General features: G+C 48.7%; 1 protein-coding gene across 2 annotated transcripts; it reads right to left on the bottom strand.

Annotated features, from left to right (window-relative positions):
• Positions 1-44,349: 44,349 nt before the first annotated feature.
• On the bottom strand, positions 44,350-71,729 carry PLEKHB2 (pleckstrin homology domain containing B2). Of its 2 annotated transcripts, none has more exons than XM_040979144.1 (8): positions 71,653-71,729; positions 61,088-61,132; positions 57,153-57,305; positions 55,926-56,028; positions 51,360-51,399; positions 49,829-49,918; positions 47,392-47,497; positions 44,350-46,255 (listed from the first exon to the last, which is right to left on the bottom strand). In XM_040979144.1, exons 2-8 carry the CDS (start codon positions 61,122-61,124, stop codon positions 46,119-46,121), a joined length of 666 nt encoding a protein of 221 aa, XP_040835078.1. In that variant the 5' UTR covers positions 61,125-61,132; positions 71,653-71,729; the 3' UTR covers positions 44,350-46,118. The 2 variants fall into 2 exon arrangements, with proteins under 2 accessions (XP_040835078.1, XP_040835077.1); XM_040979143.1 differs by having other exon boundaries at positions 47,392-47,500; positions 71,653-71,722.
• Positions 71,730-72,089: the final 360 nt, after the last annotated feature.

The raw sequence follows: 72,089 nt of genomic DNA, 5'->3' as shown, positions 1-72,089 counted from the left end.
CAGAGGTCCAGTAAACTCTGAAGGCCTATGCTAATATTAAGCCCAAGCCCCTGAGAACTCCTGCACAGTATTCCTCACTCTCAACAGGAAATGTTTTGAAAGATCCACAGAACACATGGCAAGTGGGAGCAGCAGTTCCTCCCTCCACTTGCCGCTGTGCTGTGGAGCACCTGTGGCTACTGAAGACCCAACTCTGTGTGTCCAGGAAGCCTTTCCTTCTAAGTGCCTTGGGGCCTATGCCCCCGGCAAGGTCCCCAAGGGACAGCCTCATCCTCTGGCTCTTCTCCAACAGGGGGCACCAGTGTCTTCCAGGTGCAATGGAAATAGGTTTGAGTATCAGGAATGATTGGAATCACATCAAAGCATCCAGTTGCGGCCAGGATGTTGTGTGGAGGCAATAACAAAACGTGCAAGGCCAGCTAGAAACCATTTCATCAGGGGCACTGCAACTTCATAAACTTCAGTCATGTTCTAGCATTGCCAAGGGGATAGAAAAGCATCAAAATCTTTGAACAGGAGCCTTGGGCTCTCAGAAAGCTGGTAGCAGTGTTTATTTTTAAGGTCATTCTGGGAAGCAGATTGTTTACATAGAGGGATGTGAGTGTGTGGAAAGAGAAAGAGAATGATCAGATTTAAAAGATTTTTTTTTTGCACCAAAATAAGCATACCTTTTATTCCATTTTCCACAAAAATGTGAAATGCCCTCCGAAATACGCACACACAGACACCTTAGTCCCCAACTCCTAATGATCTGGTTTACAGTCTTTTGACTTTACCACTAATGGTGCGCAAACACATCCTCACTTGATAGTCTTGCAAGGTGGATCTTTTCTCCACGCTAGTGACAGGGAGTTCAAGCCTCTCCCGCGACCCCAGACAAGGATAGCGCCACAATTCCCACTTGGCAAGACCCGTCCAACCCACAGTCAGAAGACAAGCCTAGCAGTACTGCTACAGTGTGGCCTATTGCTGCCACAAGAAGGGGCCACAGGCCAAGTACTTCAAGCTGTTTTTGACTTCTTGATGGGTGTATCTGGCCACGTGCCCTGAGTCAACAAGCATTTGTAGCCTTAATGGGGTAGGCGAGAGACATAAGTGTTTCCTAATGGCTTTGTTTAATGACTTTAAATTACCTAGTGTCTCCTTCCCTGAAGAGGTGATTTAATTCCCCCTAGGCGGTAAGGCTCTATCTGAAAATTAGCCCAAACAACAACTCCACAGCACAAGGATTCGGCAGTTTCTCGTTAATCATACCCCACCTCCACCCCCCCCCAAAAAAACCTGAAATTCTATATTGACACTTTTCCAAATTCCTTCCAGTGCGGCATCTTTGCTGCTTGTTTGAAATGTCTTGACAGAGTGAGGTAGAAGATAATTCAATATTGTTTGAGTCCCTAAGGAAGTGGCAAGCGTCCTGCCATTAAGTTCCTGCGAAAGTGCGAACAACTTGAAACAGGCACTTAAAGAGAAATTGAATGATCTGTTAGATGTCCATTTTAAGAAAGCACAAATAACAGAGTCCAACCGCATTTGCCCATATGCCCATCACTCAAAACTCTCCCTTTTTTTTAATTTGAAAGGCAGATTTTACAGACAGCAGGAGGGACAAACAGAGGTCTTCTATCTGCTGCTTTACTTCAAAATCAGCCACAATGGTCAAATCTGAGCTGATCCAAAGGCGGGAGCTGGGAGCCTCGAGCTTCCTCCAGGTCTCCCACATGGGTGCAAGGTCCCAAGGCCCTGGACCATCCCTCCTCTGCTTTCCCAGGCTGTAACAGAGAGCTGGATCAAAATTGCAGCAGCAGGGACACCAACTGGTGTCACAGGAGAATGATCCTGCCGGCCCCAGGCTCTATGCCCTTTTAAAACATATTTTGGAACAGCCATCATGGACTCCATTGGCTTCCTTCACAGTTGACCCATAACTAACAGCATGGCATTCAGCCATCCTGTAGGAAGGGGGCTTACTTTTCCAGAGAAAGGAGCTCTGAGCAGCTACCCTGGCAGGTGTCAACAGACACCACCCTCACGGGCAGATTACCCCAAAAAGGAGCACACGCCATGCTCCCGCCTCCAGTCCCAGCCCCAGTGTGAGGACAAGCATCAGGCACTCCACCTGTGTCATGCTAGCTAGGCTCAGGGCAGTCAAGTGGGTGTGACTGCCACTCCATCGCCACCCTGGAGGTGGGCGGGCCAGGGGTTTCACTGCTTTGAAGCCTCTGGGTAGTCATTTCTGCTTCCTGCCATGGTGGAGCTCAGAGTAGCAAAAGCACCAGACCGTGAACTTGGAACATCCGTGGCAAATCAGATCCGTGTGCCACACACGTGCGGCATTGCAAGGGACAGGGAGGGATTTGGAGAACAGGAGGCCCCCGAGGACATGGCTGAGAGGGCAATGTGGCAAGGCACACAGCTGCTTGTGGGAGAAACAGCTGACAGTCATGGCGGTGACCCTTAACAGCCGGGTGGAACCCACCTTCAGTTCCTACTCAAGGAAGTCACACCAGGCGGCCTGTTGTGCAAGAGTCGCAGCTCGGTGCACCTGAGTGGACACCACCTACCCCGTGATGATTTGCTCAAACGGACCTGACCTATAAGAAGGCTGAGAACGGCTGGAATTCAGGCCCAAAGGGTGATCTCAAAGCATGTGAGCAGAGTGGAAGCGAGAAGACAAGGAACGGGCACTAGGAGAGGTGGTGAAAGCACCTCAACCCCGGTGTCCCCCAGACCACTACACTGCTGCATTACCACTCTCCCCCTCCCCCCGAGCCTCTGCTGCTTGCCATGTGGGAACTCAACCTACCCAGATGGACCACGGAAGCAACATTTCCTGGAGTGGGAGATGGAATTCCAAGCAGAACTGATGTCTTCCTGTCCAATGAATCCCACCCCGGCACTGAGAGCTGAGGGGGTAGGCTCAGCTGAGAGAAGAGACCAAGATGGAGAAAGAGCTCTCTTGCCCAGCGATCCCAACACCTACCAGCCAGAACCAGTATTCTGTGCGCAGAGAGAACGGGAGGACAACAGGCTTCCCAGGACAATCAGATAAGGACAGGGGTCTTGGAGGCCATGGCAGGGGTGATGTCAAGGTAGAGAAAGCCATGCCCTAGATGATTCCTGCATTAGCATCCAGGAGCTCGGGCTAGTGAGGCACATGAGGGGCTGACACTACCTGAGTCCAAACTCGCACCGATTGCTCTTCTATGCCATGAGCCTGATTAGCCAGGGAGGGTTCAAGCCCATGTCCCTCCTCCCAGTGCAGCACCATTCATGATTCATCATATAATCCCTCTACTTAAACCAGACAGCTCTGCCAAGCGAGGTCATGGCAGATGCTCTCTCTCCTCTGCCCCCTCCTATGAATGATTTCCTAAATCGAGGGCAGAGAGGAAGCTATCCACAGAGATTCAGTCCGTACCTACGCCAACACAAGCTGTGATGCAAGACAGCAAGCCTGCCCCTGCCTTACGCTGCCCCGCTCCATTCTCAGCATCAGCTGGGTGTTCCTTGAACATGGCCCCTCCCGCCTGCACCTGCCCAGCTCCCAGCATGGTGGCACACGCAGGAGGCAGCAGCATCCTACCCAGGGCTCTCACCAGGTCCTCCCAACGGTTGGATGCATACACCCAGCAGCTGGAGCTGGACAGAGGCCACTCTGCCACACTGCCCTGATATCAGGTTCTGGATCCTGTTTCAACAGCCTTTTCTCCACTCTCTGGATGCAGACATTTGCATTTCTGCCTTAGAGAGAAACAGAACTGGAGCCTGCCTAAGTGGTAAAGTTCCTCAAGGAGGGGGTGAGGATGAAATAAGAGGGGCCTTGGAGCTTCTTCTTGTAGGTTGCATTCTCCCCGGGGGAGGGGGAGAGTTACTTATCTGGGGATGGGTCAGGGTTGGGGAGAAGCGGGAAAGGCAGCCTGGAGAGGTGGGTAGAAGGGTAGACAAGTGGGAATGACTCCAGCTCCCCTCCAACACTAGGCAAGTGGAGGGTAGCCAAGACAATGACTTTAATCTGCCATCAGGTTTGTTACAGGGCTCCCTGACAGTGTGAGTGAACCATGCCTGCCTGAGGGTTGGGGCACAGAGGAAAGCAAAGTGTGGCCGTGTATTGGGTGAGCTGAAAACTGGACAAAGTGTGGACAGACTGGAGATCAAGTTCAGGTCATACACAAGTTATAACTGTGTCCATTCTATCATTCACTCCCTGGCCCCTGCCACACACACATATTGGTATATTGTCTGAACTCCAGACACCTTGTAATTAGCACATGCAAATTTTTAAAGAGCTATTTATTTATTTGAAAGGCAGCATTACAGAAAGAGAGAGATTGAGAGGGAGAGATCCTCCATCTGCTGATTTGCTCCCCAAATGGCTGCAACCATCAGGACTAGGCTGATTTGAAGTCAGGAACGAGGAGCTTCTCCCAAGTCCCCCACTTGGGTTCCGAGGTCCAAGCACTTGGTCCATCTTCCACTGCTTTCTCAGGTGCATGAGTAGAGAGTTGGATTGCAAGTGGAGCAGCTGGGACTCAAGCAGTATGCCAGCATCGGCAGCAGTTACTTCATCTGCTACACCACAACTCTGGCCCTACATGCAATGTTGTAAAGATTCAACCAAAAATGTCCTCATTAGAAAAAACATTGCAAAACTAGAGACACACTCTGCATCCCAGCAAGGTCAGATTTGGAAGGCAGAGACGTGTGTCTCACCCTGCCTATCAACAATCCATGGACCCTCCAGGGCTCTGGAAATTTCCCTTGGTTTGCTGTGGGCTCTGGACCTGTAGTCTGGGAGTCAGCTGTAGTCCTGGCCCCAAGTAGCACAAAACTCAAGTTCAGTCTCAGCAGTTTTGCATTCCGATGCCTCCAGAGGCCATCTGAGAAAGGACCCAACTTGGTGTAGATGGCCCTTATAAGTTCCTGAGAGAGTTCACCCAAGTTCTCTGCTGGAAGGAATGCCACAGCTCAGATAATGAGGTGGGTTTTTCATCTTGCTCTTAAGGTGCCTCTCTCTCTCATATCACAGTTGCAGGGTTCAAGACCTTGCTTCAGCTAGCTGCCATTGCACATCTAGGCAAGTAGCAGGTGGAATCTCAAGGACTTGTACTCCTGCCTCCTGAGGAGAGGTTCCTCCCATAGCCAGCAGCAGCATCCCTGGCTGGGTGAAGCTCAGTGGGAGGGTCAAGAGCAGAGACCAGCAAGGCCAGCCCTACGCAGAGCTGGCATGTGTCTGGCAGCCTGGGTGCCTGCTGCACATGTGCCCATTTAGTTGCACCCAGCCACAGCAGCGCTTCTGAATCAATCAATCGATCAATCCGCACTGGCCACACACATTCCAGGAACAGCCCCAGGGAAGTGCATTCATGCCTGTTCCTTGTGATGCAGCCTACCAGCTCCTATCACCATTTCTGGTCATAAACCTGTGTTCATGGCAGATAATGACAAAATAAGGGGGAAAGTTGAAAATGAAAGAAAAGCTTCTGTTATTCTCCTGCCCAGATAAAACCACAGCTGAGACAGCTCAGTGCCTTTCCTTCTCTCTTTCATCCAAAGGGGAGATGTAGAGTTGAGTTTTGCATCAGCTCCTTCCAGTTGGTTTTTGAAGCTTTTGTTTTGCCCTCTCTTAAGAATCCCTGGTGACACAGCCGCTCACCACTTTGCCAAGATGTGCTGAAACAAGGATCGCAACCAGGGCCCCAGTGGAAGGCATGGGGCTACTGCCTGTTTTTCACTGTTAAGAAGAACAGTGTCCCAGCAATTCTTGTTCCATTACACAGATCCCTGAGGCAGAGAGCAGCCAGCTGCTGTGTGGCCTGGGCACAAGGCCAAGGTTGTGCTGCCCAGCCTTCCTGCCAGTGGGAGTGCATGGAAGAGTGCTCCCCAGCACTCACTCTCCTCCCTGTGGAAAGCCGTACGAGCCTCAGGACACACATCTGGAGCAGTGATTAACATCCAGTTTGGGACAGCCAGCATCTTGTGTGAACACACCTGGCTTCAGTCTCAGCCCAGCCTCCTGCAAACGCACATGCCCGGAGGCAGGCAGGGGTAACACCACAAGTCCTTGGGTCCTTACCAGCCACCCCGAGAGACTCAGATTGAGTCCCAGACTCCTTGCTTCAGCCTGCCCCGGCTCCAGCTGTTGTAGGCATCTTGGAGAAGTGAACCAGCAGGTGGAAGATGCCGGAGTCCAGCTCCAGCTGAGTTCGGAACTCGCGAAGGGTGCGTGGATGAGGCGCAAAGAAAGAAACGGACCACTAGGACTTCATCATCATAATGGATCACACACAAAAGCTGTCCGCTTTATTTATACAAAATCAGTCAAACTCTGGCTCAGACTTTTTACGTCATGGTCAAGTGGGTGTTTCTAAAGATAACTCTGCCATTTGTTTCACCTAAGGCTAGGATGTTAACCACCTGGTGCCTGGCACCTGGCGCCTGGCTAGGAAAAAGTTCTCAATAGATGGTGCATATCAATCACTAACACATTCCTACCACAATTACTCTACAGCTTGGTCTTGAGACAGTCAAGGAAGGAAGGGCCCTAAAAGATCAAAGAAAAAGGGAAAGAATAGATTCCCACTACACCTGAAGACAGAACACCCTTGATTAGCATAGGATCAAAAGGGGAGTTAGCACCCTTGATTAGCATATTGCCATAGGATGCAGCCGTAACAGCAATAACAGCTTTTTGGCTAAAAAAACGACAACAGCAACATCAGCTTCTAAGCTCCCATTGATATTTAACAGTAACTCCGCAGAGGCAGACAATGCCTAAATAGATTACAGAAATCTCAATGGGGTTGTCCGGTGTCCATGCAAAGGGAGGCAGAGCTGCATTCAGGTGTTGTAGAGACATCCACCGGGCCTTGCCACACAGCAGTAGGTTCCTTGCAGCCTTGCCTGCAAAGGAACGATACTCTTCACACCTTCCTATCTTCCACATTCATCACATGGACCCCAGCAGGAAGATGTCCGTCTGTCTAGCTCTCTGTCTCTTTCAAATACAAACTAAATAGTTGGAGACGCAAGAGTCACCCTGACTGATCACACAGAAAAGAGGCAGGCTGTGAATGTGTCAAAGAAGACTGGGAGGAAACTAGATGTTTCCGAATCATTGTTGTCTACCGGCTAAGAAAGCCACTCCAAGTGGTATATCCTAGAACATTTTACCAAAACTCACTCTGGCCCACCTGCTGGCCACTGTCCATCAAGAGGCTGGAGCCATGCAGAAGCAAGTACAACCTCTGTGGGAAGATGCTGAGTCGGGCAAAGACATGAAGTCACCTTAAATGCTAGAAAGTTCTGGAAAGTTCTGGAAAGCACCAGAAAATACTGGAAGCTCATCCTCCTTCTGTTTGTAGGTCACCTTTGGATGAGGTTGTCAGAGGTCTCACCATCTGCAGGAGCAGACAGACACTAGGCAAGGACACAAAGGTGTGATGTGGGCCTCCACATGGGTGTCAATTAACATTATAAATATTTTTAAAGATGCATTTATTTTTGTTGGAAAGGTAGATTATATGGAGAGACAAGAAGAGCTAGAGAGAGGTCTTCCATCTGTTAGTTCACTCCCAATATGGCCACAACAGATAGTACTGAGTTGATCTGAAGCTGGGAACCAGAAGCCTCTCCCCAGTTTCCCATATGGGTGCAGGGGCCCAAGGTCTTGGGCCATCCTCCACTGCCTTCCCAGATCATAAGCAGGGAGCTGCATTAAAAATTGAGCAGCTGGGACACAAACCAGTGCCCATATGGGATGCTGGTGCCACAGCGTGGAGGATAAGCCTGCCCCTTTAATATATATATATATATATATTTTAAAGATTTATTTATTTTTATTGGAAAGTCAGATATACAGAGGGGAGGAGAGACAGAGAGGAAGATCTTTCATCCAATGATTCACTCTCCAAGTGAGCGCAACGGCTGGAGCTGAACCAATCTGAAACCAGGATCCAGGAACTTTCTCCAGGTCTCCCACGCAGGTGCAGGATCCCAAGGCTTTGGGCCATCCTCGACTGCTTTCCCAGGCCTCAGCAGGGAGCTGGATGGGAAGCGAGGCTGCCGGGATTAGATACAATGCTCATATGGGATCCCTGCCCATTCAAGGCAAGGACTTTAGCCACCAGGCCAGTACTATATTTTTTTAAGATGTGTGTCAAGTGTGCCTCTGGTGAGAATGAGCTCTCAGTGTGCAAACCTGTGCCTTTCACACAAGCCTCAAGCCCGGGCTCAGTTCCTTGCTGGAGGCTCAGAGGGAACACCGCCCCTTCATTCATCTGTCTCCCTCCTATCACTGATCCCTGTTCCACCTTTCCTGCCCACGCTGGATCTCTTGCTCATTTGTATTCCAGTCGTCAGCTTCAAGCTGCCTGCGAGCTTTCCCAGCACCAGCCTCTAGGATGCTGGTGTCTTGCCAAGGGACCGCCACCAGCCAGTGCTGTGCCATGCTTCACTGCCACTCCCCCTGGCTGTGCCTGCCAGGGCAGAGCTATAGGGGAAACCCTCAGCCAGCACCATCCTGACCCTCTTCAGGTTCCCCACATGGGGCCAGTACCAGAAAGGGCTGGACCAGGGTGAGTCGGAGTGTGAACAGCAGAGGTAATCCGAGGCTGGTAAGTCGCTCCTACTTTCTCCCACAGCTTCTGCCTGCACCAGGATAGGCCACCCAGGGCAGGGAATCCCATGGGACCCCAGGACCCATGATGCACCCTATCTAGGATGCACTTGATCTGAGTCATCCAGGACTCCTGGGTTCCTTTGTCTGTGCCCTGCACTCAGAACTCCTGACTCTTGTCTGCAGGTGCCAGGCTGGCTGGCCCAGGTGGGAGCGAGATAGTAGCGGGAAGAGCCTGTCAGGATGGGCAGGCTGGCTGGAGGGACAGCTGGTAAGCAAGGGAGTAGATCATCTGCTGTCGGTGGTGATGAATGAGCAGGGCGGGGAGAGATGGAGGCGGCCGTGGACGGTGCCTCCTTGACAAGGTGACATTGAGAGTAGGAGAGAGAAGCCAGAGAACAGGCAAGGAGCATGTGGCTGGGCCTTGCAGGGAGAAGGAGGCAGACAGGCAAGGAACCCCTTACAGCGGGCCAGGAAGGTGAGACAGCTCAGATCAGACCCAAGGGCTCTCACCATTCAGATGTTTGTTGGGCAAGTGCTGACCAGGATGGGGACCCCATAGACGAACCACCTTGAAGACAGGGACTATGCAGAAAAGAAGGGTAAAGGGGCAAGAAGGATGGGCCAGGGAGAAGCAGCAGCTTCCATGCATCTGTGTGTGTGTGTGCACATGAGGGCCACGGCTTCCCCAGGGGTCTAGACACTGAGCCCTGGCCCTCAGCTTCCCCATGAGCCACACATGTCAGCCAGGAAGCAAACTGTGAGAGTCCCCAGGTTGTCCCCACTCCCAGGCATTTGACAAGCACCTCCAGGTCAGTGTGTGTGTGTGTGTACACTTGGATCTTTCCTCCCCCTCCCCACCTCTATAGAGACACACAGCCCAGGAGGATGCAACCAGGTTCATGACAACAAAGCCACTTCCTTCTCTCCTAACAAGGCACAGGTGCATGAGTGGCACCAGGACCTGGCCCCTGGCCAGCCTCCCAAAACTAGACTCTGTCACCCCAGGACAAATCCAGAATACAACAGCATCCTGATTCCACGCCTCAAGTTCATCTTCTCTTTTCACACCCCTGCCTCCTACTGCCATCTGACGGACACACATGGATGGGGCCTCAGTTCTTAAACATGCTGAAAGGGCCTAGGACTTTGTTGTGGCACAGTGGCACTGCAATGTCATTCATCCTAGCTGCTCCACTTCCAGTACAGGCCCCAGCTAATACACCTGGGAAAACAGTGAAGGATGCCCAAGTCCTTGTGCCCTGCTATCCGTGTGGCAGACCCAGATAGAATTCCAGGTGTCTGTCTCCAGGAAACCAGCAAATGGAAGATTTCTTTCCGTAGAAATCTGCTCTCTTTCTCTCTCTAACTCTGCCTTGAGCAATTAATTAACAGTTGTAAAAACGGAGAGGGGACCTAGTTCCTGTCATATGCAATATAGCACAATACATGACAGGACAGCTCAATACAGTGTAGCCCAGTCTAAGAACCCATGTGACACGACACAATACAATCCCTTACAGAGCATCCCAGCATGGTGCAGTACAGTACAATGCAACACCACACAGTGCAACTAACACATGCTATGTGTGCAACATAACACAATACAGTAAAACTCAGCATAAATGGATTGCAATATGACACATTGGGGCCCACAGTACAATAAAGTACAACAATCCTACAGCTTTGAAGATAAAAGGACATGCATCCAAATGATGTGATTTTTAGCAAGTCACTATTTTCTCTTTCATCAATAGTCAATTCGTATGAATAATAGGGCACCAAGAACACTCCCAAAGACGGGGTATGGAGGAAAAGGAATGGGATGAAGAGAGACATTTATTTTGGTGCAGAATGATTTTGAATTTCCTGTATCGTTTTTATAATAGACATTTTCCATGAGCTTTTCGAAGACCCTCCCTTACCTATAAATCTCCCACCCCTGCCCCAATCACCACCGCACCCCAGCCTATGTCAGCACACAACATGGGTGGGCCAGGGTGTCTCAGGAGGGTCAGGAAGTGTGAGTCACACCCCCGAGACATCCAGGAAGACATCTGCAAGGAGGACGCCAGCCAGAGGGGCAGCATGGAGTCCATGGCCATCCACTGACCACAGCAGCTCCTGCCTGTGTTTGCGGTCTAGATGGTGTGAACGGCCCTCTCTTTCACCGCTACAGTGATCCCTGGGGCTACACAGCAAGGAAAGGGGGCCCCACGTGCATGCAGCTCCAGGGTCCTGCACAGCTGCACCCTTCCCACCCAGCCCACATCCCTTCTTGCTCTACTCTTGGGCATGCGCAAACTGCATGAACAGCCAGGTGCCAGAGAGGCTGCATCCTCAGCCTCCTGTCATGCCAGTGAACTATAGCCCTGCTCCTTCTCTATGACACAAAGGCAGCTGCCGCCGAGCACTTTCCAGCGGTCCTGAGGATGCCTGGCAGCTGCCATATGATCCTTGCCTCCACCTCTGGTTTCTGGAGTACCCCACATGCTCCAACTGGCATAACCTGGCTCTCCACTTCACCCATGCCTGCACCCAGGGAGCTTTCATGTCAGCCAGCCACCATGAGTCCTCCCTCGGAACTCACCACTCAGGCCCTGAGTCCCCCTGCTGGCACTCCAGTCTCCACAGCAGTTGCTTGCCCCAGATAGGACTCCTCCCAGTGGAAAGGACTTTTCACAGCCAGGCTCTATTTTTCAACACTATTTATGAGGCTATCAGCAAGTGACGCAGAAATATTCCCATGTATAAAAGGGTCTGCCCTGCGATAGCCATAGTTTTCCAATGCGTTCTATGAGTTCAATGAGCGGGATACACAGAGCAAGGATCTGACACTTATGACTCAACTCATGAAATATTTTTTGGCACATTTATCTACACAGATAGGACCTCCAAGGTCCCCCTTGAAAGCATCTTGGTGATGCTCAGGACCCCGTGCCCAGTCCTGCTGCCCACCCCTGTGCACAGCGCAGGTTCTGTAGGCAATCCTCCCTGATGCCCCAGGCAACCACACTCCACATGTGACAGCTGGGAAGAGGATGGCAGGGGCTCCAGGCCTGCACAATCCAGGAGCCATGACCTTCTCTGCACCACAGGTCCTTGCCCTCATACCATGCTACCCTCTCGGAAGCTCAGCCAGGAAGAGACATTCGGGCCAATGAATGAGTCATGTGGATGAATGGAGCTGGCGGTTGAGAGTCCAGCCCCAAGGGCTTTCCCTGCTCCTCCTACCAGTACAGGGGCTCCACCTTTCACACCACAGAGTAGGGCCCTAGGACAGGCAAAACTTCCGCAAGAGCCTGAGACTGGGAACAGGAGAGCTGGGGGATGCTGACTGGGGATTCACAGATTTACACCCAGGAGAGGTAGGGTGGGAGTAGAATGTCACAGGGTTACAACCATCTGCTAGACCCACACTCACTGCCTCGGATGCCCGAGTCCATGTGGGAGACGCAGCAGACACACACAGTAGAAGCTCCTGGCTCCCAGTTTTGGGATGAGTTCTGGCCGTTACAGATATTTGGGGAGTGAATAAACAGATGGAAGATCTCTCTCACCCTGTCTCCTCCTCTCTCTATGCACCTCTGATTTTCAAGTAAAATAAATAAATATAAAAAAAAAACATGGTTGAGACAGTGGCCCCACACAATCAAATGCCCCACATACAGGACAGCAGGGCATGGGAGGTCCAGGGGGTGGAAGGTAGAGTCCACTGGAGTCCACTCTACTGCTCCTGGTGTATATCCAAGCACAGCCTGGAAGAACAGAATGACTGGTACTATAGTGATAGAGATAGGGAGTTAGGATGTAGCTTCATTCTTCTGTATGTCAACGTGTTTCCCAACCCACACACACAGTATTCTCCTTGGTGTATATTCTTGGCAACTTTATCAACAATCAATCAGCTAGAGTTCTATGGATTTATTTCTGGCTTTTCCATTCTGTTCCATCTGTCTATGTGTCTGTTTTTATACCACCAACGAGGCTGTCTTGGTTACAATAGCTTTGTAGTATATTTGGAAGTCAGATAGTGTGTTTTCTCCAGCTTTGTTACTTCTGCTCAGAATGACTCTGTTAGGCACAAAGACAAAAAGAGCATGGTCTCAGTTGTATGTGCAGGCTAAAATAAGTTCATCTTGTAGAAGTAAGGAGCAGGCTGGCGGTTATCAGAAGCTGGAGAGGGCTGTGGGGAAGGAGGGCTGGAATTAGTTGATTCGTAGATGCAAAGTTAGAGCCTCCAGGAAATAGAAATAAGCATCTTTGGTATTCAGGTGTACACGACGGTGACCACAGTAAACATCACATTCCATAGTTCAAGACGCCTAGGATGTAGGATTCTGAAAGTTTCAAACACAAAGAAATGACAAATGTTTGGGCGACAGATATGTTAATGACCCTGATTTTATTGTGCACAGCATACACTTATAATATTGAAACATCACATTACACATAGGTGTACACAAGAGGTATGTGTCAACCCAATAGACACTAGAAAGGAAGGAAGGAAACAAAGAAGGGAGACAGAAGGAAAGAGGGATGTATGAAGAGCCAAAGAAGCCACAGCCTGCCTGGGAACACCCCTAAGGCGGAGCAAGTGGCTTTTAAGCCAACATCTCTTCGGCAGTAACCCAAGAAGAAACCCTGAGCTGCCATCCCTGTGTGACCTGGACCATTAGCATTCTAACCCTGAGGTCCACTGCAAGACAGCCAAGACTACCTGGGGGAGCACAAAAACACCCCTCCCCTGCCCTGTCCTGGTACATGACACTCCCCACCCAGTTGACTCTATGTGGAAGCGCCCCCAAGAGTGCACGCAGAGAAAAAGTCTCTTTGTGGAAAACCCTGTGATCTTCATAGGAATCTTGAAAAAGCCTGATCAGGACAGCTCAGAAGGATGGAGACAGCTGTCCACTTACCATTTGGAGGTCACAAAACTTTGAGCCAATGACCCAATACTCAAACCCTCAGCTTCCTCTATGTGCAATGTGGTACAATGGGATGGATGTCCTAACACTGGTCCAGGGTAACCGGATGATGAATTTGGTAAGAGCGAGGCCAGTAGTGTTCAGCTTCCTTCCAGATCATGGAGTCTAGAGTCTGGGACCATAGATGTTCCCAAACAGCTGCACTAACATTTGACCCCCAAATGCAGACCTTGTTATGCCAGTCAAGTCTGCCTCAACTCATAGAACCAGTTGCTCTTACCTGAAGGTGGGGAAGTCACCAAGCGGATCTCCCTCCATGGGCACCCAGTATCATGAGCAGTATCCTGAGCCAGACAGTGATGGATAGGGCACATCCCTCACCAGCCACGGTCTAGGCCCAGGTGCTTGGCCAGCACACACCTGCAACACTGAGGTCCTTGGGGAAACACAACAGGAATTCCAGGCACCGGAAGAAGGGTGAGTAGATGTGCCACTGCAGTTGGAATTCCAGGGCCCTGCACCTGCCTGGCCTGCAGGTCCCCGCTCCCCATCCACTGCCCCACAGCACAGCGTCCTGTCACTACAGAGCCACAGAACTGAGCAAAGCACAAGGCATCTCCCAATGCTACTCTCAACCAATGCTCAGGAATGACCGCCCTGCCGGAATCCTTCTCATTTCACAGCATGCTGAAGTACGCTGATGTCCCCATGTTTCCCTTCCTATTTGTAAATCAGCATCCTAAATGGTGCCGCTACAGCGAGCTGGTGACAAATGCACTTGAAATGCATTCTCCTGCACACTCATAAAGTTGATTTAATATTTCAATTCATCTTGCCTCTTCCTCGCTCACGATTTATGTGGCTGCTCTGTAAGCAAGTCTTCTTTGGAGCCTAAATGAGCACAAGCGTAAACATCCATTAATTTATCTGCTTCACCGTAGATAATTTCAAAGCCCTGAAGTGCCTCTCCATTGCCTTTATGGGATCCCCCAGCCAGCACACGGGGCAATAGTCTCTAATTGCATTGCCAATGAGGGCATCTATCGTGGTATGTCTTGCCCACGTTGAGAGATCGTAAATCCAGATGCCCAGGTAAAAAGAAAACAGACATTCCACCCATAGGAGAGAGTGCTAAGCATGAGAAGCCAGGAAATGAGGCCTGGAAGAACAAGGGGATCTTCTGGAAGGAACTGGGGGCACCCCAGCAGCAGTTCTGTATAACAGGGCCAGACCACCCTGCTGAAATGGAAGGGTCATGTCCACTGAAGCAAGCTCAACTCAAGGACTTGTTTGTATTCTTCAGGGACATCTGAAATCCATACCTGAGCCACTTGCTGGCATCCTAGGGGAACCTAAAGCAAGGTGGTTTCACGTAGGGTCAGTGAGGGTTGCTGTGAGGTCATTCCGCCTTTGTTATCCAAGGCTGGGAAACTTGTAAAGAAAAGCAGCTTAGGTGTGACATAGCAGGTGAAGCTGACACCTGCAATTCTAACATCCCATACTGATGTCCCAGTTAGAGTCCCAGCTCCTCCACTTCCCACACAGATTCCTCCAAAGGCACCTTTGGAGTGGAAAGGCACTGAGGATGGCTCAAGTCCTTGGTGTCCCCCAGCCATGTGGGAAGCTGGGAGAGAGTTCTTGAGTCCTAGCTTCAGCCTTGGCTGTTTGAAAAGTAAACCAGGGATGACAGCTTCTCTCTCTCCCTCTCCTTCTCTCTCTCTGCAGGTGTGTTTTTATAATTCTGCCTTTCAAATAAATATGCATTTTTTACAAACAGAAAAAGAAATTTTGGGCTAGTTTTCAGTTTGGGAGACTGGAAGTTCACAATCAGGGGACCCCATGGACTCAGGCTTTGGTGAGGACCCCCCAAGTGACGGCATCACAGCCAGAATGCATGCAAGAGGGAGAAAGAAAGTGTGGGGGGCAGTTAGTATCACTGGGGTTTCCTTTGATACATGTTAGTTATTTACTCGAATGTCAGAGTTGTAGAAAGGGAAATAGAGACACAGAGAGGGAGGTCTTCCATCCGCTGGTTCACTCCCCAGTTGGTCACAACGACCAGAGCTGAGCTGATCTGAAACCAAAATCTTCTTCCAAGTGTCCCACACAGGTGCAGGGGCCCAAAAACTTGAGGCAAACTCCTCTGCTTTGCCAGGCCATCAGCAGGGAGCTGGACCAGAAACAGAGCAGCCAAACACCCATATGGGCTGCCAGCATTTGTAGGCAGAAGATTATCCTGCTATGCCATCATGCCAGCCCCCAAACTCTCTCTTTTCTAACAGCACTCTCTCACAGGAACACCCAGGGTCCCATCTCATTAATCCCTTTCAAGGACAATGCCCCCGGGGACCTCCTACTAGCTGTCCCATGACTCAACGTTTCACCAGCTCTCCCAACACGACACAGAGCACACAAATGCTTGAGAGCAGCAACCTCACTGCCTGTTTGGCTTGGTGGAAAGGCCAAAGGCCAGAAGAGGCAAGGCAGGAACCTCCATCTACCGGGGACCAGGCAGACCTACTGTGGGGAGATGCCTTATCAGAGAATGTGGCCATCCCTGACCAGCAGCTCTGCAGACCCCACCGTCTCTCCACTGACTGTGGCCCTCCCTCCCAACATCCCAGGCCCTGTGTCTCTGGCTGGGATTCTTGCTGCAGCCCCCTCCTTCCCTCTCCTGGCCTCCTGGGGCCAGACCTGACCACTTCTTAGCCTAGTCTGAACAGCCTTGCCTCTTCCTCTTCAGTGGTCTTACAATCAAGCCCGGCTGCCCCATGGTGGCTTTCAATGCACTTCCTCGCCCTGCGCCCAAATGTCCATGTCCTTGAGGGTCCTGAAGCCATCAGCATGGCCCAGGCTTCCAGGCACCTGAAGACCAAGGCTCAAGTCCAGAAATCTCTCCTCACTTGGCCCATGGACTTGTCCAACAACAACTCTACTCAAACCTGGGGTAGACACGCCCTGAACTGACAGCCCTTGACTGTCTTCTGGATGCCTACATTCATCCTGAAGGTTCCCACACTTTCCAGAGTTTACACCTGCCTCAGAGCCCTTCTCACTTACCTTACACTCTGGCTGCTTCTGCCTTCTCAATGCCAGCCTGTGAGTTCCTCTAGGACACAGGCTGCCTGTTGACCACCAGTCTGCCAGCATCAGCACAGTACCAGGACACAGCCAACTCTGCCCATTCACTTGGCTCAGAAAGGATGGAAGGAGGGATGGACAGATTGGCGTCAACTGTGACTAAAGATAAACTCAAATACTTACCTTCAGGAAAGTGGGTCTTGAAATTTCAAAGCTCCAAGAATTAAAACATTTTTAGATATTATAGTAGGAAAACAGAGTTCTTATTCAAGCTTTCTCACTGACTATAGGATTAATATTTGACTCAGTTTTCTCGCATGAGTAGAAAAACACCTGATTTCCAGGTGCTTAAAGATAGTTACTATTTAGCCATGGCTAAATAGGCTAACGCACTACCTCCAAGCTCCAGTGTTCCATATGGGTGCCAGTTCATTTCCTGGCTGCTCTACTTCCCCATCCAGCTCTCTGCTTGTGGCCTGGGAAGGAAGTGGAGGACAGCCCAAAGCCTTGGGACCCTGCACCCTGTAGCAGACCTGGAACATTGGCTCCTGGCTTCAACTCAGCTCAGCTCTAGCTGTTGCAGCCCATCTGGGGAGTGAAATAGCAGATGGGAAATCTTTCTCTGTCTCTCCTTCTCTCTATATATGTATCTTTCAAATAAAAATAAATAAATCTTTTTTAAAAAATAAATTACTCCCAAAACCTTTTTCTAATAGTAACATTGAGGAATGTTGGCTTACAAAGGCATAGTTGAACTCATAAGATTAGAAGAAAGACCTTGAGGTGTCAGAAGCAACGGAAGAACTAAGATCTGCACCCTATGCTGAGGCTATGGCTACCCAGAAACAATATTTGCCCCAATTAATGAGAGAGCTAAATGTTAACATTTACACAGGATAATGAAGACCGAGAAAGATAAAGATGACACAAAATATTGCAAGCAAATATAGCACTAAAAGTCGTGCACAAAGAATTTCTTGAAATGAAAAGGTGATTAGGTTAAAATTTTAAAAATGAGTCTGATAACCTATTAGATAGATGTAAGGAGAGACGTGGTAAACATAAAGACCTGAGGGATTATGTGGTAACGGAGATCAAGAGCGATCAAGTGAGGACAGCTGGGCTCGGGATGTCTGCAGTGTGGCCGAGTGGGAAGGCTCGGCACTATGAGCAGCACAACGATGACAGCAAGGAGTCCGGGATCCAGGTGGGAACTTCCAGTACGACACAGGAACACAGAACCAAGACCACTCCCCTTGAAATGAGGAAGAAGAGCAATTTTATTTCCCCTGCGTTATCCCATCCCCGAAGCAGATGCAGCTCAGTGCTGAGAGACGTTGTCTCAGCCCCGCTTCCTACATTATTTGAAAGACAGAGTAAGCGAAGCCTATGCCTGACGCTCCCAGCACTTCAAGGTGTTGCCCAATGGAACTCTTTCCAGCCTAACTTACCCATAGTGCTGAAGGAACCGGGATGATATAAACGCATGGGACGATTGAAGACAAAGAGGAGGGGTGAGGGTAAAAAGCTTTTTAGATAAAATTCCCAAAGCAAGGACAGCATCAGCAAAAACAAATAAGTGAGATTGTATTAAACGCAGCAAAGGAAATAATCAACAGAGTGAAGAGACAACCTAAGGAGCAGGAGGAAATATTTGCAATCTATTTGTTAGCCATGAATCGGTAGCCTTACATACAGAGTATACAAACAACTCACCAGCAAAAATAACTAATTCAGTTCTAAAATGGGAAAGCGACCTACTGAGACATTGCTCAAAAAGAAGAAATACAATGCCAGCAGGAATATGAAAAACTCCAGTTACGATGGTCCTTATTTTTTTTAAAAGGACAAGAAAAATAACTAATTCTGGCAAAGATTCTGAGAAAGTGGAACACTCATGCACTGTTGGTGGGAATGTAAATTAGTGTAACTTCCTCAAAACACTAAAGAAAAAACTGTATGATCCAGCAATCCATGTATGAGATATATATCCAGAGGGAAGAAAGCTCATTATGTGTGAATTCTGAGGACAGAACTGGAGCACAGCCACAGTAAGGACCAAATCAGGGTCTAGCCTGAAAACTGCTGGTCAGCTGCAGTGGTTCTGAGCTTTGAGTAAGCCCCAGCAACAGGTGCACCTCTGGAGCTGGGAGTGGAGAATTCAGTCCAGCCTGGGTAGCTAAGGGATCATGGTGGTTGCTGTGGCAGACCTGGGTTGACAGGTTAACTGGTTAACATGTTGCCTGGTTAACATGGCAACAGCTTTAGCAGTCACAGATTGACGGACCACAGCTAAAGACTTGCTTCAATGGTGAATGACATCCTCAAATAAAGTCAGAATGCAACTGCTGGGATAAATACCTACTTCCTTGATGTTCAGACATCAACATGTGACTGCAGGCTTTAATCATAATTAGGGAAGCATGAATCCGCCAAACAATACCAGTCGTTAAGGACTGACTCTTCATACCTGGAGACGTATGGACTGTCAGATGAATGCCTCAAAATTACTGTTTAAGAAAGCTCAGCAACATTTAAGAAAGCACAAACTATCCAGAAATGATAAAGTGGAAGTTCTGGAACAGAAAAATACAATGAGCGAACTCAAAATGCAGTAGAGCGCATCAGTAGCCAAACAGACCAGAGAAGTCGTGAACTCCAAGATGGCTTATCTGAAGATACACAGAGAGGAAACCGGGAAGAAGAGAAATGACAAATGCTACGGCACCAGACTGGCAAACGTAGGAGTTACAGTTCTTCAAGGGAGAACAGAGGAAGATAAAGAGGCAGAAAGTTTATTTAAAGAAATAATAGCAGAAAAATTAAATACAGAGAAAAAATATAAATATTCAGGTACATAAATCCAGGAAGATTCAACTCAGTGAGTCTACCACAAGCCACATTAAACACAAACTATCAAAGACCACAAAGAAAAGATGCTGAATGCATACAGTCATACGTAAGGGAGTCTCAACACACCCAGCAGCGAACTTGTCTGCAGAAACCGGCAAGTCAGGAGACAGAACTAAAGGATGCACGTAGGAAAAGCCTGACAGCCAAGAAAGAACACTGCCCATGGCAAAGCTGTCCTTCAGAAATACAGATGCAGACCCTTTCCTAAACAAAGGAAAGCTGGAGGGATTCATTGCCATCATCTCCATACCAGAAGACATCATCTACAACACTAAGAAGCAATGGAATCACAGCCGCAAGTCTTTACCTATCAATACTTGGAAGGTAAATAGGTCATATTCTCCAACCACGGAACACAGTGGGGGGATCGATTTACAAATACAAAGCAAGACTCAACAATATGCTGCCTACAACAGATTCACCAGACCTGTACGTATACACGTATACTCAAAAAGAAATAGAGGACAAACAGAAATCAAAGGGAGCCGGAACTAGCAACCATTAGATAAAATGGAATTTAAGCTGAAACTATTTTTAAAATGGACCAGGGTCTTTATAGAATTATAAAGGGACCAAAGGAACAAGAGGATAGAGCAATTGATAAATGTTATTGGCATTGGAATACCTAAATAGCAATAGATGTAAAGGGAGATAATGGTTGATACATAATAATAGACAGAACTGGAACAAGCCACTTTTAGGAGTGCACAGAACTTCCACACAGAAACTCCACACACACACACAAAACATGACATTAAACCTTCACTAGACACCAAAGGATCTAACAAGTGGTTTGTATTTTTAAAATTCCATGTTTAAAAAAAAATGTATATGGGGCCACATAGCCAAGTAGCCAAGTAGCACAGTAGCCAAGCAGCTAAAGTCCTCACCTTGCATGTACTGGGATCCCACATGGTCACCGGTTCTATCCTGACCTACTTCCCTTCCAACTCCTGCTTATGTAGGTCTGGGAAAGCAGTCAAGGACAGCTCAAAGCCTTGGGACCCTGCACTCACGTGGGAGACCCGGAAGGAGCTCTGGGCTCCTGGCTTCAGATCGGCTCAGCTCCGGCCATTGCGGCCACTTGGGGAGTGAATCATTGGATGGAAGATCTTCCTCTCTGTCTCTCCTCCTCTCTGTAGATCTGATTTTTCAATACAAATAAATCTTTTTTTAAAAAGTACATGCTTCTCCTCAATACCATGTCAATTAACTCCATAATGTTGTAACTTGTTGCTGACATTTTGTCATGGCTTTTAATTGATCGGAACGATATTCTGCCAGCTCTGCTTTTAGACCAGAGATGGTCTCCCCCAAGAAACTGTTCAATTGATCTGGACGATAAGATGCTGGACTTGATGCATGGTACATGCTTACAATGTAAGAAGCATGACTGGATTTGAACTGTAATACTGCAATAAGGTGGAGTAATCCACCATGGGGAGAGGTACGGGAAGGGGTTGGGGGAATCCCAGAGCCTATGAAACGATGTCATAAAATGAAATGCAATAAAAAAAGTACATGCTTCTCAGTAGCACACTGACTATTTTCCACAACAGATCACATGGTATTCCATGAAATGAGATACATATGAAAATTAAAATCACATCAAATTTCTTTTCTGACTACATAGTATAAAAACAGGAGTGAAGAACAATAATTAATGAAAATGCTACATTGGCCCCAATAGTGCCTGTTCTGGTCTGGAAAGGCCTAAGCCAGGGTATCGCAGTCTGTATCCCCTGTTTGACCCTGAGGCTGGTGATCTGAGGCTTCCAGGAACCCTTGCCCTTATCAGAATCACTCTTGAGCCCACTGATGGCCTTCAGGGTCTACCAGCAGCAGGTGCTTGCACATCTTGTTGGTTTAGACACATCAGGATCTCCAACATCAGGGACCAGTGAAACTGCTAAATATATTGTGACAATAGGATCCTGGGCTGTCTACCATCATCTGTACCAACAATGTCAGGATACACTTAAACAGCAGAAGGATGGCCTTGCTGAAGGAGTATACGATTGTAATATTATAGGGAAAACAGTGGTGGAGGGAAGGGTGGATAGGGAGGGCAGAAGGGGAAAGTCCTGAACCTATGGAATTGTATCATGAAAAGTAAGAATGTAGGGAAAAAAAGGAAATTTAAAAAAAAAACAGTAATTCTTACCTCTGGCACAGTGAAGCCAAAAACATCGCAGAACAACCAAGACTACTCAATTAACACCCGCAGGACCCTTCCCCCACCCCATCAGGGCACCTACGGCAACATTAAAAGACCCTCTCCATCCTCCGGCACCGACGTAGTGTGACAACAAAGAGTGGTGTACTGTCTCCCCCCGGCCCCGTGCACACAGGAAGGACAGCAGAAACTTTCTTACCCACCTCCTCCCACTTCCCTCTCCATCCTAACATCTCACAGGAGGCTGCAGTCCCCTCACACCCTTATAATAAACATTTTAAAAACCAGATAATTTTTTAAAGAATGCATTACAGCAGCTATCATATTAACACAAAGGAGACTAAGAGACTGTTATGAAGAATAATAATAATAAGTTGGATAGCTTAGAAGAAATTGGTACCAAATGTAAAAGAAATTGATCAGCAATCTACCAAAATGTAATAATAAAGATTAGAAAATGTGAATAGACCAATAATAACCAAGGAAATTAAAGTATTAATTTTAAAAAAAAAGCCTCCCATCAAAGAAAAGCCCAGAATCTGATGACTTTATAATGAAATTTTACCAGGCACAGAACTAAAGCAATCCTTCAGACACTATTCCAAAAAATTAAAAATGAAGCAATACTTCCAAATTTATTTTATGAGGCCAGCATTACCCTTACAGTGAAACCAACTAAGCATACACCAGAAGTAGAAGACTACAGGCCAATATCCACATAGAACACAGCTACAAAAGTCCTCAACAAAATATTCAGCTTTTGGCTTACTTCCCTCAAACCTGCGACAGCCAGGACTGGACCAGTGCCAAGCCGGGAGCTGGGAGCTCCACCCAGCTCTCCCATAGGGCCCCAGCTACTTGGGCCATCAGTCACTTCATCCCAAGATACAAATGATCAAGAATCTAAAATTGGAAATGCAGCCAGAACTCCAATCCAGGAACACTGGCATGGAATGCAGGAGTCACAAATGGTGTGTGTTTGCTCATTATCTAAGATTTCATTGTTTTTATTGAAAAGGCAGATTTTTACGGAAAGAAGGAGGTACAGAGAGAAAGATCTTCTATGAACTGTTTCATTCCCCAGGTGGCTGTAACAGCCAGAGCTGAACTCATCTGAAGGCAGGAGCCAGGAGCTTCTTCCGGATCTCTGGTGTGGGTGCAGAGTCCCAAGGCTTTGGACCATCCTCTGCTCCTTTCTCAGGCCACAAGCAGGGAGCTGGATGAGAAACAGAGCAGCTGGGACACAAACTGGCACCCTATGGAGGTGGAGGATCAGCCAATGGAGCCATCACACCAGGCCCCCAAGTGGTGTTTTAACTGGTATGCCAGGTACCCATTCCTAGTTTAAAGACTGTTTTTCTATTTCTGTGAAAAAGGTCTTATAATTGAATAAGAATTGCATTGTTGGTAGACCACCTAGGATAATATAGATATTTTACCGATATTTTCTAATAATACATGAGCACAGCCCATCTTTCCATTTATTTTCTTCATCTCTTTAATCAATATATTATACTCAATATAAATATATTTTGTGGCCAACACTGTGGCATGGCAGGCTAAGTCTGTGCTTGCAGCACCAGCATCCCAAATGGGTGCTGGTTTGAGTACAGACAGTTCCACTTCTGATCCAGCATCTTGCTAAAGGCCTGGCAAGGCAGCAGAGCATGATCCAAGTCTTCGGGCCCTATGCCAACATGGGAGATTTGAAGGAGATCTGGGCTCCTGCCTTTGGATTTGCTCAGTTCCAGCTGTGGTGGCCATTTGGTGAGCAATGCAATGGGTGGAAGAGCTCTCTATATTTCCTTATCTCTATAAATCTGCCTCTTGAATTAACAAATCTTTAAAAATACATTTATTTATGTATACTTTATATATATGTTTAACTATAGATTTATATATGTATATACACATGTGTGTAACACATGTGTAACACAATGTGTATATAGCACATATATTTGTGCATATGTATATATATATATACACACACGCAAAAAGATACAGTAACCAAAGCAGCATTGTTTTGGCAGAATACAGGTAAGCTGATCAGTGGACTAGAACAGAGAGCCCATAAACATTCATACATTTACAGCCATCTGATTTCTGACAAAGGTGCCAAGAACACACTATGGTAAGGACAGTGTCATACTAACTGACACTGGGAAAAGTGAATATTTACATAGAGAAGAATGAAATTAGACCTTCATCTCTCACCATACATAAAAATCCACCCTAACGAATTAAAGATGTAAATGTAAAACATGAAACCACGAAAGTACTCCGTGAAGACGTAGGAGGAAAGCTCTATGACAATGGAATGGGCGATGATATTTTGGCAATGGCTTCACAAGCAAAGACAACAGACCCGAAAAGTGATAAATGTGATTACACCAACCTAAACAGCATCTGTTGTTTCTTCAAGAGAAACAGACAGCAGAATGGAATCCATCTACATAACCGGCGAAAACAGCAGCAAACTGCACATCTGTTGAGGCATTAATTTCTCAACTGTATAAGGAACTCAATGTAACAGCAAGAAAACAAACAGCCCTACCTAAAAATGAGCACACAGGGCCTTCGTTTGGGCAGAGCATGTAAGCTATCAGCTATGCCACTGGCATCCCATACGGGCACTGGTTCAAGCCCTGGATGCTCCACTTCTGATCCAGTTCCCTGCTAATGCACATGGGAAAGCAATGGAAGACGGCCCAAGGATTGGAATTCTTGCATTCACACTGGAGATCAGAAAGAAGCTCCTGGCTGCCGACTCTGGACTGCCTCAGCTCTGGCTGCTGTTGCCATTTGGGAGTGAGTCAGTAGCTGCAAGATTTCTCTCAATATCTCTCTCTCTCTGGCCCAGCACAATAGCATAGTGGTTAAAGTCCTCGCTTTGCATGCACTGGGATCCCATGTGGTCACCAGTTCTGGTCCTGGCGGCCCTGCTTCCCATCCAGCTCCCTGCCTGTGGTCTGGGAGAGCAGTCAAGGATGACCCAAAGTCTTGGGACCCTGTGCCCGCATGGGAGACCCAGAAGAAGTTCCTGGCTCCTGGCTTCAGACTGGCTCAGCTCAGGCCGTTGCAGTCACTTGGGGAGTGAATCAGCAATCAGAAGATCTTCCTCTCTGTCTCTCCTCTCTCTATATATCTGACTTTCCAATAAAAAGGAGATAAATCTTTAAAATATATATGTATATATATATATGTGTGTGTGTGTGTATATATCATTCTTCTCTTAACGCTGCCTTTTAACAACACAAATAAATCTAATATCCCTGACATATTTGAATCCAGTTTGGAGTCTTGCTTTCTCTCTTCCAATTGTGTTTAAGCAAAGAAAGAACAGTAGATCAAAACCCCAGGCTAGGTCTACACACTGGAAGCCTGTTCAGCCTTTGCAGAGAAAGAAGCCCCAGCATTTGCAGCAGCCTGGATAAACCCTGAGGGCATTTGCTAAGTGAAACAGACACAGAAAGACACATACTGTAGCTTCTCACTTCTGTGTGGAATCGGAAAGCATGGAAGTCAGGGACTAGCACTGTGGCATGGTGAGTAAAACCATCATCTGCAGCGCTGGAATCGCACATGGGCTCCTATTCGAAGCCCAGCGGTTCCACTTCCCACCAGCTCCCTGCCAATGCACTTGGGAAAGCAGCAGCAGACGGCCCAAGTGCTTGGCACCTGCAACTACCTCGAGACTTGGTGAAACTCCTGCCTCCTGGCTTTGGAACATCCCAGCTGTGACTGCTGTAACCACTTGGAGAACCCGCAGATGAAAAACTCCTCTCTCTACCTCTCTCTATCACTGTAACTCTGCCTTTCAAATAAAGTATTTGAAAGTATTTTTTTTTAAAAAAGTGGTACCCATATAAAAAGAAAGTACAAGAGTGGTTACTAGGGGTTAGACAGCGGAAAATTGGGGAGATGATTGTCTCTGTAAAAAGTTCCCATTGTATGAACAAGTGCTAGATACTTCATGAGGATTACTAACTACATTTCATGAAGAAGACAGTGTGCGCTAGAGATTTTCAACGACAACCATCTTAAGTATCCTCAGCATATACAGTGCTGACGTGAAGTGACGGAATCGCTAATCAGATTATTTGCAATGATCGGTTCACAAGTGAATATCAAACATCACATTATATGCTTTAACCACATATAATTCTTCATGTCAATTTTACACCCTAGTAAATCCAGGGGGAGTAGGTGAATGAAGGATAAATTCAGATCACTCCAGGTAAGCAAAGCTGGGGAGGGAGGGGACAGCAGGCTGATCGTCAGTGGATAGGACCCACCTGCTCTGCACGTTCAGATGGAAGTGAAAACAAGCCAATCAGTAGCTCAAGTCCATAGAAGAAAGGACCAGCCTGGCAAAGGTCACTCCATAGGTGTGGGTAAGAGACTGTATGCTTGGGCCTAGCACAGTAGTCTAGCGGCTAATAGTCCTTGCCTTGCATGTGCTGGGATCCCATATGGGTGCATGTTCTAATCCCAGCTGCTCCACTGCTGATTCAGCTTCCTGCTTGTAGCCTGGAAAAGCATCAGAAGATGGCCCAACATCTTGGGACCCTGCATCCGCGTGGGAGGCCCAGAAGAAGCTCCTGGTTCCTGACTTCGGATCGGCATGCTTAGGCTGTTGTGGTCACTTGGGTGTGAATCATTGGACAGATTTTCCTCTCTGTCTCTCCTCCTCTCTGTAGGTCTGATTTTCCAATTAAAAAAAAAAAAACTTTTTTTTTTAAAGAGACAGCATGTTTAAAACTGTAGACACATAACTTCATTCTCTTTCCTAGTTGATTCAAATGGCAAATGCATAGAACAATAATTACAAATGTATTTTAATGGGAAACAACAGGTAGAGATGGATTCTGCGACAATAATAGCATAAAAGGGACAAAAGGTGCTAAGAAGGAGCCAGTGCCATGGCATAGTAGGTTAAGCCTATACCTGTGGTGCCAGCATACCATATGGGTGCCACTTCAAGTCCTGATGGCTCTGCTTCAAATCCAGCTCCCTGCTTATGGCCTGGGAAAGCAGCCGAAGATAGCCCAAGTGCTTGGGCCCTTGCACCCATGGGAGAGACCCAGAAGAAGCTCCTGGCTCCTGGCTTCAGAGGGACCCAAGTCTGGCCATTGTGGCCATTGGAAGAGTGAGCAAACAGATGGAAGATCCCTCTCACTCTCATCTCCTTTCAAATATAAAGAAATAAATCTTTAGGGAAACAACATGCTAAGCAGGGCAAGCATTGTGACACAGCTTGTGTGCACTTAATATTGTTGGTAAATCCCACATGATATATAATCCCCTCAGCATGAAGTTGTCTGCAGAACTGCAATTCACTTGCAACACCAAACTGCAACATAAGCTACTTGCAATATCAATTTCCCCTACCAGAGCTCTGCTTCAAGTCCCAGCTGCTCTGCTTCCAGTCCAGCTCCTTACTAACGCGCCTGGGAAAGCAGAAGATTGCCCTAGCGCTTGCGCCCCTGCCACCCATACAGGAAACCCGGAGAGAGTTCTAGACTCCTGGGGAACCCGCTGATAGAAAACTTTTGGCACCTGACTTTGGATCAGTTCAACTCTGCCTATTGCTGGTGTTTGGGGAGTGAAGCAGAAGATGGAAGATCTCTCTGTGTGTCTCTTCTCTGTAAACCTGCCTTTCAAATTATATATATATAAAGAAAGAAAGGAAAAAGACATGTAAGGTATGCAAACCACTCCATGCTCAGATGACATGATCTCACCTGCAGAAGCTCATGCAATCACGCACACATACACAACTGAACCCAGCAGGGTTTCAGGACACCAGCTCGCACTCATGAATCCACTGGATCACTGCACACTATTTAAGCACAATCGGAAATAATAACAATAACCATAAATATAATAATTTCAGTTGGATTATAGTAGCTTCAAAAAAAGTAACAGGAATAAATTTAACCAAGGGGGCAGAAGTCTTGTGTACTAAAAAAGTACAAAACACCTTCTAATTCAGCTCCCTGCTTATGTGCCTGTGTAAACAGAACAAGGTGGCCCCAGTGCTTGGTCCTGTCCCCCACCCTAGATAGCCTGAATGTAGCTCTGGGCTTCAGGCTGACTCAGCCCTGGCACTGCAGTCATTTGGGAAGTAGCCAGCAAGTAGATTTCTCTGTGTGTGTGTGTGTGTGTGTGTGTCCCTTTCCCTCCCTGCAAATTTAACTTTCAAATAAATACACAAAACTCTTTTTAAAGACTTACTACAGTTCTGTAGTTCTATAGAAATAAGAGAGTTCTAACAGCTACAGACGTACAGACCAACAGATCAGAAAGATCAGACCAGAAAGCCCAACAGTAAACCTCACTTTGCATTTCAACTGAAAAAAACAATTGTATTTGAAAGGCAAGAAGACAGAAGCAGAGACAATGTTGAGGCAGAGGGAGGAGGGAGAGAACACGTGAGCCCATCTGCCACTTTGCTCCTCAGATGCCCACAGCAGCCAGAGCTGGGCCACGCCAAAGAGCCCACACCTCAGTCAAGCTGTCCCATATGGGTGGTGGAGAACCCCGGACCTGAGCCATCAGCTGCTCCTTCCCAGGATGTACATTAGCAGGAAGCCACACTCAGCAGTGGAGACCAGTGTCAAATCCAGGCATTCAAATAGGGAACACAGGCCTCTTCACTACCTAGCAATGGCTAAGCTAAATGCTCACCCCTCAGCTGATTTTCTGTGACAGTTCAAGATTATTTCATGGGGAGAAGATAAACTTCTCATCAAGTGGTGCTAGGAAAACAGAATCCACATGCAAAAGAATAAAATTGAACTTACCTTATGCTATATTTATAAACTAACTCAAGGGTCCCAGCGTGCACCACTATCCCATATGGGCACCGGTTCATGTCCCAGCTGCTCCACTTCCCATCCAGCTCCCTGCTTGTGGTCTGGGAAAGCAGTCAAGGATGGCCCAAAGCCTTGGGACCCTGCATCCTGCACCCACATGGGAGACCCAGAAGCAACTCCTGGCTTCGGATTGGCTCAGCTCTAGCCAGTATAGCTACTTGGGGAGTGAACTAGTAGACGGAAGATCTTTCTCTCTTTAAATCTGCCTTTTAAAAAGTAACTCAAAATGGATCAAAGACCTAGATTTACAAGATTGCTAGAAGAAAATAGAGAAGAATTTTTAAAATTGAGATTTGGCACTAATTGCTTAAATACGGCGACAAGAGAAAAAAACAGATGAATGAAACCACATCAATAGTCACCTTTTCAGTGCATCAATAGATACTATCAGAAGAAGGAAAAGAATGCACAGACTGGGAGAGAACACCTGTGAGTCTTAGATCTGTAAAGATACTAATATCTAGAATATTAACTGGACATTATAAGAAAATTGAAAATGAGCAAAGGAGATATGTGGCCCAAAGAGGATGTGTAAATCGGAAATACGCATAGGAAAAGTCGCTAAATGTGATTAATTACTTATGGAAACACAAACCTAATCACAGTAAGGCATAACACTTTCTATTTATAGGTTTGCTATTCTGGAACTTAAAACAATAAAGGGAAAAGGACACGATAAAAAAAAAAAGCACGGCAAATTTTCCACCATGGGAAAAAAGTTTGGCAGTTCCTCAAAATGTTAAACAGAAAATTACCCTACAACCCAGACATTTCACTGCCAGATACTGCACTAAAAACAGGATTCAAGAAAATATGTGTACACCAGTATTCACAGCAGCCAGTAGGTGGGACAACACAAGAGTTCAACAGAGGAATGGATAAACACAAGGTATTCTGGATTTACAATGGAATATTATTCAATCTTAAAAAGGAAAAGGTTCTAACATAAGCTATAGCTATGGAAAAACCTTCAAATATAGTATGCTACCTGAACTAAACCAGGTACACAAGTGAAAATATTGTGTGCTTCTATTAACTATGTCAGGAATAGGCAAATTCATGGAGAAAGAAAGGTTGCACAGCACTACAAAAGCACTTAATGCAAACAAAAAATCACGGTTACACTCAAAAATGGTTCAAATACAGGGATCAATGTTGTGACTTAGTGGGTAAAGCCATTGCCTATTTTGCTGGTATCCTATATGGACACCAGTTCAAGTCCTACCTGCTCCATTCCCTATGCACCTTCCTCCTAATGACAGAGAAAGAGGAGCAGAGGGTGACCCAAGCATTTGGACTCCTGTCACTGCTTTGGAAAGCCCAGATGATGCTCTTGACTTTGGCCTGGCCCAGTGCTGGCAATTACAGCCATCTGGGGAATGAATCAGTAGATGGACAATCTCTCTCTCTCTCTTTCACTCTCGCCCTTGATCTTGCTCCTGCTTTCACTCTTTTTTGCAACTCTTTCGAAAGAAATAAATCTTCATTTAAAAATAGTCTTTAAAAAGTGACCAAAATGGTGAATTTCAAGCTCTCTACTTCTACATTCAATAAAATATTACATTCAATTTTATTCAGAACCTGCAAAAATGAACAGAGCTGAGAGGAGACATGGAGGAGCCCACAGCTAGAGTTAGAGACTCACAGGTTCCACTCCTAGCAACTGACAGACATATTAGGCAGGAAGTCAGCAAAGCCATGGAAAAGTCAAGCAGTCGAACAGCCCAACCAGATAGGTCCATCCCACAGAAGCAGATTGACCACACATCACTCTTCCAGGCATCCACTGGGCATCCACCAAGGTGGGCAATTCCCGTGCTATACAAAGCAGCCTCCACAATGCAAATGTATAGGTAAAGCCTCCACCTGCAGCTTGGGCATCCCATATAGGCGCCAGTTTGAGTCCCAGACATTCCACTTCTGATCCAGATGCTGCTAATGCACCTGGGAAAGCAACAGAGAAAGGCCTGCATCCTGGGACCCCTACAGTCATATGGGGGACCTGGAAGAAATTCTTGGCTTCCAGCTTTGGATCAGCCCAGCTCTGACTGTTGTAGCCATTTGGGGAGTAAGCCAGAGGATAGATTCTCTCTCTCTCTCTCTCTAATTAAAAAAAAAAAAATCTTTAAATTCAAAAAGAGATGGTCATCTCACCTTTCTGTCTGCTATCAACCATCAGGTAAGGCAGGATGGGTGCCTGAATACCTCCGGAGCTAAGGAAAATGCAGACCCTGACGTGACAAAGCCTTCTCTTGAGAGTCTACCTCAGTCAGTATCTCCAGCTCTCTGTACTCCACAGAGCTCCCTGCCCCTACAAAGCACACAGACTTGGGGGAGAAGGCCAAGCAAAGCTGTGCCATACACAAAGTTTGTGTGCACCAGGGTTTCTGCAATCGGCCAATTCCTGAGGGTCCACACCTGTTCATTGTGATGCAAACCTTTGGGGACAGAGTAACAGCTTGACGCCACTGTGCGTCTCAGAGGGTCTTGAACCTGGAAGCTCTCCCCATGGATCTAGTGCATGACTCTATCAGGAAAAACAAACCTGACCTGCAGCAGGGTCTCAGGCTGGTTCCCAATCCAGGGAGATGCCTGGACTCACACCTGCACAAGCTGTGTGGTCTTGACCCCTCCACACACTCTTGGGGGTCCTTGCTGAACAGCTTGGAGAAGTCACAACAGCCCCCAGCTGCATTGTTGCTGTTCACTCAAGGGGTTTTTGTAACATGCACACCTCATTAAGAATTTAGGAAAGTCAAAAAATAAACCAAATCAAAACACAAGGGGTGCAGCAACAGCGGTGCTTACGGAGGAAGATGGCGTAATACTGAATTAGCAAACAGGAAAGGCACCCAATCAGCTGTGTCCGCCCCTACCCAAGGCACCAGCAAAAGGAAAGCAAAATGATCCCAAGGCCATCACAGGAGGGAAATGACGAGAGCCCAGCAGAGGACAACACACCTTAAAAGAGGAAAGCAATGCAAAGCAATACACGGAGACAAAAACCTGATTCTCCCACAAGTATGAGGCGAACAATTTCTAGCAAAATGGACAAGAGTTGAGAAAGAAAGCACGAACTACCCATGTCAGGAACGGGGTAGAGTTAAGACACTGCGCTGGCTGCCACTGGACATATAATATGGAAGCAATCACGAATGTTATTCCACTCCCCACCAGAGAACTAGACTGGTTCCCCTAAAGCCACAAATGACCACAACTCCACCAAGACTTTAGAGGTCACCTGAATGGTCCTGGAAACCAATCAAGAAATCCAACTCTTTGTTGATGCAGGGGTTTCCTATAAAAAAGGAATAAGAGCTGGGTGTCTTCTGATGACATATCTCTGGGAAAGTCTCCAGGGTTGAACTCAGGGAATTGGCTACATGCCTTCTTGGAGTCACCAAGGAGCTCTCTGTGGTCTGTCCTGGCTCGTAGAAGCAGTGTGTGTTCCCTGGCTCTTGTCTCCATCAGCCCATGTCCTCTGGCTCCTGGCTCGATCACCCTGTGTCCTCTGACTCCTGGCTCCATCATCCTGCGTCCCCTGGCTCCTGGCTGCATCACCCTGCATTCCCTGGCTCCTGGCTCCTCCACCTGCATTCCCTGGCTACTGACTCCATCAGCCTACATTCCTGGCTCCTGGCTCCATCATCCTACATCCCCTGGCTCCTGGTTCTATTAGTCAGCAACTCCTGGCTGTATCACCCTGAAGCCCCTGGCTCCTCAGCCTGCATTCCTCTGACTCCTGGCTCTATCATCTTGCATTCCTGGCTCCTGGCTCCATCAGCCTACATCTCCTGACTCCTGGTTCCATCACCCTGTGTCCTCTAACTCCTGGCTCCATCCTGTGTCCCCTGGCTCCTGGCTGGATCACCCTGCAACCCCTGACTCCTGGCTCCATCAGCCTGCATTCCTGTCTCATGGTACCTGTCCCCACCCCTTACAAACCTTCCTTTTGTAGCCCTCCTCCTCCTTCTGGCTTCTTTCTTCCTTTTTGAAAACACTCTCACAATGACACTTGGTATGATCTGATGGCATCTGCCAAGCTCCAGAGTCAGAGAACATGAAAAGCTAGCATGTTCACAGTCAGCAATAAAATCAGGGTGTGGACATCATTGAAGGGAGCACGTAACATTGCTTTCACCCACTACAGCGACCATCATGCTAAACGCCAGCCCCTCCCCTTTTTCCCATTTATATTTGAAAGAAGAAGGGGCACACAGAGAGAAAAGGGGACAGAGACAGAAGTTTCCCAAATGTTAGTTAATCCCAGGCATCTACAACAGCCAGTCCCAGTGAGGCCTAAGTCAGGAGCCTGGAACTCCATCAGGGTCTGGAGCCATCACTTGCTTCTTCTTAGCAGGTTTTAGCAGGAGGCTGGAATGAAAAGCTGAGAAGGGACTCAAACCCGGGCAGTCCGATATGGACTACGGCCATACTAATCATGTTGCTAAACACCTGCCCCCCAGAACATGGCTTCCCATTGCACAGTCCTCCAATAGGGGGGGGGGGAAACAGCTTTGTTTTATTGGGGCCTCCAGGTTGATGAGTTGGGGTTTCTCTTTTTTTTAAGAATTTTTTTTTTTTCATTTGAAAAGCAGAATTACAGAGACAGGGGAGAGACAGAGAGATTGTCTGCTAGTTCACTCTCGAATGCCTGCAACGAACAGAACTGCACTTGTCTAAAGCCAGGAGCCAGAAGCACCAGTTTCCCACATAGGTGCATGGGTCCAAGGACTTGGCTCCTTTCCCAGACACATTAGTTAGGGAAAATGGAACAGCTGGGACTGGAACCAATGCCCTTGTGGGGTGCCTGCACCATAGGCAGAGGTTTAGCTGGCCCTGTCACCATCCTGGCCCCTCTTCAGGGTTTCAACACTGCCTGCCCTGTGGTGATAAAGTCCAGAGTCCAATCTTCACTGCTCCCCACTTGGTGTTCCAGCAAACCCCAAAGGGCACTGACTTCACTGCTCCCCCACTCTCTGCTCCAGCACACCCCCAAAGGGCACTGACTTCACTGCTCCCCCACACTGTGCTCCAGCACACCCCCAAAGGGCACTGACTTCACTGCTCCCCCATACTGTGCTCCAGCACACCCCCAAAGGGCACCCACCATGCAGCCCTTGAGCCTGTTCTTCTTGTGACCAGAATGCTTTTGCTCACACCATGAAGGCACCCAGGAGAGGATCTGGTGGGGGCTGCCGCATCCCAACCCAGTCTCTCAAAAAGTGGCCAAGCCCCTGGGGTGAGGCACTCCACTGTCTGACTCCCATGTCACTGCTCAACTAGGGTGGATCCCAGATCCCTGCCCAGCCCAGGCCCCAGCACACAGCAGTCACTAAGAGAGAACAGTTGAGGAGGGGAAAAATTAATGAAGATGGAATGAGGTCTGGCCAAAATGTCCCTGCTTCACTTGTGGTCACTTCCTCTACCTCCTTCTCTCTCTGTAAATCTGCCTTTCAAATAAAACCTTTTTAACAAAAAAGAAGTCACCTTTGAACAAGAGTTGTGGCACAGTCGGTTAAGCTACTTGCAACACCTGGATCCCATATTGGAATGCATGAGATCAAATTCCACCTCCACTTCTGACCCAGCATCCTGTTAATGTGCCCAAGAGGTAGCACATAGTGACCCAGTACTTGAGTCCCTGACACCCTCAAGGGAGACCCAGCCGGCTCCCAATTTCTGCTTGGTCCAGAATGTCAACGGGCATCAGGGAATCAATTGGAGCTTCTGAGCCTCCTCCTCACTGCCACTCTACCTTTGCACTGGCACAGTGGCTAACTGGCTAGTTCTCCACCTGCAAACACCAGCGTCCTATATGGGTGTCGATTCATGTCCCAGTTGCTCCACTTCCCATCTAACTCCCTGCTTATGAGTTGGTAAAGCAGAAGGTAGCCCAAAGCCTTAGGGTCCATGTACCCATGTGGGAGTCCCTGAAGAAGTTCCTGGCTCCTGGCTTTAGATCAATTCAGCTCTGACTGTTGAGGCCGGTTGGGGAGTGAATGAGCAGATAGAAGATCTTTCTGTCTCTCCTGCTCTGTAAAATTTACCTTTCCAATAAAAGGAAATGAGTAATTAAAAAATACATAAGCAAAAATGAATACATAAGCATTGAAGAGGAAAAGACAACACTTCCCTGCACCTTGCAGCTGATTCCCAGCATCTCAGAAACCCCTTTTCAGAAACTCAATCCACGCAGGACCACCCCTGTCAGCACAGCATGCCTCTCCCCATCTCCCAGCTGGTCCAGGCTTGACCTCTGCACCCTGCTCCTTGCCTAGAAATCTAGCATCACCGCCCCATCCTCTACCACCAATCAGGAATCTCCCGAGTGCCCCTACTACGGAGGGTGGTGTTGCCTGCGGTGGCAGTGACTCCACCCAATCTACTCCAGCCCTCTGCAGTGGTCCCTGGGCAAGTGGCCACTGATCCTGACCTCAAGAGGCTTCAGCATCCCTGGATTGAGAGGATCCTGAGGGAGGAGGGGTTTCCCTGGGAACACTGGCCAGACCAGCAGAAGATGGATAGACAAGCCTCGGGCACAGCATGAGCTACCACACCACAGCAGGAGCAAGGGACTGCAGCATGTTCCCCATCCTTCATAGCATTCTAACGTAGGACATGCGGCTACTCCGGCCCCCATCATGTGTGGCACTGCCCAAAGGGACTCACCCTGGGCAATGCGCTTGTCCCGACGGGGTTCTCAGCATGACCTTCAGCAAGTCCCTTGCTCACAAGGTCTCTTGTGCATTGGCAGCCCCTTCTCACCCAGAACACCCTTGCCACAAAGGCTAGCATCTAGGAGAAGGGACACCCTGCAGAGCCCAAGCCTGTGACAGCCGAGCAGAAGCCACAGGCACAACCGTGGAGTCAGACTACTCTGACCAGCACACTCTGCTGGGCCAGATGCTTCCTTTCCTTCCTTGCAAGGCCCCAAAACCTAAGCAGTTAGTGGGGGCCCAGGCAGGCCCAGGAAGTGGTGGCAGAGACTTTCCTGGGGCTGCTCTGACACCCAGTGGCAGCTCTCAGAACCAGTGGATGCTTGCAGGAAGTGCAGGGGAGTGGAACGCATGCAGGGAGAGGTAGGGATGCAGGAGGGAGGGAGACTGCTCTGTACTGGATATTCTGGAACTTGAGGACTGAGTCACTGGGTCAAAAGGTCCAGGCCAGGAGAGCCTGCTTTTTTAGTAGGTTCCTGGGGAAGGCCTGTGGTCAAGGTCAAATTCTGTAGGGCTCTAGAGGTCAGGACTAGTGGAGTCCAGCCCAAGGCCTAGAACCATGAGCCTCTGATCAGCACCTGGCCACTAGAGTTTGGACTTAAATGTCCCCAAGCACTTACAGGTGACTGAGCCACCCGAAGATCCCAATGGGTACCAGAGTGGGTGCAGGAACTACCATCTGCTGCTTTCCCAGACACATTAGCGGGGAGCTGGATCAGAAGTGGAGCAGCAGGGACATGAACCAGTGCCCATACGGGATACCAGCATCATAGACAGTGGCTTAACCCCCTGTGCCACAACCCTGGCCCCTGTCGTGCCGTTTCAGAGAAAGTTGGCAAAAGGGGAGCCAAGGAAGGGTAAGATGCCTGAGCACCTGCACCTGCAGGGAGCCAGGCACCACACTTGAAGTTCATGTCCTGCTATCATTGAACCCTCTGCCCACCCAAGGTGGGGTTGGCATCACCACCCCAAAACGATTCACAGAGATGAAAATGGCTGAGAGAGAGCAGGAGCCCAGCGATCAGCAGCATGGCAACCTCTCATACACTCCCATAGCCCCTCAGGCTGTGGCTTCTCAGGTGCTCCAGCACCTGGCACAGGGCCTGGGTATCTGGAAGCAGCTCATTCTGCTCACCTTTGTTCTGGGGACAGAACAACTGCAGGGACTCTGCTCTGTGGGTCTAGGACCATGGCCAGCAGTGATGGGGAAGGATGAGAAAGCTGCAGAAACCCCTCCGCACCGGCTCCCACATGGCACGTGCAGCTCTGCCTGCCATGGGCCCATGTGAGAAACTGTTCCAAGGCAACATCAGTCACCCAGTGAAGACAGAGACTTTGTGACCCTCTCCCGGGAAGACAGGAGTGGGACAAAAGAGGTGCAATATTATCGAGGTGCCAAGTATCTGACAGAATGGATCCAGGTCATGAATCAAAGAACAACCGGATAAAAAAAAAACCTGCAAAGGGGTGAATACTTTCTATAGATCCAGACCAGTCAGAAGGCAGAGAAATAAGTAGCAACAAAAATTATCTGTGACCAAATGGCATTTGTGTTGTGCAAACTGACCATTTCCATGACATTTGCAAGTCCTGCCCAGTCAGCAAACACCAAGAAAGATTCACATAAACCTGGTTTCCACTGAGCATGGAGGACAGCTGGAGACCATGGTCTGGCCTTTCCTGAGTCAGTCTGATGCTTTGATCAGCACCAAGGCCAGGGCCACCTCCCAAGGAATTCTGTCTACACCCTCAGCCCTTACACCCTGAGCCAGGGACACATGCGTAGGTCTCAATGCTGCCAGCTGAGCTACTTACTCGTGGACCATGAGTGTGTAACCGCCACTGTTTTTCTTCTAGCAGGACACAGAGCTGCCACAAGGGACTCCGGATTAAAGGAGCTTTTGTCTTTGAATGACCAGCTGGAGACAAAGCCTGCTCCCAAAAACCCATGACGTGCTGGGACTTCATCCATGAACACAGGTTTGTGGTTTATCATAACCCTCCCCACCCCACCCCATCCAGGACTCAGCAGATCTTGGAGATGCCCACTTCTCCCCATTATTATGCTCCAGGGCCTCCTGAACCAGAGCCCACGATGGAAGAGTACACCTTGCAAGGTGTCCTTCAGGCCAGCACTGTCAACAATAGCAGGTCAAGAAGGTATTGCACATAAATTCAGGGACCAACAAACGAACAAGGGACATGAAATATTCAAGGTCCCCAGAAAAACCTAGGGTACACAAACAAGAGTACAGGTGAAGTCTTCCGACAAGGATGCCGGGAGCAGAGGGTGCCTGCGCCCCTTCCAGGGACCCTGCAGGCTTCTCCCTTCTTGGCTACCCAGCTGAGAGGCCATGGTTTCTTCACATCCGCCCCTCACCAGCCAAAAGACAAACCACGACAGATGGGATGCAAATGGGAGACTCCAGCTGTCTCCTGACTGAGCCAGATGCTAACGAGAATTATTTAATGTGGAGACAATGCCATGCCTCACTAATTCTGTTTTTGGAAAGTACTTTTTTTATATGTTCTACTTTTAAAATGTCACTATGAAATAGATTTATCATTTGTTAAAGCATTTGTATATAAAAAGGGGGTTATGTCATTTGGGGGAGCCAAAGACAGAATGCATTTGTCTGTCCACTGATTCACTCTCCAAATTCCCACGATACGCAGGGAAGAGATGGGCTGAAATCAGGTGCTGGGAACTCAATGGGAGGCTCCCACGTGAGTGGCAGGAAACCGACCAGGGTCATCACGGTCACCTCTCAGGGCCTGCACTGGAAGGAAGCAAAGCCAGGACTGTGGGATGTGGATGTTTCCACCAGCATCCTCTTTTTCTTTACAATTTACTTGACTCCAACTGTAGGCAGGTTGCCTTGAATCTAGGCAAGTATTAACATTGCTCGGAGAAAAGTGGCCAATAGCTGTGTAGGCATTCTGGGCCTGGTTAATGCCAAATTTGTGTTAACTATACCACTGTGCCAGCAGAGCTTATTATTTTTTTTTTTCAATTTATTTAGGGCCCAGCACGATAGCCTAGTGGCTAAATCCTTACCTTGCAACCACCAGGATTCTATATGGGCACCAGTTCCTGTCCCGGCTGCTCCATTTCCCACTCAGCTCCTTGCTTGTGGCCTGGGATAGCATTAAAGGACAGCCCAAAATTTTGGGACCCTACATCCACGTGGAAGACCTGGAAGAAGCGCCTGGCTTGAGATCAGCTCAATTCCAGCTGTTGTTGCCATTTTGGGAGTGAGCCAATAGATATAAGATATCTCCCTCTCTAGACTGGACAGAGATATTTCTGTCTCTGCCACCTTAGATACTGGGATTCCTTTGAGCATCAGAACTTGCTACATCACAACCTGCCTGCCTGCTTTAAGCTTTTAACTGGAGAAAATTAGCCTGTGGGCCTTCTTTGCATCTGTGCTGGCTCCTGCTCCACATAGCGCATGCGACTGGCTTCTCAATTGTCTTGCTTGTTTCCTGATTAGGGGTCTTCAGATTCCAGGTGGCCTTGAACATGCAAACTTGTACGACAACCAGACCAACTTCTGCCATGGCAACTTGGATGACCCAGACCACCTCTCTGGATCCCACACCTTTAGGGGCCCCTTACCCAAACAATGCCCAATTTCAGCAGGAAGTAGCCAGAAGACATCGTTGGCCTTCACCACTGCAGAAGTAGGATGTGGGATTCCAAGGGGGGGGGTTCTGAGACCATGCAGTGAGGTCTTGGCCACACCTTCAGGTGGGCGGCACCAGCATTACCCACCCATTTTCTAACTAATTAAGAGACCACCAATCGGGAACGTCTTACCTATAGGTTCCCCGCCCAACAAGGAGGGGTCAGGGAATGCTTAAAATCCCAAGACCCTTCCTCAAACCTTTGGTGTCTCTCTCCCTCCCCTTTCAAGAGGCACCCCACCTCCCGGCTTTCTCCCCAGAGGTGCTTTCTCCTTCCCTCACCCTTCCCTGTTCACCTGTCCCTTCACAAATAAGCTTTTCAGTCTGCAACAGAAAAAAAAAAAAAAAAAAAAAAAAAGGTATCTCCCTCTCTGTCTCTCCTCTCCATAAATCTGATCTTCCTTTCCAATAAAAATAAATAAATCTATTAAGTAAATACATACATACCTCTTTTCTCCCACCACCTGTTCAGTGACAGGCCTTTTGCAGGTCAGTGAGTGCACCCAGATTTGAATGTGTTGACATTGTGGGTGGGTGATGCCAGAATGGGTCAAATCATCCACCTGCAATCCAAGACCCCGGGCTGGTAACAGGTCTGGTAGCAAAACTGTGGGGACTCCTCTGCTGGGCTCCTCCTCCCATAGCTGAGCTGTAAGGGCCAAGGGCCAAGGCTGCAGCACCCATCAATGAGAGCCACAATGGGTATAGGCTCATCAGGAGTACCTGCTGGTGAGTGCCAGGACTGGGGGGTCTGCCATGTTAGCCTGGATATTAGCAGCTGATGGTTCATGCAACAGTGAACTTCCCTGTTAGACCATAGGTCACACTAGTGAACGCCAAAAGCTTTGGCTGGGAGCCAGTTAGACCAGGCAGGCTGGGCTGAAACACCCATCAATGTACATATGAATCGGGTGTAGGGGCAGGCTGAGCAGGGTCAGTCCACAGAGAGCCAGGACAGGGTGCAGGCCAGGGCAGGTTGGACCACATCATCTGCCAAATCACATGAGGACCAAATCACATAGACCAAGCTGGGCTATGCTTCTACACCCTCCAGCAAGAGCTAGACTGGGGATAGCCCAGGGAGAACCAGGTACCAGCACCTTGCTGATGAATGCCAAGACTGGGGTGGGCCATCTCAGACTGGGTCGCAGCACCTGCTGTAATAGAAGAGCCTCTGAGACTCCCCTACTAGGTTGCTGCTTCCACAGCTGAGTATGAGAGCTGGGAATGGAGGCAGGCTGGTCTGGGCAGGGTTGCAGCACCCACCAGCCAGCATTTGGGCTGGATCGGAGGTGGGCCAGACTGGGCTAGGGTGCCACACCCACTGGTGTGACAGCCAGAATGGGTGTGGGCCAGCCTGACTAGGCTGTAGCACCAGCTGGTATGTGCCATAACTGGGTGCAAGTCATATCAGGCTGGACATAGTACTCACAGCAGGCACAAGATCTGGGGCTGGGAGCAAGCCTGGCAGAGGAACTATGGGCACTCACCTGTCAGGCTGTATCTACTGCTAGTAAGCACCAAGAACCAGGGTGCAGGCCAGACTGGACAAGGAAGTGCCACTTATTGACTTATGTGTGGGCTGGTTCTGGGAGGCAGCCTGAGTTAAGCTGCAGCACCCACAACTGTGTACAAGAACTAGACAGGATGTAGACTGGGCCAGACTAGGCTGCAGCAGAGGCTGGCAAGGGCCAAAAATCGGAGCTTGTAGAGGATACTGGGGTTTGTCCCGACTAGGCCGCCGCACTGGTTGGGCTATAGCATCTGTCAGTTCACATGAGATATGGGGCTGAGCTGGAGCTGATGAGGCTGCTGCACCCATGGGTATGTACATTGGCTGGTGCAGATGACAAAACCAAACCTGAGCCTGCACTGCCTGGTGCACCAAGAGTCAACTTCGACGTTTCTTGGGGTACTCCCCAAGTGGAATGCTGGACTCAGACCCTGGCCAAAGGGAAAAAAAGCACAGAATGTGTGGCCTGACCTAGGAGTGCTTGCATCAGAACTGGGCCACATCAGCTGCTGATGCCTGCTTGGTGGACAACACGTCCAGATGCACACAGCGGATATGACAGCCAGCTCATCTAGGCCAGCAGGGGACATCAACTGCCTCGCCACAGGATGGAAAGCAGACATGTAAGACAATATTCCAGGCCAAGCTTTGCGGCATCTTCCTGGATTTGTAGACACACTAAGGTGGACTTCATGAACCAACAGACCTTAGGAAAATTTTCTTAATCCTGGAGCAATGAAGTCAACATCTAAAGGCTACTGAAACCATTCAACTAACACCCTCTGAACACTCTTCCACCTCAGCGTCTCTAGGGTGTTACCAATGGACTGTTCTCCGTCCCCAGCAGCATCTTCCCTTCCTTCCTTATGGACACGAGAAAAAAAACAAAAACACCCACCTTCCCTCCTCCATGCCTGTACCTCCCCACCTTAATAAGAGGCCCAAGTGGGCCTCAACTACGTAAACAATGTAAGAAAGAAAATTAAAAATAAAAATCATTTGAAAGGCAGAGCTGGACAGAGCGAAAGCGAGAGAGATCTTCCATCCATGTTTCACTCCACAAATGGCCAGAGCCAGGAGCTTCTTCAGGTCTCCCACACAGGTGTCAAGCCCCATGCACTTTGAACCCTTTTTTGTTGCTTTCCCATACACATTAGCAGGGAGCGTCACTATGAGTGGAGTAGCCGGAGTGGCCAGGACTTGAACCAGTGCTCCTATGAGATGCAGGGGAGCTTAAATTGCTGCACCACAATGCTAGCCCCTTCATTAGCACCTTGACCTCTAGGCTAAACATTCACCGGGCTCATCATTTTTTAAAGCTTAACACCATTTTACACCTTATGGTATTAACATTAGGGTATGTTTTAAAGATTTATTTTTATTATTTTTTCATTGGAAAGGCGGATATACAGAGAGGAGAGACAGAGAGGAAGATCTTCCGTCCGATGATTCACTCCCCAAGTGAGCGCAACGGGCCGATACTATGCCGGTCCGAAGCCAGGAGCCTCTTCCGGGTCTCCCACGCGGGTGCAGGTTCCCAAAGCTTTGGGCCGTCCTCGACTGCTTTCCCAGGCCACAAGCAGGGAGCTGGAAGGGAAGCGGGGCTGCCGGGATTAGAACCGGCGCCCATATGGGATCCCGGGGGTGCAAGGCGAGGACCTTTAACCACTTGCGCCACCGCGCCGGGCCCCATTAGGGTATGTTTTAAAAGCTCTTTAGTCACATAAACAGGGGCTGAGACCACAGCATGATCTCAGTACACTACTTGTGTAAAAAGGCAGGGAATGTTATCTTTACACTAGCTTACATGTGTATAAACAAACTCATGCATATATTTTACTTAATATATTTTACTTAATATAAATTCTTAATTTATACTTAATATAAATATTAAGTAAAATATATTTTACTTAATATAAATTCTATTCTTGGGTTTTTTGTTGGTTTGTTTTTCACATTTTTAAGCTACATATAGCCTTAAAACAAAAAAAAAAAGAACTAAAAATCAAACCAATCCTAGCAGGTGGAGGCAGCAGACGGGTCAGCCCAGGAAGAAAGAAGGTACAGTCTCCACACACAGCGGAATTCCCAGTGTGGGAATCCCCACTGAACCTAACTCTACATATAGCACATGGATCAGCCAGGAAAGCTACCCACAGAAACCTGGGAGGGATCAAAAACTATAGGACATGTTGGGCCAGTATTGTGGCACAGAGGGCAAAGGCATTGCCTTTGACACTGGTATCCTACTGGGCAACAATTTTGAGTTCTGTTCTACTTCCAATTTAGCTCCCAAGTAATGCACTTGGCAAGTAAGCAGCAGAAGATGGCATAAGTACTTGGGCCCCTGCCACCCCCAGCCAAAGACCAGCACTGTGGCGCCAGGGTGTCTGCCCAGGCCGTTCCCCAGCTAGGCCAAGACCTCCCAGCTTAGCCATTCTCCAAGTGTGACCACAGAAACCATTCTCCTATGCACACAGGATGGGTGGGGGAATTAATGCATTTTAATAAGATACAGATACAAACTTCACTTACTACGTGTGTCTCCTGAGAAGGCTCACTTGTGAGCCTTGGCCTCACCAGTCTAACTTGGACAACACCCACACCTCAGTAAATGGCATTCAACAGGGAAAAGCAAACACTTAAAACCCAAGCTGTGTTACTATAAAATAATTCTTCAATAAGTCACAATGAGGCTGGCATTGTGGTACAGGATAAGCTGCCAAGATGCTGGTGTTCATAGGAGAGCTTGTTCAACTTCCAACCACTTCACTTCCGACCCAGCTCCCTACTAAGGCACTGGGAAAGCAGTGGATGACAGCCTAAGGACTAGGACCCCAGCACTCCAGGCTCCTGGCTTCAGCCCGGCTTACCCTAGCTATTGAGGACACGTGGGGAGTGAACCAGCAAAAGACAGATCAATCTCTAATCCTATCTTCAAATAAAATCATTACCTCTTCCACCCACTAAACAAAGTCATAATAAAACATGCTGTAGGGTTAATGATTGTTTAATATTGTAACATTTTCACTTATAAATATACACTTTGCAATATACAAGGGGAAAGCTGGGTCCTGTAAGACACAACAGAGCATTAGACCCTGGGAAGCAAAGATGACACATTGGGAGAACAGAACTGCACTCCATGCCCGTGACCACACACACACACACACACACACACACACACGGGAAGGGAAAACTTGCTACAGAAGGTGAACTCGGATCATTTCTCTCAACCACAGGAACTTCCTGTGATCCAGATGAGCACCTTCAGTCTAAAAGTGGCCTAAAGGAGACAAGAGTGTAGTCCTTTTCACAAATGACAACAGGAGGTGTGAACCACAGATCTTCCTCTTCTCAGTCCTGTCTAGACTCTGTAGTTAACTCAAGGAACTAAAAGACTCAAATGTGAGCAGTCAGTTTCCTTCCCACTCACTCACTGCTCGGTTTAGGACTGCCCGAGCACCGTGCCTGAACAAAGGACACTGTCTGACAAACTGAGTCTGTCAAATGACCAGGAGCCAAGGAAACGAACCACCAGGGCATATCCTGATGCCCAGAATGTACTGCATGCCAGAATCAAGACACAGGGAACAGTAAACTTCCAGGCTCAGCTATGGCTGCCAAGGAGGCTGGCCCCACCAGCGACAGAACTAGGTAAGTATGGGCAGAGACAGACACACACACACACATTCAAGCTTTTCAAGGTCTCCCCTTCAGCCAGAGAGCAGCCAGGGCACACAGTGCTGCTTCCGGAGCACTTCAGGGCTCACACTGTAACAATGTGGAGGTTCTGGTTACCAAGTTAACTTCAAGTTCAAAATCAATACCCCAATGCAACATTAAAAACTGGTTTTAATATTCTGCCACAGCTTTAATGATTACAATCTAAAACAAAGCCATTTGTATGACACAGGATGTAAAATCAACATCTCAAGTTAAAGCAGCATTTTAAACAAGGAACATCAGTATGGTCACAAACTATATCCACCCAGAGGTGACAGCTACACACACATACATGATTTGCTTTTAGCTAGAAACACGCTCCCACGTCACTGAGTCCCCAGCTGGACTAGCAAAACAGATCAGTGGTCACCACCAGGTGCACTGGGCATCTGACTGCACCTGGAAATCTCTTTTGGTCGGCCTCAGGCACACAGCTGGCTGAGCAGCAAGAGGGCGCGGATGCGGGCAAGTGCACCCTTGTGTGTGTACACATACACACACCCCAGAATCTGCACCACCTGGAGTGTATTTTAACAACAAAACTCTACAGAGTGTGGGGCAGCAAACCTCACTGTGCTGTGTGAAGGTGTATAGATGAAGGTATGCGGGACAGAAAACCAAGTGATTAACAGCTGCAATGCATGAAATAAGTAGGTAGTTGCAACACATATTGCACAATATTGGAAAAACGAGTACTTGAGACAAAGGTAGGCTGACTGGGTTTTCCAAGACTTCACACACTGGGGAGATGGAAATTACACATCTCACACTTCCCTTACCACACGTGGGCTGGGAGCAGCATCAAGGCTGGGCCCTGGCCAGTTCTAGTGGTACCTTGAGCAAGTCCCTCCCTTCTACAACCCAAGTCTCTCCTGACCATGGTGCTTCTCAGCACGCAGTGGACAGCCATCCCCGCCTTCACACAGCATGGGCTTTGAGTGGGACAGAGGGGCCACCTTCCACACGCCACAATGTCAGGATGCTCCTGACTGCGCCCTCGTGCATGTGCCTCAATGTTCTGCGTGACTTTCTCATCGGGTAGAAAAACAGGCTGCAAATGGGCTTAGGCTAATGTACCTAAAGCAGATGCTAAAAACAGTCTCCAAATAAATCAAATCCACCTCCACGCTTGCTATCCTGCCTTCTCCAACTTTTAAACAAACTAAGTTCTAACTCTCCAACAAGGCGGAAACTAGCTCCTGATATGGGTGTTTTCTAAGGATTGCTATCAAAACCAAACAGGAATACGTGGGTGAGAAGCTCTAGGATGAAGCAGATTCCAGAAGTGTCATTTGGAAAGTGGAGGAGGCTGCCCCCTCATCCTGAGCCAGAGTGTAGCAGGGACTGCAGAGCCCCAGAGGGCAGGTCCCGGGGGATGATACCCACTGCCTCCGGGAAGACCCCAGGCAGCTACGAGCCCAGGGCTCTCGGGGTCTGCAGCCAAGTCTGTTCTGATCCTGAAAAGTTCAAACAAAAGATGCTGCAGCTTCTTGGGCACACTCACTCTCACATCCCTGATGTCTATGATTATTAACAGAATATGAAAATAATCCTTGGAGCACTACACTTAACCGTGAGGAGAAAGTGCCTTTGAAGACAAGTTATGTTCAAATAAGGTAGTCAGGGTTGCATTCAGAAACTCTCAGAACAAGCTGGCCAGCCTCAAAGTCCACACTCCAGCTAACCAGCATGGTTCCTCGGCCCATTCTCCTCTGTGGGACTTCTGTGGATTACTTACAATTATCAACTCACTACTTTCGAAAGAGCTACTGATGTCATTATTAAAACAAAATCTGTCATGAACAGAAAAGCCCTGCAAATCATATTATTGCACACAGGGTCGTCAGAAGCTATGCACAGGGTCTCAGGCTCGGGGGACCCTAGAAGACCCAGAAGAGGGACCCCAGGGCCATGCCTGTGGCCGCCCCAGCCAGCATGCCCAGCGCCAGATCACCGTCGTCGTCTCGATACCGCTCCCGAATGATGACTTGGTTGGCAGGCTGCTGCCCATAGAGCCCTGAAAGAGAAGGCAGGAGGCCTGTGAGGAGCAGCCTGCAAGGCCACGCAAGAGCCCACTGCGCTGTCTCAGAGAGACCGGCACTTCTGCATCCTGGCCGCCTACCTGCCTCTGCAGAGCTGTTGCACGGGGATGAAGTGGGCGCCCCCTACCCCTCCCATCACAGGACTCCTCAGCCCTGGGGCTGCCCCCACAGATCAAGATCCTGAACTGGCTGAGGGTAATGTTCCCACTGCTGCAGAGAACACAGCTCCAACAAAGCTACAGGCTCCTGCCTCCACACCACGCTCACTGGGGTGACAACGGGGGAGAGCACGGGAGACACGTCCTGCAGGAGGTGGGAAGGTCCAAGAGCAAATCAGCTTCCTGGTGTTTCTACAAACCAATTTCTAAATTAAATTTTAGAGGTAGAAACTGAGGCATAGTCCGCTAGCCAACACTTACAATGCAAATATTCCCTATCAGAGTTCAAGTTTGTGTCCTGGCTGCTCTACATCTGATCCAGTTTCCTGCTAACGTGCCTGAGAAGGCAGTGGAGGACAGCCTAGGGGTCTGGGCCTCTGCCCCCCAGATGGGAGACCTGGGTGGGGTTCTAGGCTGCTGGCTTCAGCCTGGCCCCAGCCTGGCCCAATCCCGGCCCCTGTGGCCGTTTGGGAAGGGAACCAGCAGATGAACATCTCTCTCCCTTCCTCTTTGGCTCTGCCTTCCAAATAAATAATCTCTAAGAAATTAATTCATGAATGAATTAAACTTTAAATCTATTAACACAGCTTGCTATTTATTTTTAAAACACACCTTTATGTTACTAAAATAAAACATGTAAGGAGAAAAAAGTATTTTGGCAGTGCCATTTCTAAAAGAGCAAATCTCTAAAAATTAATATTTAATTTACATGACTAAAAGTTACAAGTGGAAATGTACTTTTCATTCTTTTCTTTGCTTCACAACTGTACTGTCTAGTCACTGACTAGCACTCAAACTTGCTTCTCTTCCCAGCAAACACAGCAGCAGAGTGACTTAGGTCTTTAACAAGGAAACACAGCTCACTTAACTTTGTACTGAGACATACACACTCCTCCAAGCCTCGCCACCGTACAAGCTGGATGAGAAACAAGGGGTACAGGCTGGCGTGTTACCTGCATATGGGTACTGGTAGGGCACAGCATATGCCTGGCCATTCGCAGCATAGACGAGTTGAGTTCCTGCTGGGTAGGCACCACCATAGGGACCATAACCGTAGGCCTGCTGAAAAAGAATAGGCCCGTGAGAGCTGCGCTGTTAAACCTGACCTCAGTAAGTTCCCAGCCCTGCTTCATTCATCTGTATAATGATCACTTGGACCAGGTGGTAACAAGACTAACCCCAAACCAGTCTTCTCCAGGGGATCCAGCTGGGAAGCAGAGCAACCCCTCTCCCATACCCCTGCATCTCCCTGCACCCACAGCCAATTTCAGCAATGCCAGGCAAGAAGGAGACCAAGGAGCTTGAACACTAGAACCAAGGCAGGTGAGTGGGCTTTCTGGCACTGCCAGAGATGGGCCGGAAGTATGCATGATCACAGGTGATCCAGCTCAGGGAAGAGCAGCAAGCTGCATGTGACAGAAGCCTGTTACCCTAGGAAAGTAGCAGACACGACTTCTGGTTCTGGAAGATGGAATAGCCCCATGGTCCTTTTGCAGAGTACAGTGAGATCTGGATGGAGTTCCAGACTCCTGGCCCACACCGGTCCAGCCCCGACTGTTGCAGCCATTTGAGGAATGAACCAGCAGATGAAACATTCCAGTCCCCTCCCAACTCTGCCTCTCAATAAACAAATCATTAAAAAAAAAAAAATAAAAAGTGAATTGAATAAAAAAGCTGATTTTCTGAAAAGTTTAGTCAAACCTCTAGCATAGAGTCAGAAACACTCAAACTACTAACATTAAGAGCAAATGAAAGAGTTTGTTAGCACCAAACAGGCATCACAAAGACGAGACAGCACCATAGACCTCTCTACACATACACGTGATGAGACGAGAGGAGCAGACACAGACACTGTACCAGCTTCAAACGCCCAGTTTTGATTTTACCGGACAAGTAACAACTCAGAAAAGTAGGTAAAGTAAAAATACATGAGGTCTTATGTCATCTTTATAACTTCAAACTTTGTGAACTTCAAAACATTCAGGGAAAATAGAATTAGGTTTGCATGGGTGCAGAAATAATTTAAAGAGCCAGCATTGAGGTATAGCCAGTTAAGTCACTCCTTGCAATGTTGGCAACCCACACTGGAATGCCGGCAAAGGTCCCAGCCATTCTGTTTCTGATCCAACTTCCTGCTGACCACCTGGGTGGACAGAAGAGGAGCCAAGCTGCAAACATCATGGCAGACCTGAAAGGAATGGCAGGCTCCTATCTTTGGGGTGGCCCGGTCCCAATGCAATGGCCTTATGGGAAGTGAACCAGCAGAAAGGAGGTATCCGTTTGCCTGCATTTTTGTTTTTTCTTTTCTCCAAATATATAAATCTTTTCTTAAAAACCTGAAATCAGTGCCTACAAGGTAATCTCAAGAAAGTTCATGGTAGGGACTGGCACCTGTGCTGTAGCAGATACAGTCGCCAACACCTTTGGAAAGCAATGCAAGATGCCCCAAGCAGCACTGTGGAGACCTCACAGGGCCTCACTCTAGGCATCGGCCTGGCCCAGTGCTGGCCGCTGAAGCCATCTTGGGGGTTCATCAGGAAACAAAGGATCTCTCTGCCTCTATGTAACTCAAGTAAATAAATATATGTTTTTCAAAAATTCATGCTAAATTGTATTGAGAAACTGTGTACAGATTTCAAGAATTTTTCAAAATACACATTTTTTGATTCCATCTTTCCATGAACTTTCTGAACTGTACTAACACGATTATTTTAAAATCGGAAGAACAAAAGCAGGTGTGCCTCACATAAGAGACTGATCTTTGTAGCACTGGATGGCTGGAACCCTAACTAGAGACCTTGTAAGTATATGATGGGATTTTTTTCTAGAGTTTTGGCCCTCCCAAAATATAAACAGCATTTTTCTAAATGATTACAAGAATGCAAGAACTTTACTACATATAAACTTGAACTATAAACCATAAAAATCTCATTACCCAGAGCAACTGTGGTAGGGCCTAGCACCTAGATCCTCCCCTTGCATGCGCTGGGATCCCATATGGGCGCCAGTTCATGTCCTGTCTGCTCCACAGCTCCCTGCCTGTGGCCTGGGAAAGCAGTGGGACCCTGCACCCGTGTGGGAGACTCTCGGAATTCCCTGGCTTCAGATTTCTGATCGGCTCAGTCCCCAACTACTGCGGCCACTTAGGGAGTGAGCCAGTGAATAGAAGATATTTGTGTCTCTTCTTATTGTAAATCTACCTTTCCAATAAAAATAAAATAATTAAAAAATTAAATAAAATGTGATAAACAGAAGAAAAGCAGTTGTTTCATTTCCTGAAAGCAGAAGTTGGTAAGGGGATGTTTAGAGCACACTTCTAACATCTCTGCCACTGGCCTGGGTCAGCGCAGACTCTCCAAGCTGCCCACACACACTCAGGCTTGCCCCTACCTCGGGGATCGGAGCGGCATAGGCTGTGTACGGAGGCGGGGAGGCAGCCACGGCCATCTCATCGGAGAGGACTGCTGAGCCCACGTAGGCCTGGGGAGGGAAAGGGAAGACAGGGTGAGCACGGAGTGCCGCCAGGTCACCTACATACGCAGTGGTACTACACACACGCTCCTTTTATCCAGCAAACTGAGAAGCACAGGACATAAACGCTACAGCTCCAAGCAGCAGGAGAAACTCGCCTGGTCCAGTAGAAGCACCCAGGCCCACTCCGGTGCACCAAGCCAGAACGGACCACCGGTGCAGGCCCGCAGAGGCTACTGTGATACTGAAAGGGTTTCAGGAGACACTGCCTCGCTCTCAACAGTCCTTTAGTTAACAAACAAAAACATTGCACTTACAGAGCTTCCTACATCCATTCTGTATTTGGCTCTTTAAAAAAAAAAAGAACAATTCCAGGAGTAGGACTTGGTCTCAGTGGGTAAATCACCACGGAAAATACTCACAGCCCGCTCTGAAGTGCCTGGTTCAAGTCTCGGCCATGCCTGCTTACGCCCATCCTGAAAGCAGCTAACAGCCCCAATATGTAGGTCCCTGCTCCCCACATGGGGCTCAGGCTCCGAGCTGCGGCTGGGCCCGCCCTGGTTGTTACCAGTATTTGGGGAGTGAACGAAATGAATGGAAGATCTCTCTCCATCTTTCTTCCTCTATTGTTCTTCTCAAATATAAACAAAAATGTTTTAGAAGCTCTCCTCTAAGTTTTGTCCAGCTGAAAACTCTGTTAGATCCTTTTAAAAAATCCAGCCAAAGAATCACCTTGGGATCTTAACCTCTAACTACAGGGGTCAGTAATATTAATAACTTTACCCAAAAAGAGAACTTTCATTGAAAAAAAGAAATAAAGCCAGTGGAAGTGAAGAGTGAACTTCTTCCTTCAGAGGAAGAACTACCTGGGGCCAACAGAAGAAGAAAACACTGGCATCTAGACAGCAAGCCTTTCTCCTGCCTTCTCCCAGAGGCATCAACCAGGCTATAAACTCCATTACTCCACAGAGACAAAAGAGAAAATAAAATGCCATCAGCAGAACACAAATACGGACTGTGAAGTCTATTGCTGCTTGTCTCCCTGACAGACACAAAGACAGCACTGCTAGGCCTTAGGGTAATGGCGACTTCCAGCACCCAAAACAGGATTACACCCCAAAATCTGCAGCCCCCACAAGGCTGAGGTCCTAGGCACAACAAGGACGTGACAGTTCCTCTGAGCTTTCAATGTAAACACAATGGAAGCTGAAGTACTACGAAGCCATGAAAAAACACAAACAAATCTAAAAAACAACCCCAGAGCAAGCATGCCTGTGTGAGGAAGGCTCTTGCCAAGACATGTGGCAAAGCCCAGCTTGCTTCCTGTCAGCAGAAAGTGCCCAGCAGCCCTGCCCAGTCAAGGCTGCGGAGGCGCTGAGAGGCCAGTCTCCCTGGTTCCTTTTCCCCAGCTTCCAGTCTCCCTGACTGCTGGCTGCCATGAGCAACTTACCGTGTTAGTCCTAGAATCCTGCAGCGTAAATTTCCAGGCCCTGAACAAAAAGAAAAGAAAAGGGGAGCTTTATCTGAGGTAATCCAACGTTTCAAATGATTCTCAAACAGATTCTATGCTGAAGCCAGATACTCATTTCCAATCTGCCTTCTGCTAGAGCAAAAGCAGCTGGATTTGCTTCTGTGGAAATAAACCCCATTACTGATTTGGTATCAGAAACCTACAAGAAGTTGGTTTGGAACAGGTCTTCAGGCCTCCCAGGATTCACTCACTTGAGACACACTAGGAATACGTAAGCACTTCAGCTCCAAAGGCAAAATAAATGTTTAAGCAGAGACATAATAACTACAACAGTATATATACAACTTTCGCTTTACTATTTACTAAACACAAAATGCACTGAGTTGCCTGTCAATTCACGTCACACACATCTATTCATTCTTTTTAACAGCTACATTGATGTCACAGGATACAAGAAGAGTTATATTGCCAGAATTTTTTTGCTATTAAAAATAACACTACTATTAACACTCTGATTGCATCTTTGCAGCCTGTGTAAACATTTCTATAAGACATTCTGAAGGGTGAGACTGCTAAAACAAACACTACAAATACAATTTACTTCAGGGGGGCTGGCAAAGGATCCTACAAAGAAGGGCCATTAACAACATTTACACCCATCAACTTCCCCCAAATGGTCACAAAAGCCAGAAATCTGAGTCTAAATCTCTCACTAGTTTTCAAGAAATACCTTCACTTTCTCACCTTTATCAATTCTGTTTGTCTAGTTCCACCATTTCCTTGAATGGAAAGATTAGTTCGGTTTCACAGACGTTCTCGTTTTCTAATGAACGCAGTTAAGCTGCACAATTCCGCAGCAGATTTGATAAGCAAGTGCCAGCGTCATGGGCATGGGGGTCCTACTGCGCTGCTCGTTCATCTCAGGGAATTGTTTTCTGCTGTTTGTGTCAAGTGAGACAGTCTGGCATGTCCTACAATGTGTGATTAGATTCATTTCAGAACATTTCTCCTGCATGAAATTTATGTTGGGTTCTGTATTTTCCAGATGTCAATTATCTTTCTGAACTTTCAGTCTTTCTAACACAGCTCTGATCTCATTCCCTGGCTTTCGCTGGGAGTACCCCCGGTCTTCTCGCACGCCAGTAACACTCTTTCCGGCTGGGCTGCATGCCATCCACATCACACTAGGTGACAGCAGCAGGCGGTCCAGCTATCAGATACAAAAGAGCACTCAACAAACGAAAATCTCTTCTTTTACTATTTCCTCTATGTCATCTCTGCACAGTTGCTGAGCTGTTTCTTTGCGCCCATGTTGAAGAGGGAAGCGGTGTTTGAAGTTTCTTCTCAGTTTCTCTCTCCTTAACATCTTTCCTAACTAATCTGCTATCAACTGGCAGCTCTGCCTCACCCCATCCCCGCAAGCTTGAACATGAGGTGTTACCTTATACAACAGTCTACGTCCTGTTTCTTAAGCCTGGTAACTTACTAACTTATAAAGAAAAGTGGATCCTTTGGCTCACAGGTTCGGCAGGTTCAAGGGCATGGAGCTGGCATCTGCTGAGAGCCCACAGACAGATGGCACCAAAGGAGAGCTACTTGTGAGGGAGACCACTTGCAAGACAGGAAACCCAGTGGTGGAGAGAGGTTGTCATATAACAACTCCTAAAATAATTCAGAGTTTGCCAAGAACTAATCACCGTTCTGAGACCAAAGCACCTCCTTTAAAAGTCCCACCAGAACTCAGCACCCCCACTAGAGAACACACTTCCAACATGGGACCCTTCTGCGTATTCACTTAAAGCATATACTCAGGGCCCGGCGCGGTGGCGCAAGTGGTTAAGGTCCTCGCCTTGCACGCCCGGGATCCCATATGGGCGCCGGTTCTAATCCCGGCAGCCCTGCTTCCCATCCAGCTCCCTGCCTGTGGCCCGGGAAAGCAGTCGAGGACGGCCCAAAGCCTTGGGACCCTGCACCCGTGTGGGAGACCCAGAAGAGGCTCCTGGCTTCGGACCGGCATAGTATCGGCCCGTTGCGCTCACTTGGGGAGTGAATCATCAGACGGAAGACCTTCCTCTCTGTCTCTCCTCTCTGTATATCCGCCTTTCCAATAAAAATAAAATAAATCTTAAAAAAAAAAAAAAAGCATATATTCAGACCACAATGCATCCCACCCCACAACTGTTATGTCACCTGACAGCACTGGCTTGGGTGGGAAGATGCTCTTCTAAGCACAGCCTCCACAGCCTCATGCTAGGGCTTTACCAGAGAATCATCCAACCCCTGTGAACTTCATGCCCTCCGCTGCCTTGGCACAGCAAGCCCTGAGAAAACGTTCCAGGCCCTGCAGAGATCCAAGAGCACCACCGTCTCAAGGGCTTCTCCTTAGCTTTCCAAAAGCCCCTTACTCTTACTCAGCCACCCTGGAGAGTGCTCCTGAAAACCCGCACAGCCTCATGAATTCATCTTGTCACTACCAGGAGGACGTGGGGTGGGGTCCAGACTCTGACAGGCATCAAGAATTGTCCATCTCGCTGTGTGGCAGTTTGTTCCCAGTTTGTGCCTGAAGTCAAGCTTCACTGTTCGGCCACTGCTGTGGACACATTTCCCCTCCATCTCACTAGCTAGCCGGGGGAAGACAACATGGGGTAATTCACCATCCTTACCTAGAGGTCTCTGTTATATGCTAAACTATGCCCCCATAAAAGATATGCTGATCCCTTAATCCCCAGCACCCATGAATGTGTGTGTGTGTGTGTGTGTGTGTGTGTGTGTGTGTGTGTGTGTGTGTGTGTGTGTTTAAGGAAATAAGAGCCTCTGCAGATGGAATGAATTCAGAGAAAATCAGAGTCCGACACAATGGCTCTATTGGCTAATCCTCCCCTGCAGTCACTGAGATCCCGTAAAGGCACTGGTTCATGTCCCTGATGTTCCACTTCTGATTCAGCTCCCTGCTTGCAGCCTGTGAAGGCAGCAGAGGATGGACCATGGTCTTGGGCCCTCCAGCCAGCGTATCTAATGTCTATTTTTACAGGAGGGAACTTTGGACAGACATGAGGAAACAACAGGTGGCAACCGAGACCCAGACTGGAGCCCACAGCGGTAGCCAAGAACATCCAGGATGCCGGTGCCCCCTGGAATCCAGGAAGAGACTAGTTCAGAGCACAACCTTGCTGATATGCCGACTGCTGATAGCAGGCCGCCGTAGCACCAAGAGGTGCCTGCTGTTTCACTGGTTACCCAGCCTGGTTCTGCAGTACAGGTGTAAATATCTGAGGATATTTCACAAAGCTCATGGGAAATGAAACTGAAAGGTAAGTTTACTTTCTCCACCTCTGCCTTTTTGTAACTGCCTTTCAAATAAATACATCAATCTTCTTTAAAAACTATTACATAGTGCTGCATCACTAAATAGCACATTAAAAGATTCAATCAAGACCCAATGCGGTAGCCTAGCGGCTAAAGTCCTCGCTTTGCACACACCAGGACCCCATATGGACTCCGCTTCATGTCCTGGTGGCCCTGCTTCCCATCCAGCTCCCTGCTTGTGGCCTGGGAAAGCAGTTGAGAACGGTGCAAAGCCTTGGGACACTGTACTAGTGTGGGAGACCCGGAAGAAGCTCCTGGCTCCTGGCTTTGGATTGGCTCAGCACCAGCTGTTGCAGCCACTTAGGGAGTGAATCATCGAAAGGCAGATCTTTTGTCTCTCCTCCTCTCTATATATCTGCCTTTCCAACAAAAAAATTAAATAATCTTTTAAAAAAAAGTTTAAATCATACTAACACAGTGTCAGCTGATAAAAGCAGCAAATTAGTTTGACATGTGGCCATTTCTCAAGCACTGTCTAAGAAAGCCACATGTCTTCTAGAATTTGCCATTTGAGATTCAATGATATAGATTATTAGAGTACAAAAAGGATGCTACATTGCGGATTTTAAATAAGGCCTAGAACCTGACAAAGAATAAAAATGTCACTGGGGATGAAAGCCAATGTGAACGCAGGGGAGGCCACTGCTGTGCAAACAGCACGCGTACAAGAGAATGTGACACCAAGTTCAGAGCCAGCCCACCGTGGGACAAGGTGGACAGGAACAGCTCACGCCCACGCCCCAAATTTCCTCAGTCAGGGTCTTTGAGATTGGGACCCAACACCCACGTGGAGAGGCGGAGGGTAAGTGAGGCTGGGGCCTCCTGCTGCTTCCACTCCGCCTCCAGAGGCGGAAAAAGGAAAACTGCCCCACAGTACAGACGCCTTGTTTTTCAAAAACACACCCGTACATCCAAAGAACAAAACTGAGAAAACTATTCAATGACATCCCTAAAGCAAGAACTGAGAGCAGAGCGACCGCCAGTACCTTCTGCCTCTTTCACGACCCCGCGAGCCAGCCCAGAGGTCCTGGCGAGAGAGACGCAGCCTGGGAACACCTGTCCCGTCCCTCACACACCTGCCAAGTCCCTTCCCTGCTGTCTTAAAAAACTCCACTTCCTATTAATTGGAAATTAAAACAAAATCCTTCTAAGGTAAACACGTGCGAAACCAAAACTTACAAACAATCATCTGTGCTTTCTGCACAAAGACTAACAGTCTTCCCATCTCGGCAGACGATCTGCAGCAGGCAGTCCTTGGCCTTCCCGTCCGGAGGCTGGATATCTACGGAAAGCAGGCAGAACAAAGGAATATATTTATTCAGCTAAGCAAAGGGCAAGATGATAACCCAAGTGCTCCCACAGACATAATCCAGGGTGTGTGGGCATTCAGTGCAATAATTTAAACACTGCTTTGGGATACGCACGTCCCCCACGAGACTGCCTGGCTGCCAGTCCGTTACTCCTCTGAGTCCAGCTTTCTGCCTCTGTGTGCCCTGGGATGCAACACAGGAGGGCTCCAGCACTTGGGCCCCTGCCCCACACGGGGGAGACCCAGGTTGAATGAGGCTCCTGGATTTGGTGAGGCCCAGCCTGGGCTGTTGTGGGCATTTGGGGAGTGAGTCACTAAACAGAACTTTGCTTCTATCTCTATCATTTCTGCCTTTCAAAAAAAAAGACATACATAGGAAGACAGTGAAGCAAAGGACCAGGCTGACCAGTAAGATGGGTGGCTCAGGAGACTTCTGCAAAACCTACTCTTCTCAACTGTGAATACAATGAGTAATTCAGGAAACTACATCAAGAGATTTAACAAACTAACTGGAAAGGCTGACATCCTGGCCCAAGTGAAGCTGCCCATCTGAACAGCCAGTATCCCACACTGGTGTGCTGGGTCAAGACCTGCCTGCTCCACTTTCAACCCAGCACCTTGTTAGTAAGCCTTGGAGGGCAGCAGCAGAAAGCCCCGGCAGGTGTATCACTGCCACCATGAAGACCAACACGCAGTTCTTGGCTCCTGCTTTGGCCTGGTCCAGCCCTGGCTGCGGCAGCCATCTGGAGAATGAAGCAGTGGATGAAGAGCTCTTTCTCTCACTCTGCCATTCTGTCTATCAAATCCATAAATTAAAATAAATCTTCAAAACAAAAAATTAACTAGAACCAGCATTAAACAGATGCCAGTTTCTAAGTCATAAAATCATCGTGGTCCATGGTGGCACTGTCATTAGCATTTACCAGCACTTTGCTCCTCCAAAAGCATGGGCTGGCAAATGAGAAAACCGACTGACCCCAGCTATGTGGTTCATGATCAAAGTGCTCACAAAGGGCACTATGGTTACCATGGAGCTGGTCACCATCTGTCAATGAGGCTCAGCTGCTGCAAAGACTGGCCAGGGCAGGCCCGCTTACCCCGACACTCGTGCCCTGTACGGATGTTGATGCAGTCCACCGGCATGTGGACCTTATCCTCCACACTCTGCCGGGTCTGGTCATCATAATAAATCAGGTGACCATCTGACCACAGGTCAAACCAATTCTTCTTCCAACGCTTTAAAATAGTACCTGAAAAAAAGGGGGAAAGACATTGGCTTGAAGCTAAAAGAACAAGCACAGTGTATGCTAACTCACAGCAGAAACCAAGCTCACCTTCCCCTTAGCGCTCTGAGAACCACTGCACGGAAAAGCAGCAGACCACCAAAACACAGTGATGGCAGAACACGACCCAAGCAGCCACGGTCCAAGCCTGCAGCAGCGCACGCGGCACACACAGACAGGGCTGTCAACCAGAGTCTGCCTCCCAAAACTTAAAAACCTCAGTTAGATTAAAAAAAAAAAAAAAATGCTTGTGTTTAAACAAAACCTGCCTGCCATTTACTTCTCCACACAGAACTAAATAGAACTTTAATCTTTTTTCAGCTTTCCTGGTAATATCTAGACTTGCTAGACTGATCGAGAAATGCTGAACTGTAAAGTTGATAATTCAAACACACACAGCACCTTGCTCTTCTGAGCAAGCATTTTTTCTTTGTCCTTCCTTAGGAACACACACATTCACTCTTCCGTAACACCTGCCCTCACAGGAAGCCCACAGTATGGGAGGAGGAGCCCAGACAGAAGGGCTGGGCCACCGGATGAAGCAAGCCCAGCAGGACCCTGGACGCAGGCGCAGGTCCAGGCCTGCCTCCCACCATGTCCATCCTATCACCTCACACACTGTGTCAGCTGGAAAGAATTCAGCTTTCATTTGTGAGCCTGGAGCAGATAAGTGGCTTGATAAAGCTGTGATTTCCTCACATGACAGCACGAGGCCAGGCTGGAGTCACTCCGGCACCCCTTTCACTGCCACACACTACCCGTGCACATTCTGTTCCCGTGCCTCTTGCCCCGCCTTGGACCAACATGCACAAGCTCCACTCCACAGACCTCTGCGTATGCTCCCCTGCCTGCCATTAGTGCTAATCAGAAGTGGAGCATCCAGTCTCCCCAAAAGTGTTCAAGTAATTCCTTCAGTGTTCAAGCATCAGGGCCAACAGGACTCACAGCGCTTGCCCAAACTGATCAGTACGCAAACCCACATCCAACTGACTGCAAGTGCCTGAGCCGTGGACAAACCACCAACTGAAGGCTACACAAGCACACAGGTGGGATCACTGGCTCACGGAACTCTGCCCAAATCTCCTACGTGTCACCAAAGCTCCCTACAAACTAAACACCAGGCCCCAGCGTTCTTTGTGACAATGACAGGAAAAGCCCTGGGGACTGCTCTATCCATGTTTAACCACAGGTGCATCTCTGCAACCTGGTGAATGTAACACATTTCAGCTCATTTCATTTTACTGGGATTCAATGTCAGTCTTCTGAACATGCACTTGTGCAATAGTGAAGACGACTGTGCAACTTAAAGACATCCGTGGTGTGTACATCACCATGTCGGCACTGATGAGGAATCAGTCAAAAGGTCACCCTGGCAGAACAATGAGCTGTGGTAGACCGAGGAAAGCCTGTCTTCAATCAAATGCATAGTGCAGTCAAAGGCACATGCCAGAAGACCAGCAAAGGGCACGTCTTCAGGGTCCGTGCAAGGCTTCCCACAGCCCCTGACCATGGGGAGATCGTGCCCACCAAACTCTAGAGCAGGGAACCAAAGACTGGGGCTCAACTCTACGATGCCAGCCCTGTCTATGAGACACAATACTAACACAGCTCTATTTTAACAGAATAGGACTAGGCCCGGAGCAATGGCCTAGTGGCTAAATCCTTGCCTTACAAGTGCTAGGTTCATGCCCGGTGCTCCACTTCCCATCCAGCTCCCTGTTTGTAGCCTGGGAAAGCAGTCAAGGATGGCCCAAAGCCCTGGGACCCTGCACCCGTGTGGGAGACCCAGAAGAAGCTCCTGGCTCCTGGCTTTGGACCAATTAGCTCTGACTGTTTCAGCCACATGAGAAATGAACCAATAAATGGAAGCTCTTTCTCTGTCTCTCCTCTCTGTAAATCTGCCTTTCCAATAACAATAAACAAATATTTTTTAAAAATAGCACAGGACCACCACACACTTTGGCCAAACACACCGTTCAGCTCCTGGTCTGGAACTGAGGTCACAGGCAGGACGAAGGCCCGGTCCCAAGGAGAAGCAACAGCAACACTGGACTCAGCCCCGGCTGGATGCACCTCTTCCAACTACTGTCTACACTTCAGTCACCTACTCTTGTGGAACTCTCATTTCTTCAACTGGAAATGAGACCACCTACCTCAGGGAGCTACTGAGGAGCAAAGAAGAGAACACACACAGAAAAGCTTCGCAAAAGGCACACAATCAAGCTCCACAGCCAGCAGTTCGCATACAGTTTACCTAGGGTCGCCAGCTGATTATTCACTGCTGGCCTCAACTTCGGTCAAGTTCTGAAGGCGGCCCCCCAACATCCCAACTCGTACTCCTGAACAACCAACACAGTGCACTACAGCTTGCCTTTTGCTCGAGTCCTAAGTGACACAGCAGTCACTTTCCCGTAACTCTGCTCTTTCCAGAGGTCAGGACAATCTGTCACTCTTTCAACTATACTCTCTCTTATCTGTAGGGGAAAGATGCCACAGTCCCCTACAGATCCCTGCAACTGCAGATAAGGTCAAACCAAGGACGCTCTGTCCCTGCACTGTACCACACGCACATCCCTTAGGACACTTGCGTTTAGAGATATTAGACACAGTACGAGACTGGCTACAACTAACACCTCAACAGAGCAGCTTGCTATAATTCACGTTATTTAAAACTCAGGAATTAACTCCTGGAATTTGCCCTTTAATACCCTGAACCACAGTTGACCAAGACTAACTGAAATCACGGTGAGCAAAGCCACTGATGAGGGGGGACTACAGTGAACAGAACTGGTTCTTCCAGCTTTAAGACACACTAGCCAGGGCTGGCGCCACAATGGAGCCAGCTCAGCCACCGCCTGAGGTGCCAGCAGCCCATATGGGGTGATTTGAGACCCAGTGGCTCCACTTCTGATCCAGCTGCCTGCTAACAGCCTGGGAAGGCAGTAGAGGACGACCTAGGTCCTTGAGCCCCTGCTCCCACATGCAAGATCCAGAAGCTGTTCTTGGCTGCTGTCTCAGATCAGTTCACCTCTGGCTGCTGAAGCATTTTGGGAATAAATCAGCAAATGGAAAATATATCGCATATATTTAAAACTCAGATATCTGAGATATCTCAGAGTTACGAGAAGATATCTCTCTCATATATGTATGTATATATATGTGTGTGTGAGTGTGTGTATATATATATATATGTATAGATAGATAAAACTCTGCCTTTCAAATAAAACACACACACACAGGAGTGACAGAAGCCTCAGAAACAAGTAAATGGTACACACAAAAGACCTACAGAGAAGTCTAGCAAAGAAGAACTCAACCCCACAACTGAAGAATGGAGTTTCTTTGGAGATTCAAAAGTTTGGGCTTTACAGTCTCATGCCCTGGGGTCATGGCTCCATCCACATGATTACACACACAGACTCCACAATTGCAGAAACTGAGTCATCGCTCAGCCCCAGATGACACAGGCACTTCCCACACCCACGGGGACCAAATGCCAGGCTGCACAGCACAGGCACGGTCGGGGCCTGAGGCTCCTCTGACTAACACGGCAGGCCCATTGCTTCCTGATGACTGTCGCTTCAGCAACTAACGAAGAGTTCCCGCTGCACAGACAGTTCACAGAATTCTAAAAACAGCCACAAGAGAAGCCCCATGACAACACTAATAAGATCGTCTCCACAGCACAAAGGAGGACCTGTCCCAGAGCAACACTTAACATGGACCACGGACTCAGTGCCTGTACTCACTCTGTCGCAGTAGCCATCCGCTCTTCACAAACGCCATCTCTTCACCTGCAAGGGAAAAAAGCGGCAGGTTCAAAATGATACCCAAAAGACAACATCCAGCACAGTCATCTCCGCCTCAGGGTCGGCTGAGGCACGGCCGGAGGCCATTGTACCTGCTGGTAAACTGCCATTCTCCACAGGCCTCTGCAGGATGGTCCACATGACCCCATCGTGACCTTTCTTCCACACTCTGGCCCTGAGCCTCACGACCCTGCAACCCTGGCCAAGTTTAAGAGTCCAGAAACAGCCGCAGGGATGCCGACACACAGCTCTGTCAAGAATACTGGGTCTTCTCGTAATAGGCCCACGTCCTAAGGAGCCCACTGCCTCTGCTTTATGCTCAGCACGCCCAGTATGTCGGACGTGGCCCAGCCAGGTATGCCACGCTGATGTCAGTCCACAAAACAGCAGGTCAGTTCAGAAAACCAGAAGCAGTCAAGAAAAACAATCTCAAACCTAACTCTACTTCAAAGAAAAAAAAAAAAAAAAGGCCAGAGAGGCAGGCATGTGGTCTTAACAGTTACCAGCATCACATCCCACATCAGTGTCGGGTTCTGTGCCCAGCTCTGGCTGCAGGCTCCAGCCGCTTGCTAATGTGCAGCCTGGGAGGGACCCGCACTGCTCAAGCAACTGAGTTTTCAGCTCAGGGAATCCAGAACTAACCTCCTTGCTCCTGGCTTCAGGCTAGCGCAGCCCAAGCCCTCGCAGGCATTTAGGAAATCAGCCCATTTGGGTACTATCTCTCACTCCCTAATATTTTTTTTTTCCTAAGTAGATAGAGGCAGGCATTTGGCTGGTGGTTAAGACGCCTGGCTTCAAGTCCCCGATCCTTCCCAATCCCAGCTTCCTACTAGTGTGCTCCTGGGAAGCCGACGATGCCTTAAGCACTTGGTACCCCAGATCCACATGGGAAATTCAACTCCGTTCTGGGCTCCTGCTTTGAGCTGGCCCAGCCCTGGCTGCGGCAGCACGTGAGAGCGAGTCGGTGGATGAAGCATCAGCCTGCCCTTCGGTTTCTCTCTACCTTTCAAGTGAAGAGTGAAAATAGGTAAAGATTTTTTTTAATTGAGGAAGCCGAAGTCAAGCTTCACCTGTGCATGCTGCTTCTCACAAAGATATGAGTTGAAGTCATGAAGAACAAATACAGGGCCACTGTGGACGTTAACGAAATGAACCGACAGTCAGGAGCTCTCTCTTCCTCTAAAACAGTAAACACTTAAAAGAAAATAAATAAAAACTGCCTGTTTGAGGAAAAAATTTAGTCAGAAAGACCAATGACAAATTGGAAAAAAAAAAAAAACTTTTTAAATAAGCAATATGGCAGCTGATTTCCTTCAGTTACATGCAAAGAAAAGGCAACCTTTTGCTAATTTCACAAAAAGAAAAAAAAAACAATTGTAAGGATGGCCAATTCCTCTCACCTCAATGCACAACATTAAAGGCAATTTTACCTGCAAACGGGCACCAGAAAAGTCACTCCTCCACACCCAGCAGGGAAAAAAATGCCATGACCAGAATGAGGACGGCGGCCGCCTTGTGGGAAGGGAAACCTAACAAATCCGACCAAAATGCTGAAGGCCCGGCCGCTTGCCCCAGCACCCTCAGCAGCACTGGGGGGCTCACCACCCTGATGTCCATGCAGAGGCCCCCCAGCACAGGCACAAATCCAGGGGCTCACCATGCCCCACGCTGGGGGCTGCTCATCAGGAAACAGAAGAGATACACACTCCACGCACCTGTCTCCCGCAGCACTCACAGCCCGTCTCAGGGCAGAGGAATGGAGAGCCACCGTCCACGTGGACGATCCACCGTCCATGCAGATGACCCGCCCTGCACTGCTTCCCATATCGTCTGAACTTGCTTTGAACAATTCGTATGTTCTGCTTTCATTTCATGTTCCGAAATAAGTAGTTATCATTAGGAAAGTAAAGCTATGGGTCACTTCGGTTTTCGACTTCAGTTTTTCTTGTCTTTTCATTTATGTGAGAGGCAGACAAAGCTCCTATCCATTGATTTATTTCCAAATTCATTTGCAAAAACGACAGCTGGGGCTGGGCCAGATCAAAGCTGGGAGCTAAGAACTCAATGCACGTTCCCATGTGGTGGCAGAGACTCAACAACCTGAGCCATCACTGCTGCCTCCCAGGACTGGGATCAGCAGGAACCTGGAGTCATGAAGCAAAACCACGTATCCATCCCAGGTATGCTGAGGCTGGTGCACTGGCTCAACTGGCTAATTCTCCACCTCCAAGCACTGGCATCCATATGGGCACAGGTTCATATCCTGGCTGCTCCACTTCCCAGCCAGCTCCCTGCTTCTGGCCTGGGAAAGCAGCAGAGGAAGGCCCAAAGCCTTGGGACCCTGCTCCCTGTGGGAGACCCAGAAGAGGCTCCTGGCTTCAGATCAGCTCAGCTCCAGCTGTTGCAGTCACTTGGGGAGTGTATCAGCAGATGGAAGACCTTCCTCTTTGTCACTCTTTCTCTCTGTAAGTCTGCTGTTCAAACAAAATAAATCTTAAAAAGAACGTATTCTAATACATGATGTGCGCACCTTAACCATTAAGGCAAATACCCACTCTCTACTTAATATTTTTAGGTACTTCAGAAACTATTTTTATTTGAAAGGCAGAAAGGGGAACAAACAGAGGTTTTCTATTCACTGATTTAGTCTCCAAATGCCTGCAACGAAGGTGAGGGGACGGGGAGGGGTCAGGCAAGGGTCAGGAGGTGAGCCCAGGTCCCGTGTGAGGGCAGGGACCTGTGTACTTAAAGCCACTGTCTGCTGCCTCCAGGGCGTGCCTAAGCAGAAAACAAGAATGAGAAGCAGGAACAGACTTGAACCCAGACACCCTGATTCGGGCAGCAGACGATACAGCCACATCTTAACCACTACACCAAACACCCGTCCCAGGTGGTTCCTTAAGGCACTAGGGTGGCTTGGAAATCAGCTGAGTGGATCAAGCTGGAATGAGCACCTCCAAAGAGTTCATAAGTTCCCTCCCGTAACTCCTGACCCAAGCCTAAGGGTGGCTTTATTCTCATCTTTTGCCAAACATTTCAGAAAAGACTTCCGCTTATCAGCTTTTATTCGCAGAGGTCTAAAATCGTACTTTTAAAAAATCTACTTCTTTGAAAGGCAGAATGACAGAGAAAATGGGGGCAGAGGGAGGTACCATTTACTGATTCACTCTCTAAATGGCCACAGCAGCCACTGCCAGGCCAGAACAAAGCCAGCAGCTAGCATCTTCTTTTGGCCACGTGGGTGGCAGGGGCCCTAGGACTTCGGTCATTGTCCTCTGTGTTCCCAGGCCATTAGCACAGAGCTGGATCAGAAGTGGAGCAGCCAGGACTCAAACCAGCAACACCCATATGGGATGCCAGAACTGCAGGCAGCAGCTTAATGAGCTAAGCCACAGCCAGAGACGACCCTCCCCCCTCAATCTGTACTTGCAACTTTCCCTAATTCATGCTCTGTTCTCACCAAGGACACAATACTTCATTCACACATATTTAAGCTCTCAGTCCTAGACAAATTCAGGTCTCTTCCCTAGAGTGGATCTGAACTCACTACAGCGACAGCCACTTCTGACCATGAGGAGACAGCCACCCTCAGGCTGGCTCACCCTAGAGACACAGCAGAGCCCACCCTGCTGAGTCACCACCCAATGACCCAGAAATATACCTTCATTCTAGGCTTTCTGCCAAGCAAAATGACAGGGCTGCTTTATGCCTGCTTTAAAAAATAATAATGATCAACTGCACTGATTTGGGTTCCTGCAATTTATAATCTAAAACAATCAGTTACTTCCAAAAGCATCTAAGGTAGAGAAGTAGTATCATGATAGTCCCAATCAATCAATCAATATTTCAGAGCCGCTAATGTCTACACAACCTTGTCCTGGGCTCTGGGGAGCCGACAGCGAGCAAGCAGAGTGCCCGCTGTCACCGTTTACCCTATGCAGGATGCACGGGAAACATCAGGTGCAAGGACCTGGAAGCAGGGGTTCGGTCCAGCACCGACGATGCTCCATGCCACACCAGACCGCCTGCCTCCCCCCAAACCCTGGAAGGCAGCAGCCAGCCAGCTGGGTTCCTGACTCCCATGGGTGAGAGCTGACTGCAGGCCCAGCGACCGCGGGCATGACGGGGAGGGAGCCGGAAGGTGGGAGCGCTTGCTCCGGCTTCAATCTGTGCCTCTGAACACTTGCAGAGAGCGTCACATCTCTGCAGTGAGGTCATTACCCCGAGCATAGGACAAGAGAGCCAGTGGCCACACGCACTCACTCCATACCCTGAGGATCTGCACGGTTCAACTTCCCACAGCCGCAACATAAACTCTCACTTCACACTTCACACGGAAAAAGCAGCTGTCTGTGAATGGGCCAAAAAGTTACCTGGGAAGGAACTAGAAGTGACCTAGTTCGCGTCCCGCGCTCCCTCCCCTCTCCCTCTTTGGAAGGCAGCAGCCATCAGAGTGCGGGGGACGAGCTCTTTATCTCTTTTCCAAAGCGCACACTGCATCTACGGCCTCCTGGGCTCTCACCTGCACGCCAGGGAGCAAGGCTTGCCTCATCAGCCCCCTGGCTTCTGGCTCTCAGCCCACAGCCCACACAGAGCACAACCCAGACCTCATCGGCAGGCAGAGGAAGCCAGGAGCACCACAGACAAGCCTGCAAGCACAAAGCCGTAGCCCCCGCCCCTCCGTGACCCACCGCAGCCTCACCTTGCCACCAAGGGTTTGTTACCGGCCAGGTTCCTCCCATGACTCCTGACCCCTGACCACAAAGCAGCAAGAAGAGGATGCTACCTGGCCCAGTCCTCCCAAGAGTCACAAGCCACTGTCTCACACAGGTCACGCCAAGCGCAGGAGTCCACAGCAGCTGCTGGAGCTCAACTCCACTGAGGTCAACCAGGACGAGGGCAAAACTATGGGCAACTTTAAACACAAGGTTTTCCATTATGTTCCCGCTTTTACATTCCCATATAGTGCATTCCCCCCACCCCCAATAAACACCATAAGCCACAAAGCAGGTATTTTCAAAGAGCTGACACATAAATGACATTAAAATATGAATCCAAAACTAGAATTCGCAGGAGTGGTGACTGCCTGGCAGTTTCCCAGGCTACTGGAGGGTCGGCAGCCCAGCAGTGAACTCTGCTTCCTCCCGACAGGACGTGGACAGCCCCAACAGGCAAAGAGGAAGCAGAGCAAAAGAGGAGACGCTGACATTTGAGCTGTCTCAAGAAAACGGACAGAGGTATCTAACACAGAACGCGGGCCTTTCTGCTTTGTCATGGGCTGACAGCAAGCCAACCCCTGCACAGAACTGGAATGTTTTGGGAGCTGGGGGAACCAGATAATTCATAAGTGGGGGGAGGGCAGTTCTTGGAATAAGTTCATGGGAAGTCTTTAGAAGAGGCCCCAGGCCCTCTAGCAGACCACCTGAGCTGCCAGCCACAGCAACAGAAGGGGGACACAGGCGACAGAAGTCTTACACTCCCAGTCCTCTTCCTTTTATCACCACCTCCTGGACTCCTGCGCTGGGCAAGGGGACAGAAAACATTCTACTTACAGGAGCTTCATGAACAAATCACAGAGAAAAGGGGGAGAATCCTGAACACCAGCACTCCCCAGAACAGGACACAGCTCTAGGCTCACTAAACTCCAACCACCAGAAAGAACTGTGGACGATCCCCAGCAGGGCACCAGACCGTGGAATTTCAGCGCACTAAGGACAAAGAACACAACCTAAAATCTTCCCAAAGATGAAAAAAAGGGTCAGCCAGGCACTGGGCGTTTTGATCAGCCATGCTTAGAGGAAACCCTGCGGGGCGAGAATTCCGACTCCATTACCAGCACCTAGGATTCAGTGCTGGCACTAGTCTCAATGCCAGCTTCCTGCTCATACACACCCCACAGGGCTCGGGTACCTGCCCTGAATTCCCAACTCCTAGGTGTGACTGGCCCAGCATTTGGGGAGAGCACCAGCAGATGGGAACTCTTGCGGTCTCTCAAATAAATAAATTTTTTCAAATCAAAACAATTAAGTCGTAAGAATTATTTCCCTTGTGTCCCCTTACCAGAACCTAGTGAAAGTAATACATAGCGTGGGATGGCCAGGTGGCCTGGCCGTGAAGGTGCTGGCTAGGGCACCCACCTCTGGGCCTCTGGGTGAGTGCCGGCACCAGCTCCTAACTCCAGCTTCCCCTGCAGACGTGACAGGTGAGACAACTGGCTTCCTGCCTCCCAAGCAGGAAACCTAGACTGACTTCCCAGCTCCTAGCTTCATCCCGGCCCAGGACTGGCCATCATCAGCAGTTCAAGTTCTGTTTAGTTTTTCAATATTTACACGTGTTATTTTGATAAATGTAAGCCTGCAAACAACACTTGAAACTATGTTCAAACACAGCAAAAGACAAAATCCCAACCTAGATGGTGTCTACCTACCTAAAACGCTTCTTCTCAAAAACTTCTTATTTTTGTCTCGGAAGCAGACAGAGGAATGTATCGTTAGCAACTGAATACCACTCATGCTTTAGAATTCACAGAACCTAATATTTATAAGCAGACACTTTGGAGCCAAAAGACCAAGGCAGTTACAAATTACCTTGGCCAAACTCTTTTCTTCAAGCCCTAATATTTGAATCTGTAAAATAAGAATACCATCACCTACTGATAAGACGTAACGAAAATCGGTTAATAAAATGTTTATGTATTTGGGAGCTGACATTTACTAAAACTCACTCCGTGGCAGCTGCTTCCACGGCATTTATCACTGCCACTACCACCACCATTCTCTAGCCACCTGACCACACTTGCCCAACACATTCCCTTAGAAACAAACACATCACGCTGTTCCCAAACAGCTTAGCAGATGTAGAAAGTTAAAATGCCCTTTGAGGGCAAAATTCCAAGATACTTATCTCAGAAGAAAAAGACAAAAACCTTCTAAAACGCATAAACAATCTTCTGAAGGAACAGAAATATCTTTGCTTCTTTGTTTTAGCGGACTGAATTCCAGAGAACTCCAGCAAACTTACTTTAGCACTGCACAACTGATACCCCGGAGCAGACCTAACGCATAAAGTTAAAACGCATCGGCCAGCTTTAAGGATAAAATACTAGCATGCAAACTGCAAACCACTCCCGTTACTTCCCTGCCAATAAAAACTACAAAAAGCTTCACAGAATAAACCATATCCAGCAAGTCAAACCTTGCTGAAATGTGAATTCAAATCACTTTAAAAGCACTGTGTGCAAATTCGGAAAACCCGTCCTTCTGAATCTGAGCCTTCTGAGCACGGAACACACCTCTTTCCTCCCTGGCACGACCGTGGGCGAGATCCTAACCTCCTGAAGCCCGGGTTTGCTTACCTGAATCCTGACACACAACCAGTTACCTCATGCGGCAACTGGGAAACCTCAGGGAGACAGGTGCAAAGGGCCCTTTAGCTCATTTCAAGAGCTGGAAATCAGCTGGCTCCTTCGGCACATCCCAGTGGTTCTGGCAGCAGCTCTCTTGCTTTACTTGTAAAAGTTACTTCCTTACAAAAAAAGAGGAAGACTCTCCCTGTTCTCAAGGACAGTTACGTACAAACAGAAACTCCGACATATTCGTGACAGAAGTGTCAGGCGACCCAGGGCTCCAGGCGACCCACAGCTCCAGGGGACCCACAGCTCCAGGCGACCCACAGCCCAGTTCTCCAGGCCGCTGTGAGTGCCTAGGGAACGGACTGGAACATGTTCTCTCACCCTATCACTCTAGGAACCCAGTTCAATCATTTGTTAAAATGGTTCCTCTCTTATCTTCCTCTCTGTATATCTTTCAAATAAATATAAACTTTTTTTTAAAAAATGGTCCCTCTCTGTAACATGCTTAATAATTTACTATTGGTGCTCTCAAGGAGTTACACCAGAAAATAGCAATTCTCTAACTCTGTCAATATCCAGTATGATAAAGGTGGATGAAGGGAGACAGAAAGTGAACATTCATGCATGGGCCCGTGCGATGGCTCAACTGGTTCATCCTCCATCTACACTCATCGGAATCCTGCCAGTTCATGTCCCAGCTACTTTACTTTCCATCCAGCTACATGCTTGAGGCCTGGGAAAGCAGGAAGCTGGTCCTTTGCTTTGAACCCAAAGCCTTGGGCCCCTGCACCCACATGGGAGACCTGGAAGAAGCTCCTGGCTCCTGGCTTCAACTCCAGCTGTGTAGCTTACTGGGGGGGTGGTGAACTGGTGGGTGAAAGATCTCTCTCTCCTTACCTGTGTAGATCTGCCTTTCCAATAAAAATAAAAACCTTTCAAAAAAGTTAATGTAGAGGGACCCAGCGTGATGACTCAGTGACCAAATCCTCACCTTGCAAGTGCCAGTATCCCTTATGGGTGCCAGCTTGTGTCTCAGCTGCTCCACTTCCCATCCAGCTCCCTGCCTGTGGCCCGGGAAAGCAGCAGAGGACAGCCCAAAGCCTTGGGACTCTGCACCTGCCTGGGAGACCCAGAAGAAGCTCCAGGCTCCTGGCTTTGGATCGGCACAGTCCCAGCTGTTGCAGCCATTGGAGAAGTAAAGTAGTGGATGAAAGAGCTTTCTGTCTCCCCTTATTTCTGTAAATCTGTTTTTCTAATAACCAAAAATCTTCAAAAAAAAATAATAATGCAAGCTAAGAAGCACTGGAAGGCGTCAGAGTAGGAAAAACACCCCCATTTTTCCCTACAACAGTATTGGTACAAGAACGGGATTACTCCTTCTTCCTATGCCACTGCGGTACAGACTTCACATGAACTCACACCTAGAGACGGCCAGGGAATTTACTGCCACGAGAGGCGAACACCCCTGCCACAGGATGCCAGTGCAGAACCACTGTTAGATCCAGAGAGCTTCCCTGCAGTCTTTTCAGGAAGAAATTCCCAACCACAACACCTGCCAGACGCTCCACTGTGCACAGCATGGAACACACTGCATCCCTGCCCTCAGCAAGCACAATGGGAGGGGAGCTGGATCCGAAGGAAGAGCTCTCTCTACCACAGAGGAATCAGCAGCCGGGTCCCACAATCTTTTCCTTGCCCAGGGTTAGCAGCCTCCTAAAGATAGCTGCCCCGGGAGTGCCTGGGCTCACCTTGCGCCCATGAATTTGTTCAGCAAACATTGAGGGCCGTGAGTCAACGTGGTGGAGTCACCAGCCCAGACCTCACTCTCATGTGACTCGGGACTTGTCACTTCCTGCACTGGGGTTCCCTTCATGGACCACAGGAGACGGGGAATTTTTCTTCCTCAGAAGGAAGTGCTTTCCCAGCCAAAAGGGAGGCAACAAAGAATGCTGAAGGTTTCTCTGGAGGGAGGAAATCAAGGGCATTGTGTATCAATCATGTCCCCGTAGATTCTTCTTTTAATGCTACCTTCAATTCATTTTTTAAAACTTTCCTTAGGGGGCATACATTGTAAGGTAAGGTAAGCCTTTTAGAGTCCTGCTTACTCTACTTCCGATCCAACTCCTTGTACCCACGTGGAAGACCCAGGTGAGGCTCCTGGTTCCTGGCTTCCACCTGGCCCAGTTCAGGTCGGTGCAGCCATTTGGGGAGTGAACCTGCAGACAGAAGACTCAGATTGTCGCTTTCTCACGCTCTCCTCTCTCAGCCTCTCCTCCTCTTTGCAACTCTACCTCTAAAACAAATAATGTATCTTTTTCAAAAATATTTATTTGATAGATAAAGAGCAAGCTCCCATGAGCTGGTTCACTCCCCCAGTTGTCTACTGCGCCCAGAGCTGGGCTGCAGCTTCAGCCAGGAACGCCCAGCGGGTCTCCAGGCCGTGATGGCCACGTGCCTACAAGGGCCTCCAGAACACTAAGAAGCTGGAGCTCAGAGCAGAGCCAGAACTAGCCCAGGCACCCCACCCCTGACTTTTTTTTGTCTCATTCCTTTCCTAGTTCCAAACAGCAGAAAACTTCCCACTGGCTTATTTATGAAGTCTCTTCCACACGGTGGAACCGCTTCCACATTTGAGATTTACGAAAACAGAAATCCCTGCCTGCGCAGTTCTTAATTTGAGCTGCGTGTAGGAAAAACAAACGCGAAAAGAGATACACGGAGATACCGTTATCCGGCAAGCACCTAACTGCAAGATTCAGAGCAAGCAGGTGCAAGGAGCTCGGCGGCGGGGGATGGGCGAGTGCGGAGCTCTCCAAGGCCACCCCGGACTTCCAAGCAAAGGGGGCGACCTCTCGCCGGCAGGAACACCAACCCTCCCCCCAAGAGACCGGCGTGCGGGAGGACCTCGGCCCCCAGGGCGCAGCCCGTCGGAGGGGACAGCACAGGGAGGCAGAAGCCGGGAAGGGGGCCCTCGGGAAGGGCTCGGAGCCTGAGAGGACAGCGGGCAGCCCGGAGCCTGGACGGCCGCAGAGCCAGGGGGTCCGCACGGAGGGAGGGCAGCGAAGGCGGGGGCGCCGGGACACCGGGGCCGGGGCACCGGGGCCGGGCGGGCAGCGGGATAGCTGAGGGTCGCCCCACGGACTGCCACAGTCACCTGGGAAAGCAGAGACCGCCGAGCACCCACCGAGGATGTAGGGCAAGGACGCGCGCCGCTCGGCTTCCTAAGCTCCCACTGCCGCACGTCCAGCGTCCTGGGCGCCGCCCGGACGTCACCGCCAGCTGCGCGTGCGCAAGGTGCTCGGGGTATGCCGGGAGTTGTAGTCTTGGCGGGATGTCAGGCGCTCCTAAAGGCTCAGCAGGACAGGCCTGGGACAGGCAGGTGACCGCTGAGTGCGACTTGGGTTGAGTTCCTGTCTCTGCTCCCTGACGTCTGGCTGGCCCACTATCAATGACTGACAGGTATTTGGAGGAACGAATCAATGAATCGGAAACTTTTCTCTCTCTGCCTTTCAAATAAATAATAAATTCCAATCTCTAATGAAAGTGCCAGGGCTCCTTAGAGAAGTGGGTGAGGGAAGCACTGGACTTCAT

The sequence above is a fragment of the Ochotona curzoniae genome, unplaced genomic scaffold (genome assembly GCF_017591425.1).
Source record: "Ochotona curzoniae isolate NIBS_2020 unplaced genomic scaffold, NIBS_Ocur_1.0 contig_3037, whole genome shotgun sequence".
Classification (NCBI taxonomy): domain Eukaryota; kingdom Metazoa; phylum Chordata; class Mammalia; order Lagomorpha; family Ochotonidae; genus Ochotona; species Ochotona curzoniae.
The sequence above is the reverse complement of the archived record's forward strand: the minus strand, read 5'-3'. Positions and strand labels throughout refer to the sequence as shown.

Excerpts from the sequence above, each read along its gene's own strand:
- PLEKHB2 (XM_040979143.1), bottom strand. The coding sequence starts at position 61,124 with ATGGCGTTTGTGAAGAGCGGATGGCTACTGCGACAGA. Across the intron at positions 56,029-57,152 it reads TACAGGGCACGAGTGTCGGG|ATATCCAGCCTCCGGACGGG; the intron begins GTAAGCGGGCCT and ends TGCTTTCCGTAG. Across the intron at positions 47,501-49,828 it reads ATGCCGCTCCGATCCCCGAG|CAGGCCTACGGTTATGGTCC; the intron begins GTAGGGGCAAGC and ends ATTCTTTTTCAG.